The sequence below is a fragment of the Crocuta crocuta genome, unplaced genomic scaffold (assembly GCF_008692635.1).
Source record: "Crocuta crocuta isolate KB4526 unplaced genomic scaffold, BGI_CrCroc_1.0 scaffold219, whole genome shotgun sequence".
Lineage (NCBI taxonomy): Eukaryota > Metazoa > Chordata > Mammalia > Carnivora > Hyaenidae > Crocuta > Crocuta crocuta.
Genome location: NW_027551572.1, coordinates 2,030,490 through 2,102,578, shown reverse-complemented (window position 1 = coordinate 2,102,578; position 72,089 = coordinate 2,030,490). Strand labels below are relative to the sequence as shown.

General features: G+C 35.9%; 1 long non-coding RNA gene across 2 annotated transcripts; it reads left to right on the top strand.

Moving 5' to 3' along the window:
- Window positions 1-38,580: 38,580 nt before the first annotated feature.
- LOC144220842 (uncharacterized) lies at window positions 38,581-63,829 on the top strand. Of its 2 annotated transcripts, XR_013331875.1 has the most exons (7): window positions 38,581-38,643; window positions 42,537-42,636; window positions 52,325-52,408; window positions 53,893-53,972; window positions 59,054-59,160; window positions 61,404-61,437; window positions 62,924-63,829. It is a non-coding gene; the product is annotated as an uncharacterized LOC144220842 (long non-coding RNA). The 2 variants fall into 2 exon arrangements; XR_013331874.1 differs by lacking the exons at window positions 59,054-59,160; window positions 61,404-61,437; window positions 62,924-63,829 and having other exon boundaries at window positions 53,893-54,207.
- Window positions 63,830-72,089: the final 8,260 nt, after the last annotated feature.

Below are 72,089 nucleotides of genomic sequence, written 5' to 3'. Positions count from 1 at the left end.
TGTCTCTGTTATTCAGACCAAAACAACTCAGAAATTTATTTATGTAAATAAGAAATTCATTCTGGTCATTTGACATTTAATTTAGTTCTCCAAATATAGGGTTTGATGGTTTGTTTTCTATTACATTTGGTGTTTTTCATCATGTCGATATTAGAAATAAAATATGCAACCTAAATATTTGATGAGCATCTCTTACATTTTCCTCTTCTTTATTAGTTAAAGCCACGTGAACAGTTTAATAGTCAAAGTCACAGTAAATTCAAAATCAGTGTTAGACATATGAAGAATTTGGAAGGGAGGATATTACAAAATCAATGGCAGATCAAGCACACATACACACACATATAAAAATAAATTTAGAAATCGGGGCGCCTGGGTGGCTTAGTCAGTTAAGCGTCTGACTTTCGCTTAGGTCATGATCTCGCGGTTCATGGGTTCGAGCCCCACGTCAGGCTCTGTGCTGACTGCCAGCTCAGAGCCTGGAGCCTGTTTCAGTCTGTGACTCCCTCTTTCTCTGAACACTGTCTCTCTCTCTCTCTCTCTCTCCTAGAAATAAATAAGAAACATTAAAAAAAATAAATTTAGAAATCCAAGTTATTGAAACACTTTAATTTAGAAGCAGAAATTCAACCTCAAATACAAGTTTTGACTCGCTAAGCTAATTAAGCCATTCTTATAACTCTAATGTCAAATTAATTTAAGTCTCAACAAATAAATAAAGTATCGTATAGGCCAAATATGCCAGACAGAGAGATATTATGAAAGAAAAAAACAACTTTAAATGCTTCCCAAGGGGGAGAAAGGTTCCTAAATTCCTACTTACAAAGCATCTTCCTCTCCTCTTAGTTATCCATTTACATTTGTTTAATTTTGATTAATGAAAAGCCAGTGTTGTTAACTTCTCTTTCTTTTGTCTCAGGTAGCAGGTAATCATAATATTAACAATTTATATATTTTGCTACACCTTATTTAATTTACATGGGCAGTTAGACATATCAGCATGTTGGAATGCCTTCTTTTCATAATTTTGTCTATGGGAACACTGTTGCATAAATCGTCTGCACTAGAGGTAGCCATGGGTGAAATGGCCTTTCTTATTAAATGTCACAAGATTTAATGTCACAGTATAATTGGGATGGAAGGATAATTGCACTAAGCTCAACATGTCTTTTTCTGCTAACACATTATTAATCCACAGGAGTGTTAAAATATGTTTAATAAAGGCCCCATTCACATGGAAATTGTTGGCACTTGCTAAAAATTACACTAGTTCATAGCTCAGCCCTAAGAATTTCTAGTGGAATTCACAGCAAGTTCGATTTTCAAGTGACATTATAATAGGAGTCCACACTAAAAAAATTCAACATTTGTCCTGAAAGTATATTTTTTAAAGGATTTTTAAAAATGTCTTGTGCATGAAGCACTAATGCAATCTAGTATTACATTGGCAGTCTCATAGTTCATGTTTAACAAATGCTTTGAAAGAAGATATGTTTGGATCTGTTCTTAGCTTTGTTACTTTTTTTCATGGCTCAATCACTGCTCCCTGATCCCCACGCCGTGTCACTCCTAGACACACAGCTAACTTACATTACTAAGTACTAGCCTACTTTGCAGTAAGGTAGGGTCCCATAACTGAGCTCTGACTAATGACTGTGGGCAGAAGTCTTATCTTCTCCACAATTCTATATGGTTTCTTTTATTCTCTCTACATAATACAGAAGACCTAGGACAAGACTCCAAAACCTGATGCTTGCTGAGTATCCACACTGACCTATGAGTGAGAAAAAAAATTATACTGTTATATTTCTGAGAATGTACAAGTGATTGCAATGCAATTAGATCATCCTCTCTTTTTTCCTTTCTTCTTTCTTTCCATATATATATTTTTTCATTTATCAAAGGGTAAAATCTACCTACTGAAGAAAGAAGGGAAGAAAGAAGGGAGAAAATTCTGATACTCTATACTTGCTTTTCAATTCAGTCAATGACAAACTACTTAAATTTGTTGGGCTTCACATTCCCAAGCATTAACTCAAGGATATATATTCAAGCCTTTTATAAATTCATAATCTACAGGACTTTGTATGCAAAAACCCCTCTGATTCCATGCCTTCTTGTAGGACCTCTCCCCTCAGTGCTACAACCTAGATGAGAATTTCCATGGTCCTTAAAGGAGTTTATGGTAAAAGAGTCTGTCTCCTTATTCCAGAGTCTAATCTGGTATTTATAATACCATTCTTGGTGAAATTTACTTGTAAAGAGTCTAACCACCTGCATTTGCATTTGTCTTACTTTCAATAGAGCATAATTCTTCCTATCAGTGAGAATACTTTGTTTTCCCCAGTCTTGTCTTTTCTAGGCTAAACTAAATCACACTGGCCTTTTAATATTTTCTTACAAATGAGTCTCAAAACTTCAAGCAGCTCCAACTTTTCTATATCTCACTTTCATAAGCCACAGTCACATAATTGATCTGTTTGGTAGAAAAGTAAACTGAAGCAGAAAAGAAATCCATCCACCCAGCTCTTTATACAGACAAAACTACTTTTGATTGCATGTTCCATTTTTTTGTTTTGTTTTGTTTTGTTTTGTTTTGTTTTTTACCACAAGTAGTTTTTATAGCCTTAAAGAATAGGATCTAAAACTCAGGACAGAATACTAAAGGAATATTATAATAAATGAGCTTAAAGGAATAATTTTTATGGGTTTAAAGTGTTAGATGTCTAAACATATTTTACAGTACAAGCCATTCGGGTTTAATTTAATTGTAATAATAGTTATTTTCATTTCAGCAAGGCACATTCCCTGTAGGTTTCTATCTATTAAGTATATTTGATCAGGCCAGAACTGGACATGATTGAAAAACTTAGAGGCATATTTGCCCTAATCTATCTTTGTGACTATTTAAGTGGTAAGAACTCAACACACACACACACACACACACACACACACACACACACACACACCAATTTTTTTTTTTTTTTTGGAAGAACGACGAGAAACATGGTGAGCTAGTATAGAAAATCATACCATGGATTTTAGACAATTTAATTAACTTAGCTTAATTGGCTTAAAATATCTTAATAATTTTAAGATAATAGGAATGGGAGAGGGAACTCAACCAACAGTTTGGGATGCACCAAGACAGCAATATAATTTAACTAATAAATGCATAAACAATGGTCATTGTTATACTTCTTCTCTATGGTTTATTGGAGCTTTAGAGACAGATAGACTTGGATCAAAATTCTACTTCCTTCTTTTATTAACTCTGTAATTTAATATCTCTGATCATCAAATTTCTTACCTGAAAAACTGTCAAAATGGTATTTAACCTGCTCTGTGGAACTGAGATTTATAGAAGATATGAGGGATATAGCACTTACCAGAGTGCCTAAAATACAGTAGGTGGTTGTGGTGAGCTCAACATGGCTATACTACTCTTCACTACTCCAACCATCTAACAGTGGAGTCTGTGCCTTGCCACCTTGAATATGAGCCTTTTCTGAGACTTGCTTTGATCACAAGAGCATAGCCACAATGTTGCTACATAACCTCCAAAGCTGGGCCTTAAGAGATACGCAGTTTTCACTCTCATACTGGGAATGCCCCTTCTTTGAACACAACCACCAAGCCATGAGAAGCCCAAGTCCCATACAAAGGCCATGTGGAGGAGACCCAAGGCACGTGAGTTGACAGTCTCCTGTTAGCTAATGGTCAGTAAGTACCAGGCACCAACCGTGTGAGTGAACCGTCTTAGAAGCTCCAGGCCAGTCAAACCTCCAGAGAACTGCAGCCCTAGCCAATACTACATGGAAACGGATAACCACATAGCTGTGCCCAGTCAACCCACAGACTCTTGAGATAATAGTTTTTCTCTTAAGCCACAAAATTCTTTAAACAGCTTTTAAATGTTTATTTATTTTTTAAAAAATATTTTATTTATTTCCGAGAGAGAGACAGCATGAGCACGGGAGGGTCAGAGAGAGAGGGAGACACAGAATCTGAAACAAGCTCCAGGCTCTGAGCTGGCTGTCAGCACAGAGCCCGACGCAGGGCTCGAACCCACAAACCGTGAGATCATGACCTGAGCCGAAGTCAGACGCTCAACTGACTGAGCCACCCAGGCGCCCCTTTAAATGTTTATTTTTGAGAGAGCACAAGCCGGGGAGGGGCAAAGAGAGGGGGACAGAGGATCTGAAGTCGGCTCTGTGCTGGCAGGCTGACAGCAGTGAGCCCGATGTGGGGCTTGATCTCACAAACCGCAAGATCATGACTTGAGCTGAAATCGGATGCTCAACCAGCTGAGTCACCCAGGTTCCCCAAACCACAAAATTCTAAATTAAGCCACTAAGTTCTTAAGTTTTGGATAGTTTGTTACAGAGCAATAGTGCTCAATAAATGGAGCAATTATTACTATTTTTCCCAATGATGAGGAAAAATAGCATATATTAGTATTTCTTTGCTTTACTTAAAGACTTTAGGGTCAATACATACTGTACTGCCACTCAATGTCAGAGCACTGGGGAATAAAGAGTAGGTGTTTTGTCAAAACAAAATTCTCACTTATATAAAAGATCTCTAGTACTTTCTTCACTATAGCGTGAATCCCCTCATTATATCCCACGCCCACCTGTGGGTTCTTAAATGACTATAAATCATAGGGCAGAGAATATGCTTGTTCTAAAATCCAATATCACAGACTGTCTAAAAGGTGCAGCTCCCAAAGACTCACTGGCTGTTATTTGCCTATGGCCTTCCAAGATTTAGATTCTGCTTGCTCCCCTCCCCCTCCCCCCTTGTCCAATCTGTATTTGTGTACATCACAGACCACACACCTAACATGAGTATCTGCCCCCATTCCCTCCTTTATAGACTTTCTGTACTTTCCTTATGGTAGTTTTAAAGTTTCTCCCTCTGCTTACTATGTCTCTCTCTCTCTCCCCCCCCACCCCTCACCCTGACCTTGACTAGTTATCTCCGTAGAGCTATTACATCTAATGGATACTACTTTTAGATTTCCAGTCTCTGCCTTTCTTGTCCTACACGGAATCATTGTTACTATGCCCAGTGAAGCACTAGACATAGTATTATCTTAATTGCAGGTATATAAATGCACAATGTCTTCTTTCCCCAGGACACAAATGAATGAAAATTATAGTAATCTACGAAACAAAATGGTTATGTGATTTTAGGTAAATTTCCTAATAGAGGTGATAGTATCAAAATACAGAACTGCATATTCAGTGACAAGTCATATTCTTTGCTTTTGCTATATAACCAAGCTCGTGAGTCCCTTGAAAGTTTCTACTTCCCGGGGAACAAATTCTTGCCATATTTGGTGCAGTTTGTAATTCAATATAATAACATGGGGGCAGCTGAGCAATTGTTATGACAAGCTTGGCATCAGTACATTAAAGTTGCCCTGTTTTGGGGAGCTACCTTTCCTTTACCAATAGAGGCCACAACCAATTTAGGAACAGAGTACTTATTATATATGTGCTATGTAAAGAAAAAGCTTAATGTAGATTATAATGACTTAAGATTTCAGTATGAACAATACAATCTGTTCAGGAAATTTCCTCTTAAACATAGTAATTATTTTAATTATTTCTTTTCTGGCAATTTTTCTATTGAAATGTTCTCAGTGTGTTGTTTTAATTGAGATAACTCAATTAAGTCATAGAAATCTCAAATTATTCAAAATTGCAGTTTTCATTCTATGTGGATTTAAAATTTTTTTTTCTTATAAAGATTTCAGTTAAAAGAAATGTTTTACACATTTACTCCTCAGCTATGTATTTCTCGGCTACTGCAATCTACCTCCATCTACAAGGTGGAGGTCTTTCATATTTCCCAAGAATAGATCTCCTAATAAGGACAATTCAGACTGCAAGGAAAGCAGGGATTCAAGCTGAGATCCAGAAAACCAAAGAAGATCACATTTAGAAGCAACTGCCTGTCAAATACAGACTTGAACAAGGAGGGAAAGAAAGAAATTCCAGCAACTCGTTAGTAGCATAGATAGAAATCTTTAGATGACTAGCTTGTACAGACCACAAATGTAGTGAAAGGAGCTGTCTAATGAGGTTCCTTTCATCTTTACATTTGTGTAGAAATGTTCAATTTACAAAGAACTTCCACATCCTTTCTCTCATCCAGTTCTTACAATGAACACACGATGGAGGCCAGAATAGTAATGTCTTTCCCTTTTTCACCTCTGAGAAACTGAGGTTCCAAAAAGATTGCCAGCTTTCCGAATATTATTAATTTCATTAAGAGACAATCCAAAACAGCTCATAAGACAGAGCTGCCTTAATCTGTATCCTCTGACTCCTAGGTTTGGGTCCTTAACCATATCACTCTGTGGCTCAAATTTTGAGACACATAAAGTTGTGAGTGGTGATAGATGAAATTTAAAAATCACATGAAAGATCACATTTGCACAGTGCTAAGGAAGAAATAGAGTTGGTTATTTTAAAACGATGTATGTTCAGTAAAATACTTCTTTATTAAAATCTTGATATATGTACCGAAAACTATACCTGTGTGGAATTCCTGTTTACTGTCAGGAGGAAGGCTAAAGAAGCTTTCCACAGAGGATATCTATCAATAGTACCATTTCATTCCATCACACTAACTACTGACTAATGTGGTGACCTCACTCATGTTAAGTGTAGTGCACAGACAAACAAAGATGATTCTTGCTAAAGGAATATTATACAAGAGGTGCTGCTTCCCTTATGTGTCTACTTTGTGGAGCTGTCATTCGGGACCACCCCACCCAGATGAGCCACCTCTAACAATACATTTTTTTATAACTCAATTTCGTGAAGGCAACAGAAAAACTGAAATGAACAAATTATTAACTACTATGGGTTGCGAATTAAAGGGTTAAATATAATTTGATACAACAAACTATAGGTAACATGCCTGTGGTTAGAGTAAAATATTCTCTAGAAATTATGGAAACCTATAGAAAAATGTGCTCAAAAGAAATATTTCTCATCAAGACTAGTATTAGTGTTATACTTTTACCCTAGATCATTGATTTACTTTCTGTTGGTTATAAGCCTAGACTGATCTATAGTAGAAGGCCATTACCTTACATACAGGCCTTTAACACAAATGGCAGATTATCCGGAAATTATTTGTTTCTAAGTTTGCAGTTATTTGAAAATAGAGTCTTAGCCATATTTCTAAAGTGGTTTTCTTTCCATAAATATACTTTTCAAATTGCCTGTGATTAGTTGTTGATTACTCTGGAACTCTCCATTTGTGTGGCACTGCAACTCAGTCTCCCTTTATACTCTCTTTGCTGGGAACTCATTTAGTTCTGAAAATGCTAGCTGTAGTCTCTGTAAACTGCTGTTTTTCCAATCAGCCTGCTATCCTTAACTCAGCTGCTTCATGGTCCTAAGGCAATGGGAAGGGTTTCATAGTTCCTGGCTATGTTCAAGAAAGTGGAGTAACTTTAAGATCAGTTGGTGATAAAAAATAACCTGCCCCAATTGCAGATACTCTATGCCAATGTTACTTATTATTTATTTATTTGTTTACTTACTTATTTAATGTTTTGAGTTTTTATTTAAATTCTAGTCAGTTAACATAGTGTAATATTGTTTTTAGGAGTGCAATTTAGTGATTCATCACTTACATATAACACTCAGTGGTCATCCCAACAAGTGTCCTCCTTAATAGCCATCACCCATTTAGCCCATCCCCACCCACCATCCCTCCAGCAATGCTCAGTTTGTTCTCTATAGTTAAGAGTCTCTTATAGTTGGCTTCCCTCTCTTTTTTCCCCTTCCCCTATGTTCATGTGTTTGTTTCTTAAATCCCACATATGAATGAAATCATACGGTATTTGTCTATCTCTGACTGATTGTTTTGCTTAGCATAATACACTCTAGTTCCATCCATGTATTGCAGACGGCAAGATTTCATTCTTTTTCATAGCCAAGTAATATTCCTCTTTCTGTGTGTGTGTATGTGTGTGTGTGTGTGTGTGTGTGTGTGTGTATCACCTCTTCTTTATCCATTTATCAGTTGATGGATATTTGGGCTCTTTCCATAATTTGGCTATTGTTGATATTGCTGCTATAAACATTGGGGTGCATGTGCCCCTTTGAATTAGTATTTTAGTATCCTTTGGGTAAATACCTATTAGTGCAATTGTTGGGTCATACAGTAGTTCTATTTTTAACTTTTTCAGGAACCTCCTTTCTGTCTTCCAAATGGGCTGCACCAGTCTGCACACCAATGGTGTAAAAAGGATTCACTTTCTATACATCCTCACCAATATTTGTTGCTTCCTGTGTTGTTAATTTTAGTCATTCTGACAGGTGTGAGATGGTATTCATTGTAGTTTTGATTTGTATTTCCATGACGGTGAGTCATGTTGAGAATCTTTTCATGTGCCTGTTTGCCATCTGGATATCTCCTTTGGAAAAGTGTCTAGTCATGTCTTCTGCTCATTTCTGAACTGGATTATATTTTGGGGTAGGAGGTGGTGCTGAGTTTGATAAGTTCTTTATAGATTTTGGATACTAACCCTTTATCAGATATGACATTTGCAAATATCATCTCCTATTATTAAGGTTGCCTTTTAGTTTTATTGATTGTTTCCTTCACTGTGCAGAAGCTTTTTATCTTGAAGAAATTCCAATAGTTCATTTTTGCTTTTGTTTTCCTTGCCCCCAGAGACATGTCTAGTCAGAAGTTACTATGGCCATGGTCAAAGAGGTTGCCGCTTCTGTTGTCCTCTAGGATTTTGATGGTTTTCTGTCTCACATTTAGATCTTTCATCCATTTTGAGTTTATTTTTGTGTGTGGTATAAGAAAGTGGTCCACTTTCATTCCTTTGCATGTTGCTGGCCAGTTTTCCCAACACCACTCGTTGAGGAGACTGTCTTTTTTTCCATTGGATATTCTTTCCTGCTTTGTTGAAGGTTAGTTGACCATATAGTTGTGGGTTATTTCTAGGTTTTCTATTCTGTTATATCGATCTATGTATTTATTTTTGTACCAGTACCATACTGTCTTGATCACTACAGCTTTGTAATATAACTTGAAGTCTGGAACTGTGATGCCTCTAGCTTTATTTTTCACATTGCTTTAGCTATTTGGCATCTTTTGTGTTTCCATACAAATTTTACAATGGTTTGTTTTAGCTCTGTGAAACATGCTGGTGGTATTTTCATAGGGATTGCATTAAATGTGTAGATTGTTTTGGAGAGTATAGACATTTTACCAATATTTGTTCTTCCAGTCCATAAACATGGGATATTTTTCCATTTCTTTGTGTCTTCAACTTCTTTCACAAGTGTTTTATACTTCTCAGAGTACATATCTTTTACCTCTTTGGTTGTACTTATTCCTAGGTATCTTATGGGTTTTGGTACGATTATAAATGGTATCGGTTCTTTGAGTTCTCTTTCTACTGCTTAATTATTAGTGTATAGAAATGCAAGAGATTCCTGTATGTTGATTTTGTATCTTGTGACTTTACTGAATTTGTTCTAGCAATTTTTTGGTGAAGTCTTTAGGGTTTTCTACATAGATTATCATGTTATCTGTGAATAATGAAAGTTTGACTTCTTCCTTGCTAAAAAGCTGGATGCCTTTTATTTCTTTTTGTTGTCTGATCGCCTAGATGAAGACTTCCAGTACTGTGTTCAATAACAATGGTGAGAGTGGATATCTCTGTTTTGTTCTTGACCATAGTGGAAAAGCTCTCTATTTTTCCCCACTGAGGGTGATATTAACCATGACTCTTTCCTACATGGCCTTTTTGATGTTGAGATATGTTCCCTCTAGCCATACTTTTTGAGGGTTTTTATCAAGAATGGATGCTATGCTTTGTCAAATGCGTTTTCTGCATCTATTGAGAGGATCATATGGTTCTCATCCTTTTGTTTTATGCCAATGTTATTTAAATTGTGGTTAGAGATCTACAGATTCTGAAATCTGCCTAAAATATGATTCTGTGATTGAGATTTTTGTTTATAAGTGGTAACTGAGTTTTGATATGACATATTTCTTATAAGGATAATTGTAAAGACTTTGAAAATTACTCTTCTTTGTTAACTAGTATATGATTGTAAGTATGTTATTACAGTATAAGTATTAGCAAATAGTTGAGATTTTACACTTAAGCTTTTCATGCTCACTGTTGGGTATATTTATGTTTAAGTGAATAGTTGAAACAATTAGTTAAGAGTTGTGAAGAACATTCTTTTATTTGGTGTCACTGGTCAAAGATTTCTTAATATGGGCAGCATGGTATGTGAGAAGAACCCAGACTTCTGAGCTGGATGGCCTTTAGCTTCTGATCTGTTTCTATATTTGCTTAGCTGCAGGCCTTGGTAAGTTACTTAATTTCTGTGAGCCTCAGTTCCCTCACCTGCAATATTGGGATAATATTTACCTTACATAGTTGTTTTAAGGATTAGAGAAGTGCATGTAAAGCACTTAACAAAGTACCTACACATAGAAAGTGCTCAGCATATGGATACTATAATTATAACAGTGGAGAGTTGGTTTATAAGAAATATAAAAGCAACTTACGGAGATATTAAAGCATTTTTAAGTTAATGTGACCACAGCAATAGACTTAAAAAATCTAAAATATGTAGGGAATTCCAATAGTTTAATCTAGAATTGAAAGAGAAAGATAAGTGATGTTCTTTATGACCTGAAAGTCAAGTATCTAGTTGTCCTCCACAGAGGTCAAAACAACAGAATCTGAGAGTAAAAGAATCTATTTAGATATAAAAATAAATTTATTAAAAAAACTTAAGAATGGCTAAATAATTCAGCAAGTCCACTTCTAGGTATTTAAATGCTCAAGAAAAATGAAGTTGGAAGTTAATACAAAGACTTGTACATGAGTGTTTATAGCAGCATTATTTATAATAGCCAAAAAGTGGGAACAATACCTTTTTAATGAATAAAAAAAAAGAGCTGGATAAACAAAATATGATATATTTGTATAACAGCATATTGTTCAGCTATAAACAGGAATGAAATATTGATACATGCTATTTATTAACCTGGATGAACCTCGAAAGCATTATGCTAAGTAAAAGAAGTCAATCACAAAAGAACATATGCTATATGGTTCCATATTTATGAAATGCCCAGAATAGGCAAATCAATGGAGATAAAAATTAGATTAGTGACTGCTTAGGGGTGGGAAGATGGGGGACGGGGGGCGGATTTGGGTGTAATAGTGAAAGGATATAGGTTTTCTTTTTGAAATCACAGAAATAGTTGAAATTTGATTATTGTGATAGTTGTACAACTCTGAATATATTATCAACTATTGAATTGTACCCTCCTAATGAGTGAATTATATGACTTGTGAAATAAAGTTTAATAAAGTTGTTATTAAAAATAGTGGCCAAACATTGGGAAGGGCTATAAAAATTATAAATCCTTAATACTTTATGGCGCTGGCCTCTTTCAATAACACAGTGGTGGGTTATAAAATGGGGGTAATNTTTTTTTTTGTTTTTTTTTGCTGAATTTTGTCCTACTTTGGTTTTGGAACATTTCATTCTCGATCATAGTTATAGGATTTTCCTCCCTTAAGGATTTTTATTATTCTGAACTGGCTCTTTCAATACAGAGGAGAAATAAATAATGCATCAAATAACACAAAAGTAGATTGGTAATGTATAAAATCAAATGCTTGCCATGCATCATAGGGAGACAGGTTTCTGCTACATATAGATAAAAATGAGATAGATGCCCCATTTTTTTTTTTTTTTGCTTATTGCTGTCTTTTTCCATATCTATAATTAATGATCAACAACCAAGCGTTTAATACCCTGGATACAACTAGGTTTCCCACAGAAATAACCTGTCCGAAATGGAAAAAAACACACGTGCAGTTGGTGGTGCATCTGAATTGTTCAATTCTGTAGCAATAGCAATTTTAGCCATAAAGCAGTGTACATTGTGATAAAGGATCTGAATTTAGTTTATATTTATCTAAAGTTAGGAATATATAAAATGTAAAATGAAATGTTCTACTACAAACTGACACATAGTTTGGTGATACACAACAAAAATATTTAATTTGGGGATATTCTTATGACATGTGGGAAAAAAACACCCACAAAATCACAGCTTTCTCCAACACATGCATCTTGAAAAACTGCCTGTCTCTTGCCACCTATGCAATCTGAAGTCTAATTTCTAACAAAGCTTGTAATGTGCTCTTAAATGTGCTGTACAGATGGAAATTTTGATAATATCATTGAAAACCAAAAGCAAAATGTGATCTGTCTGTTTTCTAGATTTGTTATCTTCATAAAATGGAATCTCATTATTTTTCATTTCTTTGATTATTTTATCTTCTATTATGGATGAGTTATACTCCAGACTCTAAAAGTCACACAAAACATAATGAAAAAGAATGAAATCCTATTCATCATAAAATATTATTAGTTATAATAATTTCTGAATCACAGAGAACTGAATATTTTGCATCTAATAACCAGTATCAGGAGTGGATGCATTACAGGCACCTTGGGGGAATAGTGAGGACTGTGAACTGAGGAACTGTAATTGTACCCGTTGTGTGGCTTACCTTGAGCAAGTAATCACTCTTTGAGCCTCAGTCTTCCTATTTGTAAAGAAAAGGCCATTTGAACCAGATGGCCTCTATCTGTAGAACATATTTTAAAGCTTTGGCCAGCTATGATTCTTTGATATGGCACTGAATAGTCTGAAAGATTGGTAGAGAACAGAATGTATGTCCTTCTCTACCACATTTTAATTAAGCCACCTTTATAACAAATAAAGTTTATCTGCTAAGAGATTTAAGCAATTATAATTTTAGCCAATAAAAATGGAAAAATTAAAGCTAGTTTAGATATTATTGCAAGGATATCTATTATGTATGCTATAAATACCTAAAGCTAATAAAGGAAACTCTATTCTACAATACACTAAGACTGAATACACCATCAGAGAATGTGTTAGGGAAAAACAATTTAGTTCTTTGGAATAGACGTCAATTATACTTGAGCCTGTATGTGATTCTCTGGTATATATTCTTTCTAAATATTGCTTTTGAAATTTTTTAGGGGCAGAATTTTCTCTCTCCATTTTATGAGTTCTGTTCTTTATTAGTGATAAGACCTAAATTCTGCATAAAGCTGATATGTAGGGCAGTTTAAACTGAATTTTTTTACCAGTCATATTGGCTGTGTTTCCCTAACTTTGAAGAACTAATAGTTTATTTAGACAATTTCTTGAAATATTAAAGCAAATTAATATATTCTATAATATGTGATATGTAAATTCAAATACAAATATACACAATGTATGTATATATGTGTATATATATATATAAAGAGAGAGAGAGAGAGAGAAAACACATGCAAAACCAGAGTTGAGCACTTAAACATAAAAGTATATTACATTAATTGATTTATTTCAGCTTTCCCACATTTTTCAATAATGAAATAAATGTAATTTTATTGTTAGTCTAAGATGAAGGTTAACTGTTATCATTGTCTAGTTTCTATCGGCAGCTTTCAGTAAGCAGGCCCATCTTAGATGTTAACTTCTTACCACTACCTACTGTCTCGTGTAAGTATCAAGAAATCTGATGGAAGAAAAAAATCTGATGAGATTTCAGTTTCTGAACCCTGTCTGCAGATGCCAACTATTTGGGGGGACCCAAGGTTATTCTTAATATACAAAGATGGCAATATTGAGCTTTCATTTTTATATGTTATTTCCCCCAGCAGATGAAAAGTGACCTCAACATATATCTACAAAATGGATACCTAATTTTGGAATCACATTTTTCTCCTAACAAAACTACAGAACACCAAGGCTTTAGCTTCAGTAATATGTTATTCTAAAACAGTAAAAGACAACACATGGTAAAGGCTGATTCAGGGAAGGCAGGTGACATGGCAACATATGGAAATCCCACAGCTCCTTCCTTTCTCTCAGATGGAACCAGAGCTAGCTGGCTATACTATTTTATAGTGACTTTATACCTTTTCCACTTTCTGCCCTTTTAATGGTACCTATAGCAATGGAGACAGAAGTAGACGGATATTAATGGCCCATTAAAACATGATGATAGACACACATTACCAGCATTAGTGGATGATACTCTGGAATAATAGTCACTAAATCTAGAGTTTTGTTCTGCCACTCACTATTTGCATGCCCCTGGATAAGTCATATGTTCTCTAATTTTTACTTTCATTATCCTTAAAGTAAGGGATTTAGATAAACTCTGAAGTGCTGTGCCATGCCCAATTTGACATTTGCATAAGCTTTTGTAGCTTGCAAAATATTTCTACAAATCTTAAGCCATTCAATACAAACAACTCTGCTGGTTATTCATGCCATTTCTATTTTATAAATAATTACAGTGAGGGCTCCCTCCAAAAAAAAAAACAAAAAAAAAAACTTGTAATAAACGTGTCATCCAAGCTCCTTTTAAAATTATTCAACTGCTTGTGGGCAGTAATGTGGTCATCTTAATACACATTATTTAAGTGTACTATGGTTTTCTACAATATTCCTGTTTTATATTTTTATTTTATATATTAGAGGGGAAAAACTAAAGGACAGAGAAATTAGGTGGATCTCAAATTTAATAACAAAAATTCTATCATTTATTGAAAATTTACCATGTGGTATATACTATCCAATATACATATATTGAATGTTATATATGGATTATTTATAATTAAACTATCCTTCAAGTATGTAGTAATATTATCCTTGTTTTGCAGATGAAAAGAATGAGACTGAGAATATAAGTGCATCTCAATAGTTACGCAACTAGTAAATGGTAGAGCCATATTTGAAACTTAGGTAAAAATTACTCCAAAGGTGGTTTTTTCTCAACTATAACATACTGCCTCTCTCTTTCAATAAAATGAGCTACTATGGGGCAGCTGGGTGGCTTAGTTGGTTGAGCTTCTGACTTTGGCTCAGGTCATGATCTCACAGTTTGTGAGTTCAAGCCCTGCATCGGGCTCTCTACTGTCACCGTGAACCCTATTTCAAATCCTCTGGCACTCTCTCTTTGAACTTCTCCCTCCCCCTATTTATGTTCTCTCTCTTTCTCAAAAATAAAAAACATTAAAAAAGAACAAGTATGTAAAAATGCAAATATATATACAGCCCAATGTTAAATCAAATAGGCACAGTTAAATTAGCACTTAACATCCTAGGTACTTCCTGTTATATCTGGTGTCCTCAGCAAATGACCTGTCATTCTGAGTTTAGGTTATTTTCATTCCATTTCCCTCAATAGAGGCTTAAGGCTCTGCCTTAAAGTCTAAATATGATTAACACATTCACAAGATGTCTATATTCTTTTAAGCTAAAAGGAAAAAATAAAATTTACTTTCCCTCCTCAAGAGACCAAACTGCAAATGCACAAACTAATCAGCCATTACCAAGTGACGCATGTTACAGGGCAGAAGGAGACCAGGGAGTCTTCCACAATGATCTCTTCTAGGAGGGCTCCTAGGACCATTTCCTTCTCTTACAAAACAGCAGTATTAAAATGTAAGAAAATAAAGTCAGAAGAATTGAAAAGCTTAAATAACTCTGGAATGAATGAAAATAACTGTTACATGCATATACCAACACAGAAAGAGACAACAAAGCTCTCTTAATCTCTCTCATCGGTCTTTTGATATTTTAAGACAGAAAAACAATTTTCATTTTTATTCTACCAAGATACATAAGCTTACATTTCAATTCACCTAAGCACTGAGTTGTGTGCTACTGTTACATTTTGGTCGGATTAATGCTGGAAATTCTGCTTCTAAAGTGAGTTTCCCTTTCCCTCATCGCAAAGTCATCAGTTAAAGACACTGGCCAGTGCTAAGGGGTTTTCATGGTGTTTTGAGTTACGGACTCATTGACTTTCCAGTTTAATTTTTAAAGGTAAAGCAGGATAAATAGTAGGATTTTTTTTTTTTTTTAATAAATCACACACACACACACACAAACACACACACATAAACACACACACGGATGAAGGCACAATACTTCAAAATATTCCTGGACAATCTGGATGACTTACTTATCTTTGATTTAATAGGATCATCTTTGCTCTGATGGTGTTTAATTCTAAAAAGAATAAACTAGCAAAACAGATTAAGGGGACAACATGTGATGTAGGTGAGTGTTCTAGAGCAGACAGCTACAAGTGTGACTTATTTTTGTACATTTTTACTCTATAACCTCTGGCTTTACAACCCATTTTAGCTCCCTAGTGCTAATCTTTCACTGTCATCTCCACCAGGACTTTTTCTCTACCCCCGCAACCCCCCCAATACACACATGGGCACCTTGTCCTATCTCCCCACTCTGCTTTTATCTTTCAACCTGCTGCATTCTCTCTTGTATGCCTGACTTCCAGCTCCACCATTAAAGTAGCTGCCTCCATATTTGTCAGTTATCTAAGCTTTTCATACAAATTTGTAATGCAGGGCTGTGGAGGCATAAGAGATTAAGTGGCTACTTGATTTCAGAAAGTTTAAAAATCACTCTGGAAAAAAATGTCCTGATATGACAAGTCAGGTCCTATGATATACATCAAATCACAGTTTGGTCATGCCACATATCAGGAAACATACGCATTATTTTACTATACAGTCATGGCATTTTAGTCAACCAATTAATCCATAATATTATTTATAATGACAAAGTCCTGATTGAAAAATAAATTTATGGAAATATGATATGTATCCAATAAAAGCAAATGATCTATGATTTATTGAGCACAATGTACTAAGGACTTGCTTTGCATCCACTTGTCTATGCTACCTACATGGGAAACAGCAAAGTTTATGGTTTGACATTTACACTATATAGCCTCTGAGAGCAAAACCTGAATGTTTTATTGCAGTTATCCTGAAACATAAGCATTATGCCATGGACTTTGTGGGTGATAATGTATTTCAGCATCAGCTTTCTAAACATTAAACATAATTTTAATTTCACATAAACTTCTTCAAATAATGTGAGTGCCATTTGGGTCATACGGCTTTTTTAACTAGTTTGGTGTCAGGAAATTTGTAAAACTGTATTCAATGTAGTCAGTAATGAGTTACTTCGAATGGTCTAGAACAATGGTTCTTAATCTTTAGAGTCATGACTTTCTTTGAGAATCTATTGAAATCTATTTGCTTCTACTTTCAAGTCATTTCAAAACAGGATAAGGTGGTTAGCAATTATAAACACAATACAAAAGACTGTTAAAAATAATCGAGTTAGGGAGTGGAGACGGAGAGGAAATAAGGGATAGGACAAGGCCCAAGTACACATTGTGCACTTTGGAGCTCTGTAGATTTGTTGGAGGCGGACCCAGGTTTTGTTGCTGAGTTTCTCATTACTCAGAGCATTATGACTTTCAGTGCTAATGAAATAAAAATAAAACCTTTCTACTTTGTGCTATTAGAAAACTGCCTGTGTTTTATTGTATCTGTAATAAAAATTTAAAGTAGGTTACAATGATTTTTCAAAAAATAATATATAATTTTAATGCAATCCAATAAAAATCCCAGCGAGTGGTACTAGTGTCAGGAGAGGAAGACAGATTAATGGAATGAAATAAAAGTTTAGAAGGAGATACAATTATATCAGAATTGTGTGATAAAAGTGGGATATTAAATTTGTGGGCAAAGTATAGATTATTTAACAAATAGTACTAGAATAAGTAGATGGTTATTTTAAAATAGGAAATTTTTTGATCCCTACCTTACACTTTGTAACAAAATACATGTCAGGTTAAATTTTTAAATAAAATCATAAAACACTTACAAGTAATGTGTATTTTTGTTAAAACTTCCTTTATTAAAAGGAAGGCTATCCTAAGCATGACATTGAAGGTCAAAACCATATAGGACTGATAGGTCTAATCACTTACAAATTTAAAGCTTCTATATATCAAAAACATAAAAAATAAGCAATTTTAGAAACTTGGAAAATATTTAGAAAATGGATATATGTATATATGCAGATTCATATATAGTTACATATGGATCTATCAATCTATCAATCGCTCTAAAGAGACAGGAATCAAAAGTGAGCTTACAAATTAGTAAAAATAACCTGAATAGCATAATAGGAAAAAATACTACAAATAAACAATTCTTCCCCAAAAGAAATTCAAATGTCAATAAACACATGGAAACATTCAACTACCACAGTAATCAAATGAAAGCAAATAAAATACTGAGATGCCAAAGAATCTAATAAAGATTGAAAACTAACAACCATTGTAGGTATGGATCTTGGAAACTGGTGCTCTTACATGCTGTTTGAGGAGTGTAAATTGGTTCAAAATTTCAAGAAAGCAGTTTAACAGTATGTATCAAAAGTCTAAAATCAGGGCACCTGGGTGACTTAGTCTACTAAGTGACCTATTCTTGATACTGGCTCGAGTCATGCTATCATAGTTGGTGAGATTGAGCCCTGTATGGGGCTCTGCACTGATCTTGTGGAACCCGTTAGGAATTATTTCCCTCCCTTTCTCTCTGCCCCTACCCTGCTCATACTCTCAATCTCTCTCTCTCTCTCAAAATAAATAAACATTAAAAAAATAAAAAAAAGTCTAAAATAACATTTGTTTGAGCATGTATTTTAGCATTTAATATACATAATACTGGCCAATTATACAAATATGTGTGGCGTCTATAATAGTATCTTTTTTTTCCTTTTGGTTTCATTAATATAAAGTTAATATTTGTTAGTAAAAGGAGATAGGAAACATATATCATAATATTATCAGTGGTAATTATGGGTTTTTGAGATTTCAGTTAATCTAAATTAGTTTTCCATTTGTATGCCCATATGTTTTGACTAGAAGCCCCAATTTGGAAACAAGAGGCATATATCTCTGGGTACAGTCCAGGGATGGTTATTTTCAGAAGCACAGTGGGGTTCCTGAGCACATTTAATATGCGACAGCTAAGAAGAGCAAAGTGTGTTTAAAGAGGTGCAATGATTTCATCAGGATCAGTGAGCAAATTCTCATCAGTGCCAGTCAATTTCTGGTCCTCAAATATTTAACCGTGTACTACACTTTCATCTAATGAGACTTTGTGATACAATACAGCAGCTATTTGGCTGACTCCACAATGGGACCTGAATTTTGTTTCCAAAAGACAGTAAGAGAATTAGTCAAGATTCCCTCTTCAATTATACTCACAAGGTTATAGACTTTTTTCTAAGATAACATAAATATATTGTAGACCTAGACAGGAGAATTTGCAAATAGATTAATTAATGGTAAACATTCAATATTAGTTACAGAAATTTAGGACTAAATTTTAATGCTGAGATGTTTAACTAAAACTTGTAGCTAAAACAAGCCAAATGTTATCATCCAATTTTGTATATTATTTCTTTTTCTGATTCTTCTTTGTCTTCCTCTATGGGAACCTACTTGTCATATAATTTGTTTTTTGTTGCTGAATAGGCAGATCCTGGGTTACCCTTCTTAAAAAAAAACAAAACAAAACAAAAAAAACTTGAGAAAAATTTCAAACATACACACAAGTAGAATTGTTTAATGAAATTCCATCTTCCTTAAGTCAACTTCAAATTGGTTATCAATATTCTGACATTCTTATTCCATATAATGGGTTAATTAGCATATAACATCAAGTACTGGGCTCTTAATTATGACTGACTTTAAATGTCTAGTTGAGGTAACTATGAAAATATGGCTTTTTGCACTTTTAATTTTTTTTATTGTGCAGGATGCCCCAAAGGAGCCTTCTGGACTTTGCAGATCACTTCCTGAAATAATGAAGGGTTATTAAAGCATTTTGTTCAAAACAAATAGTCTCCCACAAGTTGCATAACTCTTTTAAGCAAACTTTTAAAAACTGAAGAATAACATAAATACAGAAAAATACACATATCAAAAAAAGTATACAGCTTTATTGGTAAATACTCCAAATGAATATGCCTAAGTATTACGCACTTCAAGAAATAACTTGGATATTTCCCTTATGCTATCCTAAGCATTATTTCCCTTGAAGAGTAACCACTATTTTCACTTCTTACCACACATCAGTTTTGTCTGTTTTTGAGTTCATACGTACATATATTATGCATTATTTTGTGCCTGGTTCTGGAACTATTCATCGCTATTGGGTAAAAATCTAGGAATAGAATTATTGGTCATACTGATGAGTATTCAGTTTTGGTAGATTTGGCAAAATAGGTTTTCCAAAGTGGATACATAATTTATATTCCCACCAGTAGGATATAAGTGTGCACCTTGCTCCAAAACCTCAGATTTGTTATCTTCTTAAATTTTAGCCACATTCTGGTAGGTGTGTATTTGTATCTAATTTGAACTTGATTTGCAATTACCCAGTGACCAGTGAGTAATGAGATGAGCATGTGTATTAACCATTTAGATAGCTTTTTTTGTGAAGCACTTAGTCAAATTGGGCCAATGTTTTAAAGAACTTTCTGTTTAACTGATTTATAGGACCTAATAAGATATTTAAGACATGAATTCTCTATCCATCCTGAATATGGGCCCTGAACTCTAATTTTAGTTTGCTTACAACATGACACTACCAAGAGCTATGCTCAGTCTTTGAGCTTAGTTATTAGCAAATGCCCCAATGGGCAAAGGGCTCATGTCTCTTTTCTTTTCCCAGGATAACTGGCATCATTGCTACTCCTAATTCTAATTTTCATCTCCCCCAGCCTTATGAAGCTGCTGAAAGCTCTAGGTCACCACAGTTTGCTTGGCTCCTCAACCCATATCACTTAAGGAAAGGCAAATATTTTGACCTAAAGGCAATAAAAAATTCTAAGTCCTCTTACTGATGGATGTGGGGGGAGGGGGGGATGGGCATGGAGGAGGACACTTGTGGGGATGAGCACTGAGTGTTATGTGGAAACTAATTTGACAATAAACTATTAAAAAAAAAAATTCTAAGTCCTCTTGAATGCATTTCCCTTCTCTGTTTGCTCCCCAATATCACAGAGGGCTTGGTGATTTTTCATTATCATTATTTTGCTATTGTAACTCTTTTTAGAGAGATGGTTAGTTTGATATAAGTTATTCTGGCATGGCTAGGAGCTGACTCTAGATGTGGAATTTATAATCTGGATTTGTTTTTTTTTTTTTTAATTTAAGCAGAATTTTCTGACTGTGAAAGTATTTGGCCAAGGGTTGGGGGAGCAGAAAATCCATGATTTTTTATCGGATCCTTAAAAACATATGACATAAAAAGTCTATTACTGCTGTAATTCCTAGGAGCTCACAAGAGGCTAAAAAATGTTGGGGGATTGGCACGAGGTAGGAAAAAATAAGATTTACTGCTGTGGATATTTAAAGTGTCTCATCAAGACCTTACAAACTAAATATATATGATCCATACTGTAGGGGTAGAAAAATTTCCCTTTATTTATTCTAGGTTCTTTGACTGGTCTAATAGTTAAATTGATACAAGACAAGAGAAAAACAAATAGATGTTGTATATATGAGAACCCCATAAAAATATGAGATACAAAAAGTAGCCAGGAGATTGAGGCTTATATAACATCCTGAGCCATGATAGAAAGGGATGGGAGTCTCGCGATCCAAACAGGAGGAAGGCCACTCATGGGAAGGCAGAGGAGAGCTTTGGAAAACAAAGGTGCCCTGTTATTCAGATAAATTTCTTATGTAAAAAAGATATCTCTAGTAATAGCTCTCTTCCCAAGTCAGACCCCTTTTCCAGCTGTGTGAGGGCTGGGGCAGGGGGGTGAGGATGTAGTGTTTTTCCTGAATCTGCTGAGTTTTTATTATATTTAGGTCAAAATAATCTTTATGCCAAAGAGCCATATTTTGGGGAAGCAAAATCTACTCCCTTTCAATACTAAAAGAGTTCAGATTATGCCACCCCAAAATATGCCACTCTGACATAAGGGTTATTTTGAGCTGAATGGAATTGCAAAGAAGCAGACAACATACACAAAGAACTCTCTGACCTCCCTCTCTCTACCAGGAAGAACAGGATGATTCTTAATCACCAGAGACAACCCTAGACTCAGCCTACAGACGGCACCAGAATAATCAACCTAACAAACCTTACTAACTAGCTGTTACCTTCCATTAGCTTCCTCACATATTTACTTAAGAGCCTAAACCCCTTTTTCCTTTGTCTCATCATTTCTCTAAAAAAATGTTCAGTTCTTTGTTCCTATATTATACCAGCCCCTCACTGTAATCACCCTTTTGAGATACTCATCATGGAGTTCTCCCACATGCATGTGTGATACTTGTGTTAACAGACTATGTTTGATTTTCTCTTGTTAATCTGTCTTTCATCACTTTATTCTGAAGCCCCAGCCACTGAACCTAAGAGAAGTATAGGAATTGTTTTGCATCCATAAACTGGTGACCCAGATGAGGGGCCTGGAACATTACACTTACCCCAGAGGCTCCAGTAAATCTTAGGACAACTGATCAAAGAAGCAAAGAATTCTTACCAAAATCAGCCTTTCTGATTAATGTCTGTAGGGTCCAGTCAAGAAAGTATGGTAAACATTTCTCTTTTCCAAATTAAGCTTAACAAGAAAAATAAAAATTAAAAAAACTATGTGAAATTTGCTATTGTTCCATTTCTCCCTCGGGTAGCTACAATTTCCCTTTGTCTCTGTCTTTTGTGTCGGGGAGAATCTTAGGGTAAAACCCAAACATAAATCCTAAAGCCTGTTGCTTGAGCTGGCCTCACAGTCCAGTCACTTTACAGTCAGTTCTCTCCAGACCAGAGTCTGTTTGGATGACAAACTTTGCTGTGGGCCATCAATTAAGAAAACACAACAAAACGAGATGGATTCTCCTTCTGACTTGTTTTGTGTCTTGAGAAGTTGGCATGAATCCAGTGGATGTGGACACTCCCTGATGTTTCTGCTTCCTGGGAGATAGAGGTTGTCAGGCCTGCATCTGCAGTTGGCCTTCTATTAAGATGAGAACCAGAGACACATACCTGCTGTCTGCGCCAGCTCTCAGGGGAATTTATTCAAACAAGGGGGTCTCATCCCATAACGGCTTTTATCAGCTTTTCCCTTCATTGCTTCATCAGTGCTGGGAAACCTCGTGCCTAAATAGCCTACCAAGTATCATAGATTAATGGCTCTGTGATTAGAGACATCTCATTTTTGTGGGAGACTGAAATTTTCTTACTGTCTGAGATAGTAGAATCTTTGCTTTATTTTACGATCTTTGGAAGTGACCTTTTTGGATCACTGGGGCTATGTTACCTGCACCCAGTCCAGGAACACCTCTTGCATCCATATAAGCATTTACTCTAAGCCTGGAAAGTTGCCTCTGGGTCTCTCCTTGAAAAGGCTTTCTGGTATGTGCTGCCATTAGAATGGGTATACCTTTGAAGATCCTACCTGTGAAAGGCCTGATGATAGATCTTCAGTTTAGAAAAATACATTTGGAAAATATCTAAGAAGATTTTTAGAGAGCTCTCATCCTAAACAAATGTCTTAATGGTACCTACTGGAAGTTCAGATTGAACATAAAAAAAAAAATGATACCTATTGGGAAACAGATTGAACAAGAGAATTCATTTCCTTGCCCTTAATAAGATTAGAAAGTGGAATTTAGTTTTGGAACAGAAAATTGAGCATTGCAAAAGGCACTCAGGCAATTGTGAGATAAGTAAATACCGATAGCCAGGAATAACTTTAGCAAAGGTCCTGGGAAGACACAGTAAGCCTGTGTTTACTGTCTCTTACACTATAACTAGACTCTAACATAGAGTCTATTGTCTATAGTCTCTAGTCTATAACTAGACTTCAGGCCTTCTCACACAAAACTCTTGGTAAATATATTTTGGATCTCCCACCAAAAAGAATTCACTGGACTGTCAACACTTAAGAAAAAGAAAAAATTCAATAGCAATTGCCCTATATTTCTGATAATAACCAAATACGTCCCTGAACTCCTTCTTACAACTTTTTGTTTGAAACATTACTAGTTTAATAAGACTCTGTTCTCCTTGTAATAAGACACCATTGAAAACATTGGTTATATTACCAAGGCTTTGATGGGAATTTCAAATTTAAGAATGATATGCATAGAATCAGATATGACCAGAGTTAATAAAGTAAGATTTACTTGCAAAGTCAATGCTTACAAGGTCTCTTGAAAAAAGTGGTGTGATACCTGACTTACAGGGTTTCTGGACTTAAAGGTGAGTTAAGAAAGGTCTGTTCCTAGCAGGCCTAGCAATCTTAAAATATTTTGGGAACCTCAAGAAGAGAGAAATATACTCAATCCATAGGTATTACATTTTTTTCATGTCATATAATTTATTTCTATAGAATTAAATCAAATCTGTATTTAGTGATAGTTTCATAGGTATATCAATAGGCTACTTGGCTTGACCTAGCTTCGAGAGGCCTTTAGAAAACTAGTCTGGGACATTCCTTATTAAAAATTCAAGGAAAGAAAACAATATTGAGGTTCCTCAAAAAATTAAAAAATAGAGTTACTCTATGATCCAGTAATCACTCTACTGGGTATTTGTTCAAAGAGTATAAAAACACTAATTCAAAAGGATATATGTACCCTTATGTTTATTCTAGCATTATTTATAAGAACCAAATTATGGAAGGAGCCCAGGTGTCCACTGATGGATATATGGATAAAGAAGATCTCTCTCTCTCTCTCTCTCTCTTTCTCTCCTCTCTCTCTCCATCTATACACACACATACCAACACACACACACACACACAGTGGAATAATACTGAACCATAAAAAAGAATAAAATCTTGCCATTTGCAACAACGTGGATGGAAACTAGAAAGCATAATGTTAAAGGAAATAAGTCAATCAGAGAAAGACAAATATCATATGATTACATTCATGTGGAATTTAAGAAACAAAACAACTGAACAAAGGGGAAAAATGAGACAAACCAAGAAAAACTATAAAGAACAAACATGTCTATCAGAGGGGAGGTGAGAGAGGAGATGGGTGAAATAGGATGGGGATAGGGACTAAAGAGTATACTTGTGATGAGCACTGAGTAATATACAGAATTGCTGAATCACTATGTTGTGCACCTGAAACTAATATAACAGTGTATGTGAACTATGCTGGCATTAAATTAAAAACTTAATTAAAAATATTTATTACAAAAAAGTTCCAGTAAACAAACCTAAAAAAAAAAAAAAGAGCCTATATGACCAGTCATTATTCTTGCTGCATTTTTGTAAATAATCAGGCCAAGTTTAACCTGACCAGGCTCATATTGTGAACAAACTAGTCTTACTTTGGTTATCTTTGATAGAAATTGGTGGGAGTGTGGGGGGTGGGCCACCGGGTGGCTCAGTTGGTTAAGTGTCCAACTTCGGCTCAGGTCATAATCTTGCGGTTCGTATGTTTGAGCCCCACATCAGGCTCTATGCTGACAGCTCAGAGCCTAGAGCCTGCTTCAGATTCTGTGTCTCCCTCCCTCTGCTCCTGCTCTCTCTCTCTCTTAAAAAGAAATAAACATTACGGGCGCCTGGGTGGCTTAGTCGGTTGAGCGTCCGACTTTCACGTAGGTCATGATCTTGCGGTTCGTGGGTTCGAGCCCTGTGTCGGGCTCTGTGCTGACTGCCAGCTCAGAGCCTGGAGCCTGTTTCAGTCTGTGACTCCTTCTCTCTCTGACCCTCCCCTGCTCACGCTCGCTCTCTCTCTCCTAGAAATAAATAAAAAACATTAAAATTTTTTTTAAAAAAAGAAATAAACATTAAAAAAAATAGGGGGATCATTGTAGGGAAAAATTCTGTTTCGATGAAAAATTATAACCCACCCTTATGTATGTTCAGTATCTTTGAACTATTTTCATGTCTTTGTAAATTGGATCTTATATCTTTGTGCATTTTCTCAGTAATTAAGGTTTCCAATTTATCTCTCACCCTCTTGGCTTGATGTCACTGAAAACTAAAACGCAACTACCTTGATCCTTATCTAAAAATGCCCTGTGAGCTTACGCTGGATGCTCCCATGCTCCACTCTGAAAAATAACCAGGACTGTTTTACTAATGTGTATGCTGTCAGCAGAGACACTCAAACTGCAGAACAGAGAATTCATCGGATTACCACTGCTTGTTCTCACTCTATCATCTAAGGATGTTTCAAGCCCAACATCTAGAAATCTTGATTCACTGTCCTCTGGATTTAAAAACTGGGTTTATAGTTTACCCTAACCATTAATCTTTGTTTTCCTTTTGTTTCTACAGAAAGGACTCTCATTAAATACCTGAATGCCCACACCATATAGAGGCCCCATGAAGGGTTTCCCCTCTTCCCACCTGCACCACTGCTTTCAGAAATGAGACACAACTGTTTATCGGGACTGACCTATTCTCAGGATTGAGACATTGATTCAATAAGATACGGAGCAATGTGCTTAGGTTTGTTCTTTTCTACTTTTTCTAATCTGTTTTTCTCTTCCTTCACAGATCTCTATTCTCACAACTTCTAACTCAGATCTTCCATCCTAGCTACCAACATGATTTTTAATGTACAAAACTTAAATTTTCCAATGGGGGAGAGGAGAAGCTCAGAGTATGCTACCCCAAAATATGTCACTCTGACAGGAGGATTATTTTCAGCTAAAGGCAATTGAACACAAGAAGCAAACACACACGCACACATGCACGCACACACGCACGCACATTCTGTCCTCTGCCTCCCTACCAGAAAGGGAAGGGTGATTCTTAATCAAGAGAGACACTCTAGACTCTTATCAGCCTAGAGGCAGCTCTGAGAGAAATCTCCATAACAAATCTTACTAAAACAATCCTTATCTTCCATTAGTTTCCCTGTACATTTATCTTCCTACAGTGTGCCACCCCAAAAGCCTAAATCCCGTTTCTTTTGTCTTATCACTTCTCTAAAACTTTATTCTTTGTTAGATGTTATATAAACCCCAAGATCTAAAGCCACCCCGTTGGCTTACTCATCACTTAATTCTTACACGTGTATGCAGCACTCTGCCCATGTTAAGAAGATTCGGTTTTTCTTTTGTTAATCTTGTTTTTATAAGTCTGATCTCCAGAGCTTCAGTTGGAGAACCTCACAGGATAGAGGGGAAAGTTTTTCCTCCCCTGCAAAACCAAACATAATATCTCAAGTATACTGATAACAAGTTTTACAATATTGGGATATTCTAGATAATGTAGACATTATCTGGAAAATGCATAGTAGTTTGAAGTACTGATAATACATTAAGATGGATGCAGAACATAGAGTAAGGTAACAAATACAATATTTGTAAATGTATACCAGTGCAGTGCAATTTACCCTTTAAAAACATTCTTTCATGGGGCAGCTGAGTGGCTCAGTCGGTTGAGGGTCCAACACTTGATCTCAGCTAACATCATGATCTCACTGTTCGTGAGTTCGAGCCTCACATCAAGCTCTGTGTTGACAGCATACAGCCTGCTTGGGAATCTCTCTCTCTCTCTCTCTCGCTCTCGCTCTCGCTCTCACTCTCGCTCTCGCTCTCGCTCTCGCTCTATCTACCCCTCCCCTGGTTGTGCTCTCTCTCTCAAATTAAATAAACTTAAACAAAACAAAACAAACAAAAAACCATTTTTCAGCCTTCTGACATCTCAGAGAAGGGATGCTATTTGATGCTTTTAACGAAAATAATGATCTTGACAAGCGAAAGAGAGCAGGGAGAGGCAGGATAAGGAAGATGAACAAAGAGAATAGATTTCTTAAATTCCTTTAACATATGAATAAGGATATCTAATCATGAAAGTGACAGATCATAGAATCTCCCCCTTAATGTAGAGAAGATGCTCCTTTTGGAACTACAAAATGAAGCCTGCAGTCATATAGTCATATAGTAGAGAAAGAAATGGCTTGGGGAAATAAAATAAAAGCCTGCCCCTTGCCATTTAAAGGATAGCAAAAAAAAGAGTAATAAACATTGTAGAGTATCAGACTCCTGAGCCCAAATCTTGCTTCTTTAGCTGAAGCTGCAGGTGTGTTACAGATGTTTAAGACAACATTGAGAGCAGGAAATTCTGGTCTGTCTCCCCAGTGGTGCCCTGAGGAAAGAATGTAGTATGGAGTAAACTTTCTAACAGGGAGCTGCCGCAACCAAGTTGCTTGGGTGTCATGGAATGGGAACTTTGGTGAAAGTTCAACATGAATATGAGACAAAGACAGGATCCGTGGGCCTTGCTATAGATAAGAGAGGTTAGAGCATGGATGTACCATTATCTGAGTTCTGTAGGAAGTCCCTGTAAAATGTCCAGAGATGGGTTTGCATGGGCCATTTGTTTGTAGCCTCCTTATGCTGGGACAAACCCGAGGATCAGAGGGTGCCTGCAGGACCCCTCGTTGCCCATGTACTAAAGCTCCTAACTCTCTAATAAATAGCCCAAGTACCACCTTAGGAAGGGTCAAAATAACAAAGAGAGAAAATGGTGAAAGTGAATAGGTTTTTTAAAGAAGCAGTTACATCAAGAGAAACTAAGTTATTGACTGGGGCTATGTTTGGGCTAACTTTAGTACGTCTCTGCTTTCTACTCCTCAGTGTGTGGAAGGTGGTGAAAGAGATAAGGGCTCTCTTATAGAATAATGGCACTGTATTTCTTAGTACATCTGAATATATGGTGAGTAAATCTTGATGCCACTGCAGCATTAGCTGCAAAGCCAGTTGCATAACACTTATTACTACTGCTAACAATAGTGTATCGAGTCTGTAAACATATGGCAACAGCACTGCTTTCAGGACCATTTCCATTTTTTTTTTCTTATTTTGCTTTGGGGTAAATTTGCAGAGAATGAAATCCCCATGTTGGCTAAACGAAAGGGAATCTAGCTGGATTCCAAAATAATTAAACTGATCAACCGGCTCGAGGATATTAATAGCTGCTGTTCTAATCACTAATGAGATAGTCAGTTCCTATAATCTGGGAGATGGACCACAAAACATGGGCTTGGTTTTCTTTTCATTTTCAACCGGTTCACTGGAGAGGAGCTATCCTTCTAAGCACTGTCACTCTGCAGGCTGCTGATAACCTGTGGCAGAGAGGGAGCGCCACTGTATCACCATGACACATATGCACAGAGGAGGAAGCACGTTGAGTTTGATGGCTAATCACACACACATACTTCAGACCTAAGAAATTATTTCTGGCCACTCCGATTTGCAGGATCCACCTTGACTACCGACAGGCAAATACATAAAGGAAGACAATTCATATGTAGGAAGGGTAGCTACATTCTGGAAATATTTGGAGTGTGCTCCTCAAACAATTCACAACCCCTTTTATGGTTTTTCAAAAGCCTCTGTGTTCCTGAAATTAATGTTCTGATTCAATGGACGTTACACTGGTGTTGCAATACAGCTCTCTGTCACTACTTTATTATTCATGATTTTCATTTGATGTAATTGCATGACTGGCACAAGGAGGCTTGGCAGGCCTGGAATCACAAAAGGCCTAGTTCATAAGAGCTATGAGGTATGATGATGTCCAAATGAGTCTGCTTTTAAAGCAACAGACAATGCAGCTGAGGTATTTAGTCTGTTTCAGGTGTATTCAAGGCAAGCATATTTTCCAGTGGATTAAAAATCTCAAGGAAGAATAAGGGAATGATTTTAAACTGTTGACTGAATTAATAATATAATAGTCCATTGGAGAAGTATGATTCTAATGATTACTAGAAATTTATTCTAGCATTTCCAAGGCATAATTTCTTAAACATTTTGTATGTACTTCTATTACAGCATATAATATGTGATACTGAAACTGCTTATTTACAGGGTTGTTTCCATAGGTAAATGTAGGCATGTTTTGGACTGGGACAGCTTTTAAAGTCTCATTATGATGCTGTCTGGCATTCAATCAATGCTACTGAAAGATAACATATGACACTTGACTCTATTAGAATGGAAAACATCTAAGATAAATCAAACTGAAATACTGTTGAATAATTTTAAGAATTTATTAGGATAAATAGAATATAGTATTTCTTAGCTTAGGCTTAGAATGGAGTTAATGGAGAAAGATACAGTTATAAAGGGATTTTAGAGGCCATTCTGATCTCCTCCTCATTTTTTAAATCAGATATAAAATAATAGAAACTGTAGTCAACATATTTCAGTGTCTCTACAGATCTTCCTCTATAGTCCCTTGGAGACTCTTCCTTCATTTTGCCACATCATTACAAAGCTAGAAGTCTCCTAGAAAGAAATAACCCTTATTCTGTTATACCCAGATCGCAGTATCCTCACCGACCAGAGACCACCAGGGAGACCGAGTCACGCATGCAAAGGCAAAGGGCTTTATTATGGGCTTAAGCTCGGACTCACAGACTTCACCAGCGCATGGGTCCGTGCTGAGAGCCTCGAACAAGGGCAGAGTAGGGTTTTTATGGGGTTTGAGACGGGGGAGTTACAGAAGTTGTGACATGGGAACAGTGATCCAATCATAATAATTCAACATCATTCACAGCGGGTTTGACCATACACATTGTCTTGAGTAGTCGTTACTTTTGGCGGGATCCAATTACAATATTTAGAGTACCTTTAAATTCAACCAATCACAGAGCGAGCCTAGGGTCTTGTTCGGTGACTAACAGGTTAACTTTAACATTAGGTAACAGGGTCCTATCTATAGTTTCTATCTCCAGGCCTCTCCCTTAGTAATGTGGAGGGTGGTCGCTGGACTTTCCTGATTGGGTGTTGCAAGGGTGGTTTCTCCTGCCTTGGGCAATGTGTAACTGCCTGATAGTTTCAGGAAAGCTGAAACTCAGGCCTTCTAGTTCAGAGGGGAAACTTAAAGCCTGTCATGGAGTCAGTTTGGTTTGGACGTTTAGACTTGTGGCCTTACAATTCTACCTTCATCTGAGACATTATAGTATTCTCCAAGCAATACTACAGAGTTGATGAAAAAAAATCCAACATCTCTCCACCCCCATCCTGAGTGTTAGGAAGTAAACTTGTTATCAATTGAAATGAAACTAACATAATTGAAAAGCAAGGAAATTTGCAAAAACTTACCAGTATGGTGATGTAGAGACAGACTCAACAAAGAGTAGTTTGCATTTCTATAGGAGGGTTGGTTAGGGAAGCTGCAAGGGTTTCTGTCTTCCTGAGAAGTTAGATACAATTTCTCATGGGGCTACTATGACTTTCTCCTCAGGGTCCTGTTCCCTGGGGAACAGGGTAAGGAAAGGGAGGGGTAGGGTCTGGCCTTTGTTCCAATACAGAGAGAAGGGAAGAAGGATGGAACAGGTCAAAGCCCAGTTGGATAAGGGAAGTGAGGGAAGGAGACAGTAGATGAATAGGCTACTTTTAACACGTTTTATTTTAAAGAAGCTAATGCAAAATGTTTCCAAAAGCATTTTTGTCTCAATTTCATCATCTGAAAAGATGACACGTTTTAGTGTCATGCTTACTCGAAGTGAAAGCAGAAGACTGTTTTAAAAGTTATCCTTTCAGGAGTCCACCCATGACTCACCATGGGACTTGCCTGACAGACAGCAGAAATGCACTACAGTACTGACGAACTGTTTATTCAACACTGTGTTTTCCCAAATCGTGAAGATGTAGAAGTGATTGAAATTTATGAAGTACTAGCCTATTCCTTGCAACAGCCTAAATTCGGTTAAAAAAACTGAACTTCACTATTTTTCAATCACCTCTATAAAGGCTAGGAACTTGAAAGGGGAAAAAAAATACATATTTAAAAAATCCCCTAACCTCTGCCCTTCAGGAGTTGGTTTTCCACAGTGTGTTATGGAAAGGCTAGGGACTTGAAAGACAGAGATATTGCCCTGTATGAGGGGGAGAGAGACAAAGAAAGCAACAATTATGATAAAATAGGATAAGCACTATGATAAAAGAAGCCCAAGGTACTGCAGAATCAGGGAAGAACAGCTTCCAATTCAGCGAAACTCCTTTTTTTCTCAGCAGTGTATCAAAATGCCAGTATCTACAGCTTGTGTAAAAAGCTTCCTATTTTTGAAGGCTTGAACGCAAAGGTTATCCATGCTTATTGAACGTCAGCATCCCCTGAGGACATTTTGAAAACATACCTATGTCCAGACTGTTCAGGCTAGGCAGAAATCTAGAGATTTCTAGAAATTTAATTGTTCTTGGATGGAGACAGAGCATTAGCATTTAAAGGAGGGGGGAAAATCCCCCTACTGATTCTACTGTGCAGTTAAGGTTCAGAACCAATTCCTTCTCCCTGTTTTTCTAGTTATTATGCCAAATTTTAGAAAAGAATTGTTGAGGGCTAGAGTTGCTTCCTATAAAATTTCATTTTAGGAGAGGAAAGATTGAAGAGAAGGTCCTGAAACCAAAATTGGGGTCATGAGGTTAAACAAATGCAGCACTGGACATGTAATATTAACAGAGAAAGGCAACATCATGATGCAATGAAATTCATTCTCTGAAGACTTATGAGCAGGCAAAGAAAGTCATTGAGCAATGTATAAAATGATTTAAGCCTCACCACTGCCATTCTATCTGGGGGCAAGCTCTGTCAAAGACTATTTAGTGCTTCGCCCTACTGCCACGAACTTATCACCATCTGTTCGTTTTGTATGTTCCTCTCTGCTGAAAGGAAATGATTCCCACTATATTATTAGGTTTCCTATTATACACATCCCATACTGTGGTTTAAATATCAGAGTTTTGCAACTAACAAGCAACATATTTGCCCTCCAAATGTCACAACTTTCAGTACTTGTTAATTTCCATAGCATCACTGATTTTTAACTTCTGGGATTTCCCTGAAACATGGGGCAACGAGAGAAGAGATTATGGAAAAGCTCATGAGCATACCTTCATTCTGACCCAGGCTATTTTTGTGTATTCACCTCTATCAGGACATCTGTTATGATTTTAAGAGAAAGTTGTGTTTTTCTATGGAGAAAATACATTTATTATAGAAGCTGAAGATATCTGTGCTTGATTTAAAAAAAAAAATTTTAATGTTTTATTTATTTCTAGGAAAGAGAGAGAGAGACAGTGTGAGCAGGGGAGGGGCAGAGAGAGAGGGAGTCACAGACTGAAACAGGCTCCAGGCTCTGAGCTGGCAGTCAGCACACAGCCCGGCACGGGGCTTGAACCCACGAACCGCGAGATCATGACCTAAGCGAAAGTCGGACGCTTAACCGACTAAGCCACCCAGGCGCCCCTGTGCTTGATTTTTAAAAGTGAGTTTTCTTTCCCACAAAAAAACTGCCAGGAAAATTTTGTCTGACTATATTGATGCAAGTGGGGAAAATCCTGGCCTAATGCTATTTGGATGTCGTCTGGTAACACTTTAAAATTCAATTTCTCCTTAGAGAAGTACCACTAACAGACAGAACATAGGTCTGGGGAACCTGTAGTGTAGACATAATCTACAGCCAGAATTGCATTTTGGTTTGTCGTTGGATAGACTTAGAACTTTTCATTAAGCAAGTTTCCACATCTGTAATTGGGAAAATTTTTCCTTTTATTCCACTGAGATGATTTGGGTATGTTCTTCCTGCCATGGAGCTAGGCTAGATAATAGAATGGCCCCTTCCATAACTTGATGATGTGCTTTACAAGCATACAAGGCTGATTGCTCACATGCCAATATAATACGAAGCACTCATAAGCATAAAAAATAAAATGTATTCACTAACATTTCTGTTGTTTAAGATTTATAGTAGATAATAAATCTCTGAATAGAATTATGTGAGATAGAAAAAAAAATTGACTGCTTCATGTGTGCAAGGTTTTTACATACTCATTTTCAAAGGACAATTTGAAAAGTTAAGTGTCTAATAGGGTTACAGGGGCAGATTTTTTGCTGTTGTTCGCTAGGAAACATTTTGTTTGACTTCTCTTAACATTTTTCGGTAAATTACTATGGGGATTTTTAAATTAATTTTACTAATTAAGAATGCTCTTGAATAAAGTAAACTTAGCCTGCTGCTTGCTATTTCTTCCAAAACATTTCAAGACCTGTAGGAAATTCAATCTGTGTAATTCCTGAAGCCATATTTCAGACGAAAAACCATTCCTACATTACATACAAATCAAAAATATTGTTGAACTAAAAGAGGTACAAGTGAGTCAGGAAAAGAAATATGTTCATTATTAGAGGCATCGCAAAGTATATACTATGTGATCAATTAAAAGCAATTAATTAAAAGCAATGTCTTATTGCTCCACCATTCTTAAACTTCAGAACATTATCCCATCGCTTTTTACAGATTTTGATGATCAAAATAAAAATAAACGTGTTTACTTTTAATTAATTGATATACCATTATGACTCTAGTCTTGTCTGTCCATTTTATAGATGAATATCCTGAGACACAATGAAGGAACCCCACATGAGTGGGTTAGGGGGAGGGGAGAGAGAGAGAGAGAGAGAGAGAGAGATTGAAAATCCCAAGCAGGCTCCAAGCTATCAGCATAGAGCCCAACGCAGGGCTCAATCCCACAAATCATGAGATCATGACTTGAGCTGAAATCAAGAGTCTGATGCTCAAACGACTGAGCTACCCAGGTGCACATGTGCCCCAAGAAGCAACTTTTTCAATGTAACTGAGATCCTGTTGTTATCAGTATTAGAAATATAGTCCATTGGTTTCAATTGCAGTGTCTTTCCATAACACAGGTCCGTCTAAGTACCAGGCATTTGTTAAATATCTTGGTGGGATAAGTAGGGTGCAGAAGGTGGTGGAAGAATTATCTATCATACAAAGACAGAGGAGGAGATTTCATAATTGCCCTTTGAGGTTATTAACGTTTCATATTCACTGATACCAAAGAGTCATCAGTTTCACAAGCTGTTTATATGACCAAGTGGTTGGCTGTTTAAGATGTTAAGAGGAGCGGAGGGGAAAAGGAGAGAGGAGACATTGACATGGTGAAAGTCCCCACGTACATTAAGCCTGGTAGTCCTGGGGACCTGGGATAATGGTAGATGGGAAAATCATAAGTAAGATGTTTTGGTGTTATTCTCACCAGTAACTGGTCCTTAAAAACTATATGATTTGGAGTTTAAGGATAGATACCATTCATTATACAAGGACAGTAAGGGAATTTTTATTTATGGTGTTTATTAAAAGTCTAGGAATTTAGAGATAATTATATATGGTTGACTGGTTGACAAGGCAACTGAAAAACTAAGAGATATACAGATGTATTCCATACATATCCTAGAAATTAAAAATGTGAACACCTATTTTTAAAACATTTGGGAAGCCATTAAAGCTAAGTTATAATAATGATAATAATAACGAATTATTCCATTGGTTCACTCTCCTTTGTTCTTTGTACATGGGAGATATATAGATAATCTGCAATAAGTGAGATAATTGAGTAAGCCTACAGATTGCCTATATAAAACTTCAATTAAGATGTGACTTGGAGACAGGCATTGTTAGTTTTATAAAAATGTATTTCGGAAAGGCTTTCCGCAATATCTCTCATGATACTTCATACACAAGATAGGGATGTGTGAGCAGAATGATAATCTGGTTAAGCAGATGCAAAGCTGGTTGAACTACTGTATAAAGAGTGTGAGATTAGTGGATCAGTTTCACCCTGGCAAGGAGACCCCTGTTGGTGTGCCAAAGAGCTCTGTACTCAGCCATGTCTTGCTGAAAATTATTGTGAATGACTTGTATGAAGATATAAAGAAAACCCTGTCATATTTGCAGATCTCACAGAGCTAAAAACTATAAAACAGCATCAGGGTCCTAAAGCAAACTGACAAGCTGGAATGAAGGGCTGAAAATAACAGTTCATCAGTGTTCTGAGAGAGTCCATATCTAGGCTTAAGACAAAGTTAAGTTAGCATTTGACCATCTAATTCCAATATAAAAAGAATAAAGGCAGTAACAATAGTGACAACTTTTATTTCAGCCTTTACTATGAGCTGGAACTCTTCTATGTGTTTACCTGTACATTTGATCCTTAAAACAAGGCTATGCAATAGTTGTCATTCCCATTTTACAGATGAGGAAACAAAAGCAAAGAAGCAAAGCTACTTTCTGTAAGTCACAGAACTAGTAAGTAGAGAGGAGGTGAGGATGGAGAGCACTGGCCATCTAACTTAAGAAGCACTATGTCATACATTCTGTCCTGAGGTTTCAAAAACCAAACACAGAAGCACAGGTTGCTAGGGCAGAAAGTTGAACAGTCCATAAATGAAAAGATATCTGTGATAGTTCAACATGAGGCATCAGCATTGCCAGAATGGTTAATGGCATCTTTAAGCAGCATTTGTGGAGAAATTTATCTAGATCAAGAGAAATAACATTCTAGTTTTTCCATATGGTGTTGTCCCTGCTTCTAATTCATTCATCATCTAATTTTATGCTCTCCACACTTTCTGCATTTATAGTGACACTGATAAAGGTACTTGACTCATTAACAAAGAAACAATAACATAAAACAAAATACAGCACAATTTGAGCTCAATACACAAAATTTTAAGAAATTTTGAGCAATTATTCAGTGAATCAGGTTGATGAACATAGTAATCTAGATAAAAAAGTGAAATTGAAGCCTGTACAATAATCCATTCATTCCTTTTTCAGTTATATTAATGTATAAGTACCACATAGTCATTTGGATCAACTGGGTAATTGGGGATGGCCATCATGTTTCCCAAGTAACCAGACATTCTCTCTTTTTTTTTTAATGTTTATTAATTTTTTTTTGAGAGGGAGTGAGAACAAGCAGGGGAGGATCAGACAGATGGGGGGCACAGAGGGTCTGAAGCAGGCTCTGCACTGATGGCAGAGAGACAATGTGGAGCTCGATTTCACAAACCGTGAGATCATGACCTGAGCAAAAATTGGACACTCAACCAAGTGAGCCACCCAGGCTCCCCTAACCAGACCTTCTTTTAACATTCACTTCATTTGGTCATATGGTTCCTATTTATTTTTTCTTTTTAGTTGAATGCTACTGGTTCAATTATGCTAAGAAAAAGGGAACTAAACCTACTCTTAGTTGGCTTCAACCTACTCTAATTATTTCAGGTTAACAATTTTATCAGATTTTAGATTTGAATTTTAAATTCATGGGGCACCTGGGTGGCTCAGTCCGTTAAACATCTGATTTGGCTCAGGTCATGATCTCGCAGTTTGTTGAGTTTGAGCCCCACATCGGGCTCTGTGCTGGCATCTCAGAGCCTGCAGCCTGCTTTGGATTTTGTGTCTCCCTCTCCCTCTTTGCCCTTCCTCTACTTGTGCTCTGTCTCTCTCTGTCTTCTCAAAAATAAATAAATGTAAAAAAAAAATTAAATTCAGGATTGGATTTCTAAACTGTCTGCAATGTACTTTTTTTTTTTAATAGTTTATTGTCAAATTAGTTTCCACATAACACTCAGTGCTCATCCCCACAAGTGTCCTCCTCCATGCCCATCCCTCCCTCCCCCCACATCCATCAGTCCTCAGTTTTTGTCAGCATGCAATGTACTTTTTAAAAATATTTTTTAAGTCCTAAAAATGCCCTTGAAGACTCTTTATACAATATCACTAAGTACACAGCTTATATTTTATGGCATCAAATTTGAAATTTGCATGTTTTCTCTAATATCCTGAGGATTGATGAAAACTTGGATTCTATAAACAAAATAATTTTGGAAGAAAATTTAAAAAGGTTCTGGAAACAAAGTTAAATCGAAGTTTCAACCCTTTCAACAAAAAAAAGTTGTACTATAGTCCATTTTACTACTCTTTTATATATCTTTGTTTTTCAAATGAATGACAAATTATTTACACAGTAGAAAAGGAAAACTCGAACATAGAGTTAGATTACTCACTCAAAGGATGCACAGAAGCTTCCCCTCTTGAATTGTAACTTCAAGTTATTTACCTTTAGTCTTTTTTCCCCTCTGATAAGTCAATAGTCATTTTCAATACACTTCTTGCAGATTTTTGGAACTGGTTATTTTTGAAGCTCAATCATTTATGTAATGAACTTCAAAAACTATACGTTCAGTAAGAAAATTAAGTACAATAGTCTATTTTTAATCATGAAGACAATACTAATTATAATTCTCCAGATAAACATATATAATTATAGTAATTACAATTCAACAATAACTCACTGGTACTTACTATTATAAACTCATAAACTATTATTCAGTACCCTATAAAATTCAAAATCTAATTGAAAGTGCTAGTTTAGCATAATTCCCACAAGCCATCATTCTTTAATATTCTGGAATGAATGAGGTTTTGGTTGAGCTATTAATTGATACTGACAAGCAATAACCACTGGAATGAAACTGCAATTATGAGTGGCAATTAATCACATTTGCTGTCATCTCTGGTGTCAAACAAAATTCAATAATATTCTAAATACTTTCAAAAAGTTTGGACCTTTTATGTTTCAATTCGCTTAATGAAACCCAAAAGTAGTTTCCTGGGATAATCAAATGATACCTAAAGTGTATTTATGTAAAATATGAATATTGTATTTTTTTAGTTTAAAAAGGTTTTGCTTTTCTTCTAAAATTATTTTCATTATAAATCTGTGTTTTTGCCAACCTGCATTATCTCAGCACATCTTTTTGACTCATAGATCACCTTTGGACATGGCAGAAATTGCACATGTAGAGAAACTCTTGGGAGCAGGAACTTTGGTAAGTAAGCGTCATTAGGACTTGAGATAATTTGAGAGGGATCTTCTTTTAGAAGTTTCAATTGATCAATGTCTCTTTGAATGGGGACAAGGAGGCAGCAGGATTTAGTTCCCTTTCCCTCATTATTTCTAATGAACAGGAAAACTAATGATGTTCCTTCCTTCCACTCTAAGGCATCCATATGCTGGCATCAGTCACTCCAACTTAGTCTGTTCAAACGTCACTGGAGGGCTCCTTATGGCACCAACACTATGACCTTAGGACTAAAATAGCAATGTATTTGTTGTAAAGCGAGCAAGGTCACCTAGTAGATGATCACTTCAAGGGCAGTACTAACAACAAAAGATCCAATCCCAGATAAATAGAGCACTTTGGGCAAAGTGGAGGTTGTGACCTCAATAGCCAGGTATCTGTCTACCAGATTTTCAAGCAGATAACACAGGCTGACTTAAATATTCATGAATCCCAATTTTTGTTTGGTTAGTGAGACATGTCTACAAAGAAAAAGTCTTGTTTCATTTTACATGCTTACAGTTTGTGGCAAGTTTAATGTACTGAGATAGTTAATCCTCAATAAACTAAGAAAAGAAATAAAGCATCTGTTCACTCTAAGCTCCAAATCTGAAGAATGTTTTCTGGAAGGGTCTTCCACAAAGCTGAAAATGCCAGCAACTTAAAAATAAAAAAGGATTTATGTGCTATAATTAAAAACTTGAATAGATGGAGCAAAGTTACTTATTTAGAAATATTTCTAAATGCATAGCATTTATGTATGTTTCAAGGAATGTTGTTAAAATGAAGGGACTTACTAGCAAGAAGACACTTAAAGAAGAACATTACACTAATTGCCTGCACTTATTAATAATGTAAACTTGGGGCACCTGCGTGGCTCAGGCGCTTGAACATCTGACTTTGGCTCAGGACATGACCTCACAGTTCGTGGGTTCGAGCCTCGCATCAGACTCTGTGTTGACAGCTCAGAGCCTGGAGCCTGTCTTCAGATTCTGTGTCTCACTCTTTCTCTGACCCTCCCCTCCTCATTCTGTCTCTCTCTCTCAAAAATAAATAAAACAAAAAAAAATTTTAATGTAAACAGAATGACCTTCATTTTAATTATTCTGTTTTTTCCCTTTACTTCTGTTTCTACTAATTGCATTTATGCTCATTATTGACTTGCAACAATAGTAAGAGGTAGTGGTCAAGACTTAGAGCCCATGCTGTGTGAGAGCTGTATTGCTATAATATGACCTTTTCTTCCTTGTTATTTATGGTTCTGACACAGCTAGGTTATGGCATCTTTCGTTTCTTTCAAGAGTTATTTAAGTTATACTCTGATTTTGTATTCTTCTCTTTCTCTTCGTCCATTTCTCCTGTTGTTTTCATAATTATAATTTTATAAAATTTCCAGTGTCTATAAAATTTCAAATTACTCAGTTAACAGGTCAATTATTTCCAGGTGTCTGAAGTTGTATGTTTTGGCTAACTCATGTTGGCAGATATACTACAAAAATAACCTGCTTAAATTCAGAAGTGCAGCAGGAATAGTCCTGAAATTCTTATGGTTGATTAGAATTGCTGTTTGCTCTTGATCCTTGAAAATTTCAGGTTAAAAAATCTTGTTGTATGCAACTTTTGTATCTGAAGTGAACCCTAATCCAAGTACATGTTCAGAGGTCATATGCTTCTGGAAGAAACTTTGCAGATCTCTGTGTGAGGTGCTCTGGGTAAGATCCAAGTGAAATTTCTCTTCTTTCCCAGTTAAGTACCAATCAGGTCTTTGTCTGCCTGTTGCCCTTCAATCAGGAACATTTAGAATAGACTATCCTATTTGCTCTCTCCAGACTTATCAAATGTCTGGATGCCAAAAGTGATATTTAATAAAGAAAGGTAAAGGAAATCCTGTTCCTACATGGCCTGAGCTCCAGTATTGTGTCAAATTACATGACTGGAAAGGTGCAGTGCACATCCGAACAACATGAGATTCTCCCACTATAGAATCACCAATACAGAATTATATGTTCATGTTAATGCAGAGCAATTACACAGCAGCTACAAGAAATATTATGCAAAGAATTCTTCTGTGTTTTCTGTTGAAGCTCCTATCTGCTGTTATTTAATGCCCCTGCAAAAGTCCCCTTTCCCCACTATGCATTTTTTTTTTTAGCAGTGTGATATCTAGGAGAAATGAAGAAATAGAAATCTTCCTTTCACCAGAATGAGAATTATATAACTTAACAGTTTCCAAAGTAGTTTTAAAAGAAAGTATTGTGGAAGATGTTATTATATATGAAAAGTGAACGTCTACGCCTGTGAAAATTAAATTTGTTTAACAATTGAACCAAGATTCAAAATTAAACAGGTTTCTTTTTAACTGCAGGATGTCCTCAAGACTTTGATTTGCTAACGAGTACTGTGAGTACCTTAGAGGGAGATTTAACAGCCACATTTCCCAACTCACTGAAAGATATAACCCTTGTTTTCAAAATGCTATTAAAATCTTTCCACATAGTTAAAGAACTAAAGAAAAATCTAAAGAACATGGTTTTGAATACCAGGATAACATTTTTTGCATTCCTTTGGACTTAACTGCTAAGAAGCACAAAGCTACCACTCAATCAGAGTATCCATAATACCTCATTAGTTAATATAATTCTTCTATCACATTAAAAAGTATAACACTGTTATCATTATCCACTACAAAATCTTGGAAGCAATAAAGTCTAAATGAATGAAACTTTAAAAACACTTACAGTACTATTGAAAACACTGCAAAAAACATGCATAGTGATGGCAGTTTTCAAAAATCAGTTTACTCATCACTGTCACTATCATTTCACTTTATTTACAATACGAAACTTCAAGAATGATCCCTTTATTCAAGTAATACACAGAGTTTAATACACCCTTGAGATGGCCTTGGATTAACAAAACCAAATAAAAATTCCATGCATAATAAAAGACAACTCCTATATTTAAATCAAAGGATTACATTCATTTGAACACTATATGAAAAATAATCAAGTATTATTATCTACAGTCTTACAGATTAATTCTATTTCTTATTTTTTTAGGTTGTAAAATACAGTTTCCTAATCACCAAAGCCACTGTCTTAATATCAGCCACACTCTTCAGTCTCAAAAAAAAAAAAAAAAAAAAAAAAATCAGACCTTATTCCATGGAAGGGAACATCATTCCTTTTTAATTCAGCTTCTTTGCAAGTACTCTTTCAAATTTGTGTCCACATAAATCACCAAAGAGCTTGTTAAAAATGCAGATTCTATGAGTCATTTCCCAGAGATTCTGATCCAGTAAGACGGCATGAGTCCTGGAATCTCCATAGTTAATAAGTATTCAAGTGATTCAGATAGTGGATGCTGGTCCAATATTCAAAAATTGCTTTTGAAGAGCATGTTGCCATGAGAGACCAGTATTAGTTGTACTTAAACTCAATTTCCTTCTAACTCCTAGATGGCACAGCCACTAGCACTACTTGAAAAGAACTTAAAGGTCACTCAGGACTTCAGCAAAGAAATGCCCACCCTTCCCTGCTTCATAAGCCCTTCTAACTCCCATTCCATCCATGCTTAAGCAGCACACTTTGTTCAACCTGGACATGTTGGTTCAAGACTCAGCAATGCTTTTGACTAGTTATAGGGGCCAATTAGCAAACCCCATAACTTTACTAAACCTTATATTATTAAAATTGTAGATTAGATTACATTATTTGGTTTCAAGTTTTGTGAAATCAGGAAACCTTCATTTTTCTTTTTCATTTTCTGTCCATATTATTTTATCTAAGCCATATGTTTTCTAAATGAACTTTAAGGTCTGTTTTTCTAATAACTGACTTGTCTTTTTCAAAATGCAACACATTGCCTCCATTTTCTTTCAGAGATAAGACATTAAAAAATGTTAAAATTCCAGAGCACTGTGACTTTATCTGGAACTCCATATTACTCCTCTTGACCCCAGCTGGATTCATGAATGACTTGGTAAGTCCATTGAGCCAGACAAAAAGGTTTACATTCTTAAGCAACAACAACAACAACAAAAACACACCAACAACAAAAGTGAATGAATGCATTGAGAGTCCCCCCACCATACTTTTTATTGAACTGGCAAAATAATTGAATGTGCGTGCAACCTCATAGTTCATAAAAGATGTAGACTGAATATAAAAGTCCCATGAAAGTGACATCAGCAAATAGGTTTGATTTTTCCTTTCTGAGGATAAAATTTGAATACACACTCTTCTTGGCCTCTAGTCAAGCCTGTGATTTCTGTTTATGTGGAACAGAAAAGTACATAATGCTCATTTGTTTTGGGTGAGTTAAAGAAAGCATCACATGCCCTTTGTCTTCTACACCATCTATCAAGGAAAAACAACAAAGATCTGTAGCCCGTGGGATAGAGTGTTGTCCATGATCACCTTGATAATCAGTGCAGGGCTATGGCTACAACATAGGTTTTTCTGCTCCTCTGCTCTCCCCTCTAAACAAAAGAAAACAAAACAACCCAACAAACAAAACAGGGGCTGCCTTGTGTCCTACTGAGTATTGGTTTGTTCTGGATAGCCAAGATATAATGGCTCTCGGTTTTACTGAAACTCTCAAAAGCAAACAATTCAGATATTAAATAATATATAACAAATCTAAAATTTCAGTCAGGTAGAGTAACTTCCATTCTGTAGCCAAGTATGTTATTACTTTGCATTAATGTGATATAGTTTTAGTTGAGAAGGTAAAAATACCCATAACTTTTTATGAAAAAAGGTGAAATTCTTGGCAAGGAAGAATACTTGTCAATAAATATTCATAATTCATAAGAGTATACAAAATAAGTTGTTTAAAACATTTTTGATCACATAATCCATCTGCAAACTTACTTCACAATTTACTCTGGTATATTACTTTGAATAGAAAAAAAAAAAAAAAGAGGGAAAAATCCCCAGTTGTATGTGTTGTATAGATAGCAAGCTTATACCTCCAGTAATTATGGAAGTAGTATTGGGTATTAATCTGTAACACAGAGTGATCCACATTTTATAGCCAAATGGCTTATTTTAAGGGATGAGCTCTGGAATTACAGACATGCAGAACTGAACACTGGCCTAACCCAAGGGCACATTTCCTCATTTCTCTAAGTGTTTCACCCCCCTAAATCTTCACCTGTGAAACTAGCACAATATTACCTAGAGGAACCTTGTACACAGTAAGGAGTAAATCAGTTTTTCCACAAGAGAACAATGACTCCTAAGGGGCATCCTGAAGGGAAGCATACTTATCTTACCCACTCCTCGTTGTAACTGCGGAATAGGAAAATGTCTCAACTAGGGGCATCATTCACAAGTGACAATGAGGATGGACAGTCCACTCACTGTTTCTGCAATGCTTTGTTGAATATTCCCTCACTGTCTTCTCTCCAGACTTTAATAAAGCAGTGAGATTCTTGAGTTTAAATATGTTGATCACAATAAAACCACTTTTATTGAAATAAAGAAAAGTTTTAAAGACTGGGATTTATTTTAAAAATTCTAAAAAGACCTCCTTTGGCTATTTTAATCTCCCTGTGGCATCCTTTTATTACGTTTCATACTTCCTTTGCAAGCCTGACAATAATTATTTCTGAAAAATTATGCATTCTCAGTATTGTGAACCATAGATAGATAAATTTATAAGTAGAGCTTTTTCACTTTAAAGAATTTTAAGTGCTTTGTTCTGTTCCTATAAGAGTGTTTAGCCTCTTCCATTATATTTGTGCTAAATTTTAAGCATCATGATTAAACCAGTATTCTTTTAATCTAACCTGAGTAGGTGAATACTCCATAATTATGATTTAAAATATATTCTAGATAATGTAACTGAATCCTTTCTTATAAACAGATTTTTCTTGTCAATACTTGTCCCTCAGATGACCAATGAGAATGTAAAAGCTTTCTTGTGTTATAATTATAAAAAGGGTGATTTACAAATAATCGGTATTTAGCCTTGATCCCTTCCACACTGTCCCTGAGATCCATGGAATCCAGGAGATTCCATCCTGTTGAAATACTTCATATTTGACTGATATCAATAGCTGGAGAATGGCTCAAGATGCATTCAAAGAGTCTGGTATTTCATTATCGTCATGGAGTCATTGTGCATGGTGGTATAATCAAACTCCATTCAGACTCAGATGATTATTCAATACACTTTCGAAGGATTCCTTTCTCCTTTCATCCTTAGTACATTCTCCAAGGAAATAGGATGTATCAACACACCATATGGAAAGTGGAATCAGTCAGAGCACCACATTGTATCTTCTATCCTATGCTATTTCATAATATGACATGTTCAAGTTCTTTTCTGATGAACACTGTAACTCCTAATATAGATTTGGCAATAGCACTTGCTTCTTCCCCTTTCATAGTCATCCCTGTCATTGCTATTAGCTTATTTTTATGTCTGAATAAAAGCCTGTGTTTCTTCCTGAAATGCAGCTTTTTTATAACAGTGTATAAAAGTAAAATGTAAGCAAAAAGATGAAATAGCTCCAGATGTGGTAATTCAGTGACAAGTAGTTCAGCTATACACGGGTAAGAGAAAAAAGCCCATAAAAGATTGAATTTTTAGTTTATCCTAGAAACATACTATAGTGGAAACAACAGGGACTTTGCAGTCCTTTCTCAGCTTATGACTCATTGTGTGACTTGGGGGTGGGGAAGAGTTAGTTCTGAAATTAGAGAGATAAGAACATTCACTCCATGACACTACAGTAAAATTTATGTGAGATAACGTGTGTAAAAGTCCCAGAGCACAGTGCCAATGCACAAATCTTAAGTGCACTACATTCAGTAGTTGTCTTGTTCTTATGCCTTGTATACCCCATAATTCTTTCCTGAGATTTCTCAGATAGATTGAATGTAAACTGCAAATTTGAAAACTAAAGCGTTGTATGTAGGTCTTTTATGCACTGTCATGGTATAGTTCAGCTAGGTGAAATATGTCTATATACAAATGTGAGTGTGTATATCATACAGCATGTTATTTATTATCATGTCACCTATTTTAAGGTAGAAGACTCAGAAAACAGGCCCCATGCTTCCTACCTTATGTTACCTTGTCCATACGATGTGTGTAACTATTTAATAAAAGTTGTATGATGAGTTGCATGATATTTTCTATGGTGACTAAATAGTGAGACATGTAAAGAAATATCATGAAATAACACAAGGAATTAGCTCAGTTGACTAAAGGTACTAAGTACCTTATAAGTAATTCAAAAGATAATTTCACTAGCAGTATAGCTTTATACTTTGATGAGGAGAAAACAGAGGATAGACTTAAGGTAATGTTTAAGGAAATAAACAAAAAGTTCTGTATGAAAGATTTGCTAAAAGCTTTATGGATTAGCAACGAGAATCAAGTGTGAAATCTAAATTTCTAAAGTATATATTCTCACTACATACACTCATTTTCTTCACACCAGCCTTATAATTGAAAGGGAGGGAAAAGAACAAAACTAAGGTTGTGTATATTAAGGAGGCAGACAGTAGGCAGATTATTTCCATATTATTGGTTTCTGAGAGTACTGGCTTGGAAACAATCCTTAGTGTTACCTTGGTCTGTTATTTAGTCTTCTAATTCTTGATTCATCCAGCTACTGTTTACTGAGCAATCCTTCAGTGAGTTGGCAGCAGGCCAGGGGCTTCTCTGTGTGAAGATATTGTCTTTCTTCCCAATCACTCCTAGAGACTCATTATGGACAGGGGGCCATGTTCAAATTATTTAACAACTTGTACAATGTGGTAAATAATAACTCAGAAAGGATATTTCTTAAGCATTTACTACATGTTAAGAAAGAAACTAAATCTATCTATATATATATATATATATATTTCCCTTAACCATCACAATGTAAGTACTACTCTTATTCCCATTTCAAACTGAGATTTAGAAATATCACTTGCTCAAAGTCATATTATTTGCAGGTAGAAGGGCCAGAATTAGAATCTAGGCCAGTGACAATCAGAGGTCATGCTCCTAATAAACAGATCGCATGGAAGAAAATCCGTACTAACGTGAGTCATGGTACAGATTTTGCCTGATGGATGCCCTTATTTTTTGACATTTTTCCTGCACAGTTGTTGACTAAATGTACCATATAATTATGCCTCTCATATCTGTCCTTTTACCTTCTTTTCAATCACTAGGAAAAGTGATTGCAAAATTTGTTTTCTGAATTTCAGAACTGCATCAGCTTAAGTGTTCAGAAAAAATGCTTTGATGATTAAGAGCCTCATATCCATAGTTATAGTTCCAAAATTATAAGTTTAAATTGGGCCCGAGAAAAGGATCTGGTTTATATTACTAAGAAAAAATAAGCCATGACAGGGAATTAGAGCAATTTAGGACTAAGAAAGATGTAAGCCTTTGTTGTGTCCAGCCTTGTCACTTTACAGATGAGGATGGAAGGCACAAAGAGTCCTTGATTATTTCTACGTCCCACTGTTAGCAGAGCTGGAAGTATAATGTAGACATTAGGATTCTATGTGTTCTCTCAGAGGTACAAAAATAAAAGCAAAAATTGACCAGTACTCAAGGGCTCCCTAAATCTAAAGTCTGCCACTAAATGGCTGTGTTATCTTGGGGTAGTCATTTATGCTTTCTGGGTCTCAAGTTCACTAGTGTGAAAAGAAAGTTTTCTTATTTTTTGTAATTTTTTTTTTTACTTTGTTTCAAACTCTAACATTATCCTGAGTTTCACTACAGCATGGTCAACTTGGTTATGTCAGACAGACACTGTTATTATCCACTCATGTTTCAGCCTACCGCCATTCTAATTCTGAATGCAAATACTACCTTCATTTGTCCTTTCGATATGGATAGATTTTACGCTAAGATTTACATTTTGTTTTGGGTTTGGTTATCCTGGAAGCCTTTAAAATATATCTACTGGAGTAGCTTGAAAATTCTTCTCTGTATAGTAATTATTTTAATAATGATCATCAATAAATATTTGATGATATGTTTTGGTCACATTATCAGGGATAAAATAGTACACCCCTGAAGATATTTAACAACACATTCCAGTAAAAAAAAACCTTGACAACGATTGCTTTTAAAGTAGAAGAAATGAAGATAAAGGTGGCCAGTGGGGAAATTCAAGAACTTGATGCACATTTTAAAAACAACAAAATGTGACATACCATATATAAAAACCAAAAGAAATTATCTTGCCTAGATATATAGGCCATTTTAATATACTTTGCCATTTTAACTGGCTTTCCCCTCAAAAAAATTATTTCAGCATTGGTTTATTAGTCTCCTTATAGAAGGCTAAAGCCAATTAGAATAAGTTGACCTAGAAACACATTCCAAACTCCACTAAAACGTAACTTTGGTTTTGAAGAATTTTTTTTATCACAGTTGGACTGTTTATAATACTGGTCTCAAGGTGGAAAGAGTGTTAGTAATAAGAATAATGATAATAATGAGCAACACACACTTATACTGTGTTTACTATGTGATACTGTTCTAAAATATAAACACATTAAATTTCATTTTGTACAATTATTTTACCTGTGTATCTGCTTTATAATAATCTTACAGAGTAGTTTACAAGTTTTAAAAAAGCCATCTTTGTATTCTGAATAAGTGGTTTTGTTTATTTTCATTAAAATTGATTGTAGGTTGTACATTTCTGGGTTTCTTAAATGTTATGAATAGATCTTTGTCTAAATTGTTGTGCTTGCTATGTACCCTAGAATCTATTAATATAAGTGCTATAAAGGGGAAATAGGCAATCATGTATTCAAGGAATCATCAGTATAAACAAAACAAGAACATTCACAATGGAGATTTGAAGATGTGAAAGTCTTTCAAGGTCATCCAGTTAGGGGTAAAGTCAGATACAGTTTTCCTTGCTTCCAGTACTGAGAATTTTCCACTACAAAAAAAACCCCATATAGCTACAAACTCCTGCAGCAAATAGCCATAAAGGTAAGTTATAAGAAGAAAAAAGAGCCTCTTATAGTAAGTCTTTAAAACCTTAGGACATGACAGAAATGTTCCATAGTCTATCTAAAATACTGGGGAAAAAGAGTAATTTCAAATGAAATAGCAAAGTTTTAATATAAGGAGGAAGCTCGGGGACTTAAGAACCCTTCTCCAGTGTCCCTTCTAGTGTGTTCCCAGACCTGCACATGGCACAGGCACAGAACTACTCCTCATATATCTGCTTTAGTCTGGTCTTAGTAGGGCCCCTGTTAGCTCATACGGTGTTTTGAATGACTTTAGGAAAAGAAACCCTCAGGATGGTTGAATTAGAAAAAGACACCTCATCTGGGAGATCTGCACCCCTCAGGAACAAGATGACTTTGTGCCAAGAAAAACGTTCCCTCCTCCAGGAGAATGCAGGTGTCCCCAGAGCATACTGCACAAAGAGCCAACAAATGGCTCTTCTTCATCTCTTCCTGCTTTTTTCTGGCAGGGCACTTCTGTGCAACACACAAACTATACAACTCTATGTGGTGATCTTGTTTTTGGATCTGCAGTCTCATGAATTCCTCTGGAGATTAGAAGGAAACGTCATGGATATAGAGCCCTCCACCGAGCACCTATTAACACTTAAGTTGCCTTCTCTCTAGTCTGCGAATGTGTTTTTCTACCTCTTGTTCAAAGGCAACATTTCCACCAATGCCTTCTATCTCATCTCCTCCTAACTCAAATAGCATATTTTTGCTTACTTATCTTCATCTTCTTTTGTATCCTGACTCCTTTCCTGTTTGTAATTATTCTAGCTAGCTGATCACCAAAACTCTCCTTTTCCTCCTGGGCACAAACATGGGTCACATTTCCCAGCCTTCCTTAAGGTCAGGGATGCTTTACTACTAAGATCTGGTGAATGAGCAGATGGGTGAAAACAAACAAGCTACATGTGGACACAGCCTACAACACTTCTTGTACAGCCCACCATGTTCTCCATCCTTTCTCAAGTAAAGAAGATTAGTAGAGGTCTGTAAGCCTTGGGAGATAGTACAATCATTACATCAAAGAAACCTGGGTCCTTAAATAACTATAGAATGGCCCACTCATGCCAACTTTTACTGGACTATAACGGAAGTGAATATGTTTTTTGGGTTAATTAACTGAAATCCGGCAGTTGTTTTTTACAGTAAGCCACCAAAGCCCACTACAAAATATGCCACTTTCCAACATTTGCCAGACTCTACTGAGGAATGAGACAATCACTAGAGGCAACCATCCTTTCAGTGGTATAGGAAATTCAATGACATTCTGCATTTTCACTCTACTCTCAAAGACATCAAGCCTTCAGAATAATGACGAGTAACTCCAGCTTATGCAAACTTGTGAGAATATCATGCAGTTTCTACCGTTTCATGCTGATATTGTAGAATTGACTCAGCTTTTTGAGTCTGACATACCTTTTCTATGATTGTAAACGGGCACATGGAGTTTGGTTGATCTTAGTCATACCACCACAGGCTAGTCTTGAAAGAAAAGTAAGTTTCCAGAGACTTACTGCATTTTAGATCACAAAATCCAATATGTATGCTTTAAACTCTATGACTTTCCCTCCAAGTACTCAGGCTGTCATTTAAAGGATACGAAACACAGTTAATTTTTTTAAAGATGTATACACCACACAAAATTACCTCATTATCTGAGATTAACTTGCATAGTCCATTATTTTTTCTCCCACTCCCTTAGTAGATAGTAATGCATAGAGATGACAAGGATGTTTACTTCTGAGATTAGAACCACCTGTTATAATTAATTTTGAGTTGGTGGTAAGATAAGTGGATTCAAAACAAAGTTGAAAATGGAAGTAAATGCTACTAATCATCAAAGACCAAAGTAGAAATTGAGACCCAAAGACCAAAAGTCTTAAAAAATATTATGGGTAATATATCAATTTGCAAGATAGGTCTGGCACAGCTGTTCATCAGAGCAAAAATTAAGAGCATAGAGCATTTTTGAAGTCTTTTTTCCTTGTAACAACTTTTGTTTTAGAATAACCTAATACAAACACTCAAGAGGAAACTGAAATTATGAGATCTTAACAGTAGTAACATTTGAGGCTAAAATTAGGTTAGGAGAAAGGGGCAAGTTTCTGTAAGGTTTTTACATCACACAGATTCATATTCTCTCGCTATATAAAATACTCACTGATTGACACGTAGGTCAACTGTGAGGTCAATAAATCCATTTGGACACCAGACCACCTGATGCTGAGGAAAAGAACCTCAGGGATAAGATGGCATCACGGGCAGGGAGAGAAGCTGGCTTCCACCTTCCAGTGACAACCCCACAGCTAAGTACGGAAGTATGCTTGTTATATATAGTTAAGTCACTTCTGCCATTGTCCCTGGGGATGTAGCTAAGAATAGAACATAGAAAGGGAAAGGGATAATTATTTGCTAATATGAAGGAATTATCTATCAGTGATTTTAATGGTTCACTCCTAAATGGCAGGGCAGCATCTTAAATATGCCACACTGAGTGAAAAGCATGGAGTTATTTGTGACTTTAAGACAGTGGGGTGTAGTAGAAAGACTGTGTTCTGAAGGTCAGGGTTGGATTTGGTCTATCTCTCCTAAGATGAGCATTCTCGGAAGGCCATTATGCAGGTTATGAACTTCTTTGATTCTGTTTCCTTTTATGGAAAATAGGGATTCTAATATCTGCCTCACAACCTTGTGAGATACACACATAAACACAGACACACACGATGCTGGTTTTAACTATTAAAAAAACTACACAGATAACAAACATCAATAATTCATGTAATATAGTCCTCTAAGTATTTACTGAGAGGCTTATGTGATCTCGGTATTAAGTTAGAAACTATAAGTGATTCTAAGAAGTTGTTGGACCTTGGTCTCAAGGAGATTACAATTATTTGGGGAGTCAAGATATACTCAGGAAGCAATAAATATTAATACAAAATCATACGTTATTAAGAGTGAATGTCAGTTTTAGGTGATGAATAATACAAATGAGAGGTAGGCCTTGAACTGGGGGGAAAATATTCCTGAACAGGAGATACTAAATATTAGTTAAGAAGTAGAAGACAAAAAAGGAGCCCATTCAAGTTAAGGACTTTGAAATTTACTTTAATCCTAGAAATTTAGTTGGATAGGTTTTGCCGCATGTGACAGAAACCCAAAGTAAAAGTAATTTCTTATTTCAGCCAGAAACATACCCCTTTCTCTCTCTCTCCCTTCCTCCTTCCCTCTGTCTCTCTCTCTCTCTGCCCACTACTTCCCTCACCTCTTCCTCAAACATCTGAATAAACAATGTAAGACTGATATGACACCTTCTCAGAGTCAGATTTCAGGTTCTTTCTGTCTTCGTGAGTCTACTCCGATGGCCAAAGCTGCTAGAACTGCCATCATATATCTGCATTATAGGCAGCAGGAAGGAGGGGAGTTGGGAACAGGGCCCACTTTACCTCTTTTAAGAAGACATTCTAGATATGAACTATATTTCTATTCACTTCTCATTTTCAGAACTCAGTCCTGTGGCCATATTGAGACACAGAGCTTCTGGAAACGGGATTCTAAGCATTTATTAGAGAAAAAAGAATGGGCATGGGTGGCAGAGTTGGGGGTTGGGTAGAGAGTAGGGATGGTGAGTCTCTGGTAGGCTTGATTCTGTTTTCCTTTTCTTTCTCTAGTCATAAAGCTAACACATGCCCCCAGAAGACAGTGGGCAGAGAAAAGCAGATCTGCACTCTCCTTCTGGTGCTCTCGCTAACGAGGTAAGGTTGGTCATTCTCTCTCCACTTCCTTCATCAGCTATAAAATGAAAGAGATCTCTTAACTAATCTGAAACTCTAATTTTGTCATGGGTAAAATCAGACTGATGGAGCTGGACCCAGTGACTTTACAAAATGGGAAATATTTAAGAGTTTAACACTTAAACGATTAGGTTAGGCCACTGAACTAGAAAAAGGTTTATAGTCTCAGAGTCAAGAAGGAAGGAGTTTCCTTCTGCAGTGATTTTGGTCCTGGTACACAGAGCCAATGGAAATTCTCATTTAGAGGTTGTTGATTTGATGCTTCATGAGTCTCAGCAAGCACAACATTTCATGCAGCAAAGTCTGTTGGATCCATTTCTTTTTGGCAGGCAGCCTGAGGAGAGCAGGGAAAGAAGTTAGAGAACCTTAATTCCTGTCCTGGGTTGGTCACTCACTCTTCTGGGACTTGCAGCCACTCACTTAACTTCTTTGGATCTCAGTTTCACTAAATGAAAAATTTTTGTAGGTATCCCAATCAAATAATGTAAAGACCCAGATATCTCTATCCCTCCTATACAGTCATTTGACAAAGATGTTAATGTACAGATGTACCTGTTAAGTTATCTATGTGGAAAATAAAGTTACCACCAAATAATCAGGTGAAACATGTGGCTGCTTCCCATGTGGAAGGTTCCAGGAATAGTAGCAGCAGCAGCAAAAGCGCGTGGCATATGGGGCAGAGCAACTCTGTATGGCTTTGGGAATACCAGGGATGTGCAGCAGTGGTATGATTGAGCCAATATAGCTAAGAGACCCTACTTTCTGAGCTAGTGAAGGATCATTTCCAGTAGCCCATGTGTCCAGTTTACTGAGGCTGAGTAACAGAATCCAGAATGTGATGCCTAATGCTGGGTAGTGGCCAGGGGCCATGGTGGGCATGGGGGAAGGAACATGATGAATGAGTATGTATTTTGACCTTGAAGAGGTTTGGCTCAATGCAGAAACAATGGTGAAATGACATTTGTATTCTGGTGCTAAGAATGCTGCATACTCCTCCAGGTTGGTGTTTTGAGAAGATGCTTAATGGTACCACAGGGGGAAATGTGGGTGGCAGGAAAAGTTTAAGGTCAAAAAAAAAAAAAAAAAAATAGCAGTGATGTGGAAAGAGATGCTCTATATTAAGCAAGAATTTAACATTGTAAATTGGTGGTACATTTGGATGCTAGAATTATATGAGAGCTGAATCAGAACTCCTTCTTCAATCAATTTGTGTAGTGAAAGATTAACTTTAACCCAAAGAGAGGTCTGGCCATTGCTCTTCGCTAGTAGGAGGCGATCTGTGGGCCCTGGGAATATCCTGCCTGATAAGAGTGTCTTTGTTTGCCTGTGGGCTTTGATCACCAGACTGTCTAACAACAAAAAATATGATGGGGCTTAGAAACCATCATATCAGTTTTGACCTCTGGAGGAACTAGAAACTGAAAGTTATTATCTCTAATTTCCAGGATGGGTTGAAACTAGAGATCAGCCACGTGGACACTATGTGATTGAGCCCCAATAGAAACTCTGGACACCAAAGGCTACAGTAAGCTTACCTGGTTGACAATACTCTGAGTTATTGAGTCTCAAAGTTGAGTCAACGTTGAGTCAATATTGAATGAGTCTCCCAGCATCACAGCTGGGATAAAGCAATGCCCTCCATTACTACAAAGGAGAAGATGAGAGTGCTTTGACACATCCCTGGCTTTGCTAAGTGTCTCTTCCTTTTGGTGGTTTTAATTTGTATCCTCTTACTATAATAAAACTGTAATTTAACTGCAGCATTTTTTGACTTATAAATCATTCTAGTGAATTGCTGAACCTGGGGTAGTCTGCAGGGAATCCAAATTTGCAGCCAGCTGGTCTGGATAAAGTGAGGATGGTGCTAAAGATTTCTGAATTTGTGGCTGTGTCTGATGTGAGAGCAGTCTTGCGGAGGGCTGTGTGAGGGCTGTGCCCTCAGACTTGCTGTTTGCCAAACTCATTGCAATTGGTGTCAGACGTTTTCTGTCAGTTTGGTAATCTGGGACCTGTACTGTTAACCTTGGTTTGAATAATTCTGGGTACCCCTTCCTCTTTCGGGAAAAGGTAAATCTCCTTCCTCTTTTGGGTTTGCTGGAATCTTCCGATCAACACTGTTAGTTGGCCATTCAAAATCCATTGTCCTTTTCCTGATTTTTTTTCATCTTGTATCTCCTCGGGAAAACATAGCAACACTGAGTAACTACTATATCCTATGGAGAACCTTTTCTTGATATTTTTAAGAGCAGCCAATGTACTTATTGAGGCCAGGTACTGGATTAAAGTTGGTCAAAGTCAATCATGAAAATTCTGTTTTCTCCTATCCCTTAAATATATGAGTTTCCATGTGACCCAGTTCTGACCACTGAGCCCTAAAAAGATTTCTGCTGGGGCTGCATGTATTCTGGGAAAGTTTTTGCCTTCCTGATAATAGGATGCAATATAGCTTTTCACTTGTTGTTGGTTTGTCTGCCTTGAATGTGATATAATGCCTGGGGGGGGGGGGGGTGGACCATAAGTTTATATAAACCTATAAGATTAGGAGAATTGGCTTGAGCCTGGAGCACTAATGATATTTTTGAGCCACTGCATTACCTTTCAGCTACGTATTTCAGGACTCCTGGCTATATATGAAAAATAAACTTGTATTTGTTTACAGCCTGCATGTATATATCTGCTTCTCTGCTGTTTGTAGCCAAATGCACTTGTAATATATACAAGCTCCCAGAAAAAGAAGAGGTGATGCACCATGTCCAAAGTCATAGATGCACCAAGACTGTGCCCTGTTCTCCTAAATCCCATGCCAACACCTTCCTCAGTACTCCTTTTTTCTCCTGTTTTGTCTCTTATCTTATGAGGGATAATGAGCTTAATATTCTATATACTGCTCTGTATAGTTAATGAAATAACCTTCTAGTTAGAAAAAGTTAAAGTTAGATAAAGCTCAATGTTCCATTACTAGACTCTTAAAACAATAAATTGAATAATCAATTTGCTTTTCTTGTAATCTATATTTTCTTATTTGTGTGTGTGTGTGTGTGTGTGAGAGAGAGAGAGAGAGAGAGACAGAGACAGAGACAGAGAGAGAGAAGGGGGGAGAGGGCCAGTGAGGGTGGGAGAAAGGAAGAGAGGGAGAGGGGGAGGATGCTAAGCAGGCCCCATGTTCAGAGCAGAGCCCAACACAGGGCTCTATTTCACAACCCTGGGATTGTGACCGCAGCCATGATCAAGGGTTGGATCCTCAACCAAATGAGCCAGCCAGGCACTCTTATTTTCTTATCTTTTTAATACATTGTTTTTTCTTGACTTTTACCAATTCCCATCTCATATCCCCAGTGACATCGTATGTGGTGCATAACCATGTCACATCCATCCATATTAAAAATACTTTATCCCATCCACCAAAGCATTAATATTTTTAAAGAACGTCAAAAAGTTTTTAATCTGATCTTAGCTGACTGAAAGCATCTATATAGTCCGCATTTCAAAATAAATTTATTTCTTGTTTGGTTTAAAATAAATATTAAATTCAGTGCTTTTCTAAGTAATTATTAAGTAGACTTCTTCAAACATGTTTATTTACAAAAACCAGTACCCCCGTCCTAGAGGATAAATTCATAAATAAAAATTTCTCTCTGTTATTGACCCAGCTGAGGGCATAATTAGTATATATTTGCCTTCCAAAATGTCTGAACTAAATAACAACTAATAAATCAATCACGTCTGAGTCTTTCTAATCTCTTAATATTAATGTTTAATTAGGAAACCTCCTATGAGACTATTTCTAGTGAGAAAATATGTTTTCACAATGAGAACTTTAAGCTCCCTCTTCAAACTGTTCTAGTCTGGAGTATTTTTTTAAATGTAGAGTGTAAAATTAACACAGTATACATGTAAAGAATGTCACTCTCAGTTTTAGAATCAACCTGACTTTCTTTCTTTTAATCTCACAAAACAAAAAGCCTTAATACCAAATCATACACAGATCTCTAGAATACTAGAGTACTGAGAATACTCTGTCTATCCTATATAACCCATGCATTTTAAAAACAAGAGAGAGAAGCAGAATTCCACTTTGCAGAGTTGATTTTCCATCAACATCCTGGTCACATCTCTGAGAATACAGTATGTTTATACAAGTAGACCAGTGATTACTAGAGTCATTTCACATACTATTCTATTCCTTTGTAAAAGCATTCTGCTGAATTTATATCTCATTTTATGGCATAAAAACAAGTAAAGGCTTCTAAGTCACTATATATAGTTTGGTCCATAAGGAAGAAACGGTGCCAGTGCTTTTCCCTTCTTCCAAATATGGAGATATTCAGGTGGAAAAGATAGACCCTGACTTGGCCACATTTAACAGAACAAGCATACAGCAAAACCACCATCTGGGTTCCCCATCACAGTTCTATGTTTTGTAAGATACCTCACAGCAGAATCACTTCTTAAGGCTTATTTTAAATCTTTAAACTTATCTTATAAAAGAAAATTGAATGCAACTGAGTTACATTGTTGAAAACACAAAGAGAATACAGATAAATTATGAAAGGGCATAAACTTTCCTCTTTTTATCAGAGCAGGCAGAAAAATTATCTTACATCATTTATACAAGATAACAAATGAAATATATTTGTCTCAAATTTTAAAGGGATATAGAGACAAATGTAAAGATTTCAGTAAAAGCATTACAAGACAGCTAACAGTTTGATTTATTTGAACCTTAGTTCAGAAGAATTTATAAAAAGTATTTCATGTGTCTTCAAAATATCCTTCCAAGTTCAGTGTCGGTATTAATATTGCCATTAAGAAAATGGAGCTCAAGTAGCTCCTTCTGGGACATCAGTCAGCAAACATCAGATTAAAGACCCAAAACCCTGTGTGTGACCTCTAAACCCAATTTCATTTCCACTAGATGATTTGTCTTTCAAGGTAATAGGTCATATTAAAGAGATTGACCACTATGGAAATTCAAAGCATAGGTTAATTAGGAATAGCAAGTTACATGATTATGCCTTATGGAGCTACTACTAGAAGTTTGGTGAGCTGGGAGACATTCATAGACGATGATATAATCATCACATGTGAAAAACTAATAGGCCTTCAATAAATGTGCAGAACTATCGCCAATAGAAAAATCTATGTGTAGGGATAAAAAGGAAGTAGATAACAGAAGTGATTTCTAAATAGTTCAGGCTTTTCCAAACGTCAAAACTAAGGTATCCAGATTACTCTAAAAACACCTGAGTTACTTCAAATCATCATCTACTTCACAATAGTTTAAATCCTTAGTGAGGCATTTTCAAATACCTCTAGGAAAGAGGTGGAACAGAAAAAAAAGCCACCCACAATACATTTGCAACCTCAGGTTACCGAAAAAGAGTTTTTAGTTCTCATCTGATAATTACTTACATATAACTTTGTTGCTATAAAATAAATTAGTATTTAGAGATAAGGAGGAGAATAGAAATACAACATGAGTTGAGCAAGCACTAGCCATCTTAAATCAAAATAACTCAGAAAAGCTAAAGAGTCTATCCTTCTGATCATATAATCAGAGTAAAATCAGAAAAGGGAATACAGTTTTTTTTTCCTACCTTAAAGAGAGAAATGCAGGGTAAGAATGCAAAATGAACAGCCCATTTGAAAACCAAGGCCTCAGAATTTATTCTTTAGTAAAAAAGCATACGCATGAAGAGTTTATTTTAAAAGTAACAACAAGCCATTAATTAAAAAATGCTACCATTTGGAAAGAACAAATAATTTTCAGAATTTTACTCAAACAAAGCATAACTAATGCTTTTATTTGGGGTTATTTTAATGACTGATTTGCATGTGCCAAGACTGAAAAGTGATCATTTCAATGATTTCATATTAATATCCGTTGCTGCCATTTGGTTGGTAACCTTGTTTGAATGAAATCACTCCATATTCCCAATATCTCGCTTTCTCTTCCTCAAGGTTTGAGAGAGAAAATAATTTAATTTTTTTCAGAAATAGATGTAATGAGGAGCAAAATAAAATCTAAAAGTCGATGTAATGGTACTTTAGAAACAATAGACATGTGAGGTAAAACACACCTCTCCACCAAAGACAGCCAAAGGCATAAAGACAATAAAACAACCACAAAAACTAGACAGGTTAGCTTAACACCAATTGGCATCTCTACAATGTAACAGAAAGTCAGCATCTGATATTTGACATAATTTAGATTAAAAAGGCATGATCCAGAGTTTCAGTACTCAAAAGGAAACCAATGAGCATTAGCATAATTAACAGAAAGAATGTTCAGGCACCAAGCAAGGAGCCTAGAGCAGCACCTCTAAAACATTAATGGGCATATGAACTATCCAGAGATTTTGTTAAAATATGGATTCTGACTCAATTGGTCTGAGGTGAGGCCTGAAATGTTTGTGCCTCTAACAAGCTTCCAAGAGAGAAAGATGCTGCTGGTTTGGAAACTGTTTTGAGTAGCGAGGCACTAGTACATGGAGTATGAACAAGTGCAGGTGCTTTTTTGGTCCATGAGTTGAATGAGTGAATCCAGGACTGAGGCAATCTGGGCAACTTCTGGCCTTAATAGCTCTCTTACTGTTATCATCCAAGGTTGACTGGACCACCAGTAGATAAGAATAAAGTCAGCAGGATCCTCTTGGAAACAGAAAAGATGACTAGTGTTCTGCCAAACCCAGGACTGGGGAAATGACCCTTCTGTAAGTGCTTTAGACTCCTTTGTTTCAGTGGATTCAACTTGTTCCTAACAAATAAAATCTGAGTGATAGTCCATATGTCCTTTCTCCTTTAAGGAATAGAGTTGTCTTTTAACAGTTGGAAGAGAGGAAATTCATGATTAATTTAAATATGATCCAAGGTTTGGAAAATAGAAGACTTAGAGGATTTCCAAAAAACTGTTTGAATTGAATTAATTTAAAACTATATCTGATGATTTATTTTTATTAGTATTTTGTGTAAACCTAATTATATTATCTTTGCTTCAGCTTACCTTCTGATCACCTCAAAAATAAAGTTGTAAAAAACAGAAAGAAGGCTGTTTTTGGTTAACTATGAATACAGTTATATGAGAAGAGAATGGATATAGTTCTGCAAGTGATTTCACTACAAGTCAGTTTCTGCATGTTTATATGACCTACAGTTTATGCTATAATGTCAAGGAATAATCAGCACTAAACTCCTGTCTTTTCACAAACTATATCAGTACCATAAACTGTATCAGGTTGAGGCTTAAAATACATCTCTTTGTTTAAAGAGGGCAACCTATATTTGCAAAGTAATGTATTGTTGTGGTTTATTTGAGATTATGAATAATTTTTGTCTAACCTTTGCTCGAAGTGTATACCTGCACTTTTCTGGAAAATTACAAATATTTGCATATTTGGAACTTTTTTTTGTCCTTGGAGGTCTCATTTGTCTGCTTTGTATTACAGTACAAAGATTTTTTTTTCATTGATAAAGCTAACTTTAGTCTAATCTAAATCTTTTTAAATAGAGAAAGGAATGACTATACTTAAGCTCTTTTCAAGAATTCCAATCATGTTTATACTACTGGGGAAAGAATAGCGGCTGCCATAATTTATGTGAGCTTAAGGAGATTAACCTACTTTTGTTACTCTTATTGGACTGCTTTCATTTGTCATTAATTTTTGGCAGTGTCTTTAACAATTAAACAACAACAACATCCAAACAGCATATTTATCTTTTTACCATTTTTACATTAACAATTATATATATATATACACATATATACACATGCATCTATATATGTATAGATATAATTAATATGTTACTTTTAGAATATTTTAATAATAATAAGGCAATAATTTGGAGTATAAGAAACATTTATCACATAGATTTTAAGGTACAATTAGGCCTGAGGAATAAACCATTTTTTCTTTAGACTACTATCAGTTGTATTATCTATTGGTGCTCTAGAAGCAGGTATAGATTTTTCATGAAAGTGAAGAAACTTCAGCTAAATGTTTTTAAGAAGTCCCTGCTAAACATCTCTTTAGTGTCATATTTAGTTCAGCAGTTTCTGTGATTTACATGTTCTAAAATACTATTCGGGTTATACAAGGATGAACTGAATTTATTTTCTTTTTTCATTTTTTCATGTTGGTGAGCATAGCAAACCTAGTTTGGAGAATAATCAAAGCTGCCTTCTGTGAACAGTGTGATAAGATCACTGCTCCACCCAGGGGGACTTAAGGCGAAGGTGTTCACTAATGTTAGTCTTAGGCAGTCAGCTCTGTTAGAAGCAAAGGACAGACAGCACTTACAAACACCAAAGTGATACCCTTCCTATATTCTCACCAATGCTGCAGGTTTTAGGTTGTCAACCATTCTACTATTTGCAAGACTTTCAAAATACATATGTATGTTTTCACAACAAATATATATTTACACACATATATACACAATACACACATATATCCATACATGTGGATATACACACTTTAAAAACATACACATCTATGTGTGTATATATACTCATGCATACATTTGTGTGTTTACTCAGCTACACCAGGTCTTTTTGTTCACAGTTTTTAAATCTTTTGTTAGTCCTCAAGTATCCAGATATAGTATAAATCTTAGTATATCTGAGTTAATATGACATGGATCAGAGGAAGCATTTGCAATGGCAAGAAACTGGGAGCATAGCTGACTTCAGAACAAGCATCTAGGAATTCAAAGAAAAGGTTTGGAAAGGGATATCAATTGCTAGAGATCATGGATTTTGAGTTACTTTAGACCACCAATAGGAACAGAAGCAGTGACACAGCTTAGATGGGTGGCACGAAATGGTCAGAAAGGTCTTGAGGTGGAATTGCAATTTGCTGATGCTTGATAATGAAGTGTGGGAGGGGGCCTGGAGAGGGAAGGAACAGAACTAGTGTTTTGGCTTTAACCACTTGGTGAATCTGTGTTCTATTTACAGAAATAGGGGCCGGGTGATTGAAGGAAGAATATATGTAAGTAACTATCATCTCTTTAGATTTTAAGTCCCTTTTTGATTGTGTCCCTTCCTACTATATCTTTATTCAATTCTCTCAGAGACAGATAGCAAATATAGATATTAAAATTTTTCCCAATCTTCTTGATTATTACATCAACCTTCAGTTATCTGCATCAGGGATCTGGGTCTTTTTTGGGGGCTTAAAAACCTAAGTTTTGCAATAAGGAGGCAGATCAAATTTACCTTCCAATACATGGTGTTGGAGTGTAGAGGTAAAAGGGCAGCAAAAATATTCCTTTTTTTTTTTTTCTTTTTTTGTGGCAACTTTACTGCGTCACTTTGTAGTTCCTTAGTTCTTGTGTTAGGGTGGCAGGGAGGAGCGGCCTGGGTGTACTTGGTTCCTAAAGGACCCTTAACTCTCCTGGAGTTCTTCTGGGGACAAATCCTACATAAAAGGGACCAGAGACATTTTGTTTTTCTTGTACATTTTCCTTTCTCTTTTCTCTATTCTTAACACACAAACACATCCTTGTCTCTAAAACAGAATTGCTTTCTTGAAGGCTGAAGGCATGGGGAAGCCGGAAGGGAAGGGTATTCAAATACAATGTGGAAGACTTTATAAAGCAATGATGAATAACATATGTGTGTATGTTTGTGTGTGTGCATGTGTTTCTTTTTGCACACTTATTACTTTAGGACAAAAAAATGTTTTTCAATCTGCTTACAAAAAGAAATGATGTCTTTTTAAATATCTCAGTTGATTTGATGCCATTTAAGAATATTTTGATTATTACTATGTCACTCTTTGCCTCTTATCCCCTTTCTCTCCCTCCTTTCTTCCCTTATTTCTCTCTTTCCTATTATCTTTCTTCCTCCTTTTCTCTTCCCTTCCTCCTCCTTCTTTCCTTCCTTCTTTCCTCCCTCCCTCTCTCCTACCCTTTCTTTCTTTCTTTCTTTGCTTCTTCCTTTCCTTTCTTTCTGACATTTTAGAAACTGTGTATCTGGAAAGAATTGTGATATCTAATTATAATACTGTTATATTGAATGAAGACATTTTTGAAACTAGACTTTTTGAACTTCTGTATTACTTAAATTCAAAATACACTTTGACTTACAATGTCTTTTAATACTGTATTCTATATAAAAATAAAAGTTGTTTAATAGAAGTGACATAAACAGCATATTTTTAATATAGAAGAAAAAGTACCTAACCTAATTTCTGTAAAAATGTAATTTTTGCCAACCATTTATTCCTGAGAAGTAACACAGTATTGGTTAAATTAAGGGATGACAAGGGATGGTTCTCCTTCATATCCCTATGTTATTTATACATTTTGGTTTTGCCTTCTTCCCAGACTAAACAAATTCAAAAGATAGAGCCACTTCTTTCTATAACTGAGCCAGTAAAACGTTCTAGCACTAAATTAATTCAGTCAACTGACCAAACTCAATTTTCTCTGAAATCTCCCTTCCTCTAATGTTTTCCTGAAATTACACTGCAGGTCGGATGTCACAGCTCTGAAGACCAGACGGCCATGATTTTTCCATAGTGGGCTGCTGCACTAGCTAGGGTATAAACTAGAGAACTCAAGGAAGACCATTTTCATCAAATCCCTAGAGATATACAGAATTCAACTTGTGGAGCCGTGCTCTGTGGCCTTAAAAATTCATCCCTACCATAAATGGAACAACAACAAGAAATAACTATAATTCTGATTTCCTGTTCAGACTCTTTCTACCCTCTAGCTACTTATTCTAGGAGAATACGATAATCCCCCCCCCCTTTTTTTCCTTTGTTTCTTTGATGATGTGGGCAATAGGACCTATGATAAAATAGCACAGTTTTGTGAAAGGTCATGTCCTTGGAGTCAGACTTGGGTTTGAACCTGGCTCTGCCAGTTGCTACCTGTGTAATCACAAGTATCTATGTTCCTCTGAGTTTCTCCTTCTGTAAAATGAATATAAAAAAACCTTCTCATCAGAACCATTGTAGGTGTTAAGTGTATATAGTGCCTAACACACAATATCATAAACCCTTAGTAAATACTGATTTCCTCCTCCCACACATTTGCCAGTCTAGATTTGATTACTAAAACTGTAGGAAAATGAAACACTAATAATAGGTCACAAATTACCCCAAGATCACCCAATTTAACTGTAGCTGTGTCCCCAAAATTTAAATATTGACACACACATATATTTTCTCTTTGTGTCTGTGGTCATAGATGACTTCACAGAAATACTAGCGTTCTTAGGGTAATTCATGAGTCAGCTCAGTTACTGTCTTGGGGTCTCTCTTTGAACCACTCCCTGTAAGATTCATTCTACTTATATCTTCTCAATTTAGAGCAAGATGTTTAATTTTACCATAGTTTATAAAGGTTTTTTAAATTAAATGTATAACTATATAAGTATTTCCAAACAATATGTTTAATATCTAAAAACAAAAAAAAAATACTGAATAAATGCCTTCCTATTCTCTAATCCTCTAAAATTTCATTATCTTACTCTCTTTCCTCCAAGAACATAATTTCTATTTGAAAAAAAGCCCTAAACATACATATTTTACATGTAAGCATTAACATACACTGAGTATGAGTGTTATTTTTATTTTCCCTTTTTTCTAAAAAGGAAGATAAGTAAATGAATGTGAAATGTATGTGTGTTTGTATGTATAGGTGAGAACACTGTAAATTAAGAAAACATATAAAAGTGTGAACAAAGAACCATGCTTTACTTGATGTGAAATAATATACACATAAAAAACTATCCTATAAACTTAAGTAGCTCAGTATTGCCTATAAATAAAATGATTCATGATATTTTATTTAGAACATGTTTGGATGGGGCCTGAACAAAGGCCATTAAGTGGTACATGGCCTTAAATATTTCTTTACCATTCCGCAATGTTAAGTTAAACTGACTAGCGGAGAAATGAAATGGACCATGAACTAGTTAGTCTTGTCCTGACTGCAGAAACTGTTTACTAAAGAATGTAAATAAATACTAGGACCCAAATAGTATATTGACATATTATATGAAAAAAATCCCAAATAAGAAACACAAAATGCTAATATGAGAAAATGTTCATTTTCAGTAGTAAGCAAAACTATACAAATTAAGAAAACAATGAGATTCAATCAGCAATTTAAAATAAACTTATGCTGGGGGGAGCCCTGGTGACTCAAATGGTTAAATGTCCAATTTCAGCTCAGGTCATGATCTCACCGTTCCTGAGTTCGAGCTCCATAGCAGGCCCTGTCCTGACAGCTCAGAGCCTGGAGCCTTCTTCTGATTCTGTGTCTCCCTCTCTCTCTGCTCCTTTCCTATTCAGGCTGGCTCTCTCTCTCTCTCTCTCTCAAAAGTAAATAAAAACATTAAAAAAAATTTAATACAATAAAATATGATAAATGCAAGAGACCAAAACATTCACTTACTGATAGGAAGACAAGTTTTTAGGACATTTGCTCCACAATCTTCTTTATGCAAAAAATTTATCCCAAAAAGGTAATGTAAAAGTTTTGTGCAAGAAAGTCTAACATTGAATGTTAGAAGTAACCAAAATATTCACAATTATAAGTAAGTGGCTAAGTAAATTAACAAGCCTTAGTAAATTATAAGATATTATTGTGTGATCATGAAAATCAGTCATTTGTAAGAATGAGTACATATTGTAATATTAATGAAAATTATGATACATAATTATAGAGTGTGGTTAATATTATATTCTTATTAACATATTAAAATATATGTAGGAGAAAGATAGGAAGCACAAAGATATTCATAATGGTCCTATCTAGATGGTAGCATGTTTTGTGAAAATTTTTTTTTCCTTTTTTTTTTTTACAGCGACATATATTATTCTTATTTTAGTGCATTTTTATTTATTGAAAGTAAGCCATGCTTTGTAAGCCATGCTTTCCTTTAGTAAGCTAAAGAAAAAATAATTTCATTAAACTTACCTACCCTGGAAATATGCCTTTGTGACTGGCTTTAAATGCAGTCCCCTAGGGACGCCAGGGTGGCTCAGTCGGTTAAGCATCCAACTTTGGCTCAGGTCATGATCTCACAGTTCGTGGGTTCAAGTTCCATGTTGGGCTCTGTGCTGACAGCTAGCTCAGAGCCTGGAGCCTGCTTTAGGTTCTGTGTCCCCCTCCCTCTCTTTGACCCTCCCCTGCTCACGCTGTCTCTCTATCTCTCTCAGAAATAAATAAAACATTAAAGAAAATAATACAGTCCCCTAAAGAGCAGCCCTATTCTCACTGTTAGTTTAAATCTTCACATGCGATGTTTGGTCATTTATGTGGTCAGTCTTTTTTTCTTTTTTTTTTTTTAAGTTTTTTTAGTGTTTATTTATTTTTGAGACCGAGACAGACCGAGCAGGAATTGGGAAAGAGCAGAGAAAGAGAGAGGAAGACACAGAATCCGAAGCAGGCTCCAGGCTCTGAGCTGTCAGCACAGAGCCTGATGCAGGGCTTGAACTCATGGACTGTGAGATAATGACTGGAACCAAAGTCGGATACTGAACTGTCTGAGCCACCCAGGTGCCCCTATGTGGGTTAGTATTAAACATTGTAGAAAAAGAAAAAAAAATGACTGAATTATAAAGAGATCCACCCTCCCCTTAATCTTTTTCAAGGTAACAAACATAGAAAGTGACCATCAAGTTCCAGACATGATCTTTCTCTCTTTTTGACCTCCTTCATTTACCCTGCCATCTCCATCTCAGTTCATCCCCAAATATTTATGTTGAGCACCTCCCAAGCCAAACAGAAGAGCTATAATTTAAAACTTTAACACGATATTGAGACTATTATTTTGACATGCAAAACGTTGGGATTTTTATTTTAAAGTTAGTATAGTTCATTTACTATATGAGCTTTTGATGTCTGTGTTTTTAGTAGGAGAAGGAAACAGTATGTAAGCTGAACAACAAAAATAATTAAATGAATAAAAACAGATGTTATGATAAAAACCCTCAAGGACTTGAAATGGCTAAAAAATTCTTGTTCACATATGATTACTTCAACAACATTTGAGCATTAGGGTTTCCTACTATGTACACCTATACCGAATACGCAGGCTAATCTGCTTAAGCATTTTGCATGAAGAATTAATTTTCTATTTTCCCACAAGATCTCCCAAAAAAAAGAGCTTGGACTTTTGTGATCAAATCTGATGTGACTTAAATAATAGATGTTCAATTGAAAGAATAATTAAATATTGGAAAAGGTTTCCCATCAAGGTTGTAAAACTCTGAAAGAGTAGTAAAAATAGGAGAAACATTCAATAAAGATGGATGGTTGCCTGAGTGCTATGCAAGCAGGGGGACGGGAGGTGATTGACACGAGCTTTTGGGTTTTCCTCCATCCTTGATTGTCACAATGTTAGTACCTGTTTCATAGTCTTACTTAAAATGAAAAATATCAAAGAAAATGGATCAGTCTACTAAGAAATGAACATTTTATTTAAGGAATTATTGCAGCAGCATGTATATAAACTATTTATATAGAGGTTGGTCGTTCACCCTTTCATTCTTTCCTTCAGAAGATGTTTAGTAGGCACTTTGTGTGCCAAGCACTAATCTAGGAGCTGGGAAATCACAGAAATCCTATGTCCTCAAGAAATGTACATTCTAGCTGAGCAAACAGTCAAAAAGAGATAAGCAAAAATTCATAATACATTAGGTATGAAGTATAATAAAAATAAGCCCCGAGAAGAGACAGAGTGAGACATGAGTACTACTATAGTTAGCACTGGCCGGTGGTGTTAGTACCTATTTGAGAGGGGGATAGTTGAGCAGAGACCTGAATAAAATGTGAGGGAGCAGGCTATTTAAATATCTGAAGAAAGACAGTTCTAAGCAGACAGAGCAGTAAAACCACTGTCACAGAGATTAGATGGGCTTCATGTTGAGGGACAGAATGGGCAGAGAGACTGGTAGCAGAAGTAAGGAGGGGTTAGATCAAATGAAGTATCATGGGGCACAGTAAAGATTTTGTAGATTATTTTGAATAGGATAGGACTCTACTAGAGAGCTGGGAAAAGGAGAGTGACATAATCTGTTTTGTGATGTAAAGGAATTGCTTCTGCCACTATATGAAGCATAGACTTGGGAGTTAAGGTGGACAGAGGGAGACCTTGTAAGAGACTACTGAAATAATCCGGGTAAGAAATAAAATGGTGTGGGGCGCCTGGGTGGCTTAGTCAGTTAAGCGTCCGACTTTCGCTTAGGTCATGATCTTGCGGTTTGTGGGTTCGAACCCCGCGTCAGGCTCTGTGCTGACTGCCAGCTCAGAGCCTGGAGCCTGTTTCAGTCTGTGACTCCCTCTCTCTCTGACTTTCCCCTGCTCACGCTGTCTCTCTCTCTCTCTCTCCTAGAAATAAATAAAAATATAAAAAAAAAAAAAGAAATAAAATGGTGAGTCATACCAGAGTAATAACAACAAAGTAGAATGAGAAGTGCATGGATTCTAGATATAGTTTAAGGTGTAACCAACAGAATTTATCAAAAGATCAGATTAGAAAAAGGAAGGCATCAGAGATGATTCCAAGTGTTCTACCTTGAGCTACTGAGATGGGGGCAGCTATTGGTGATGCTCATTTGGAAGGACAGAGATCATGAGTTAAGTGTTGAATCATGAGCTGAGTTTGAGTCTTCTATTAGGTGTCAAGGAAATAAATGTTAAGGATATGGTATCTGTGGAGGTCTGGGCTAGAAGTATTAATTTGGGAGTTGCCAGTATACAGATAGTATTTTTAAATATCTGGCAAGAAAATCACCTATCAAGTAAGTGCAGACCTAGATGGAATCAAAGGTTTACTCTTGAAATATGCCAGTATTTAGAATTAGGGAGATGAGGAAAATCTAGTAATAAAAATGAAGAAGGAACAGCTTGAGAAATAGGAGGAAAACTGAGAGGCTACGTGTCTTGGGAGCTAGGGAAAGGATTGGTTTGATAAGGATCAAGTGACCAATGTGCCAAATCCTGTTGACAGGTCAAGTAGCGTGATAACTGAGCAATGATAGGGGTTTCATTGAGGTGGAGAGCACTGGAGACATTGATCAAAGCAGTTTCAATGGAGGCTAGGAAAGAAAATCTAACTGAAATAGGCTCAAGACATAAAGGTAGATAACAGGGAAGGTAGACAATTCTTTGGAAGAGTTTTACTGTAAAAAGGGTCAGGGAAGAGAGATGCCAATTGAGAGTCATGATCACACGCTGGAAGACAGGAGACTCTCTAGGAGTCCTAGAACTCTGTGTTTAGAAAACAAGACAAAACATAACAAAAGGTATTCCAATAATTACCACCTTATTTGATGGAATAGTTTCTCCCTTATACTCTGCCATTATTCCACAGACATGCATTAATGAAAGAAGAATTAACAACAAAAAGAACTGCATTAAGTATGCAGTTTTGTTTCATGTAAGAATACTTAGTCAAGGACATTTGATGTGTGAAAAAGCTCAGGCATAGACAGAATAACTGACTTGTCTAATGGCCTACAACTCTAAGCAGTAAAGTAGAATTTCGTGTAGGTTGTCTGGCTATAGAGTAGACACTCTTGACATTAATCAATATTGTCTCTGAGGAGTGATCATGGTCCCTCCCGCACTGATCACAGAAAGCGCTGTGAAGGACAAGAGCAGAAGAAGGTGATAGTGAATAAAGGGAGGAGGAGAGACCTCCCTCTGCAGGGTGGCCAGAGACTCCAGAGGCACAAAACAAATCTAAGGATAAAAAGGAGCCAAATAAGCAGTGGCCTGCGGGTAGAGTTCTCCAGACAGAAGAAATGCACACGCAAAGCCCTAACACAGGAAAAGGCTGATGTTTTCTTGGAACAGAGTGAGGCCAACTCAGGGAACATTGTATAATGAGAGTGGAAGAATGGGGTTAGCGAGGCAGGCAAGAGCTAGATCATGGCTGGCTCATGGCCCACAGCAAGAAGTGTGGTGCCATTCCAAGCACAGGTGAAGATCATGTTTACTTCTTTGTGCTACCTGCACAAAACAAAATGTGTGGCTCATCTCTCCATGGTACACAGTATTTTACAACACGCATTTTCTTTTTTTATCCTCCTGACTTAATCTCCTTCATACTTATCTGATTCCGGCTTTTATTTAAAATAAAAAAAACCCAACAATTTCTTGAATTCCTTTCTTTTTAAAAACAACTCTAGGAATAACTTAACACACACACACACGTCTTTAAAAATATTTTTTTTCTGGTTAGACTGGGCAGACTTTAGTTTCTAAGTTTGATATTGCTACTATACAGCAGCAAATCCTAAAAGTCACTTGACCTTATAACGCCTCCATTTCTTTAATTATTAGAAATGAAAAGGACAAAGAAGTTGTAAAGGGATAAGATGGGGCTTTAAATGAAAACAATCTTTTTAATTATATACAAATGATCAGTATTGCAATTATTATTGCTCTATAAATCATCATGTAATATGGCCAAATCAATTTTGTTTGGATGAATACACCTGTAGTTTGGAAATAAAGTTCTATTATTTATGGTTTTGTGAAAAGGAAGTCAATTAGTTTAACAGTCAAATTCATCTGAATAAATGAATATTTTATAACTAAATGACAAAATATGATCTTCAGTTTTACTCTGGAAAAGTGATCATAAATTTATTAGCCTTTTTCTACTCTTATAACGTGAAGGTATAAATCAGAAAGTGGGGAAACTTGTTTATATCAAAGGCAGTGGATGAAGATTTAATATCCTTAATTTGAAGAAAAATGATTAAAATCAACCAAATACTAAAGCACTAGTAGGAGAACGTGAGAAAATGAGAAAATATATAATAGATTTGTTCAAGATCATAACATTGACAGAGTATAGTGAAATGGGCAACTTTAAAAGCCATTAGTATGGCTGCAAATTGAAATTTTCAGAGAAATAAAATCTTGTAGTCTATATCGAAGGACATAAATATTTCATACAACTGACTATGGCAATTTCATGTTTAGGAACTTCTTAAAAAACAATAGATATAGAAAGGCGGAAAGAATGTAAATATGACATTATAGGAGATGGTTAAATAAATTATGATAAATTCATAAAATGCAGTAAAATCCAAATATTAGGGAAATACTATATATTAGAGAAATGTGCTCTATTTACCATCAATGAGAAATTTATAATATAATAAATAGCATTCAAATGCATATTCAAAGAAAAATTTTTGGAAAGAACTACAACAAAATGTTAAAATGGCACTCTATAGGTGGTAGTAATATTGGTAACTGGTATTGTATTCTCTTTATTTTATTTTCTAAAATATGAACAAGTACCATAAATTATTTTTATAATGAGTAAGAAAAAAGAGTATACAAAAGAGTATACAAACATGAAATAACACGAAGTGGCCAAAAGAGATGAAGTTTCAATTCATATGGAATATCTGAATTCCGTCATTGGAGGAGCCCTAAAGATAAAAATGCAAATATCTTCATGTTCACACACATGCGCCTGAATTCTTGGGTACTTTTGCCTATGAGACACACATGCACACACACATGCACACAGACAACACAATGGCACATAGTGACATAAGACATATTTACAGGTACCTGAAAAAAGCAGGCTTAATTATTTTTCACAAACATGAATATCTAAACTTCTGTTTACTCAGTCTGTCTAACGATCTAATACAGGAGTTGGTAAACTAAAGCCCATAGGCTAAATCCAGTTCATGTATTGTCTGTGCCTACTTTTGCAATGCAATGAGAGAGTCGATCCATTGTGGCAAAGACTTTGTAGCCTACAAAACTCAAAGTATTTACTATCTGGCCCTTCACAGAAAATGTTTTCTAACTCGTGGATCCATTATTTATCCTCTTAAGTAAAAGTTGATATTAAATTAACTAAAAAATGTTTTTGAGATGATTTACATTGAATGTCCTTTAGAATAAGGTCCCAAATTGTTATAAGAACATAATAAATGTTTATATGATAATTTTAAGTTTAAAAAACCAATATAAAATTTTGTATATTACAGGATCAAATGATAACAATAACCCTATGAATAGAAAGACTAAATAAAATGTATCAAAATATTAATAGAGGTGATATTTGAGAGAGAAGAATAGGAGTGATTTCCTTCTCTTTTTTTCTAAGTTTAGGGTATTTTTGTCAAATATGTCACAATGAATGTATTTTGCTTTTATCACGGAGGAAATGTTAATTGAATTCATTATAAAAATAGAATTGGAGACATAAGCATCAAAAACATCAATATTCCACCAAACCCATGAATTTAAAAAGTAAAGCTGTTTGAAAAAAAACAGGCTAAAAAGTGAAATAGCTGAATATTAAATAATTAGTTTGGAGAACTAAATGACTACACGGTAGCTAGTTGGCTTTTTTACCTTTTTGTTTTGTTAGCCAGTTTATTAATAGGGTTTATTCTTGAGGGGAAATAGGAATTTAAATTGTCTAAACTGGAACCATTAAGGACTATGTACTGTGTAAGTTCATGTTTAAAAAAGTCAAGGAGAAGAAAGAGAAGAGGTAACTCATGATCAGCAATTAACCTTCTAATTATTTATCTATGATTCACAGTTCAGTATTTAGGTCTTAAATGGACACCTGATAGAAGCATAGCTTTGTTGCTTAAGGTAAAGAAGTTTATACACTTCATGTAAAAAAAGG